Consider the following 72,089-nt stretch of genomic DNA (forward strand, 5'->3'; position numbering starts at 1 on the left):
ATCATATGAAACCGGAAAAAGTTGCTAGAAAATCCAACAATCCTTCTTCTAAAGTAAGTTAGATAAAATATTAGGAAAGAGCTAAAAATTAATTTTATAATAAAATAAAACTAAAAAAATAATTTAAGATAGAGAGATTAAACTAAACTTTGTGTATAATTTTATAAGAAGTCATCAAAATTTAGAGGGGACATCGCCAGGGATCCTTTAAGTCAATCAATTTCTTCAGCAGACACGAGTAATATCTTGAGAACTTCAAAAACGATATACAATAATCATTTGAAAGAACCATTCAAATTAGAAGTCAGTTTTTTTGGTTTTAATCTAAACCAAACCATAAAAAAATGTTTTTTAATAAGCTGATTTCTATAAAAATTATAGTTTTAGTTTAATTATTTTATTTAAAAAATTAGTTTCCTTAAAACAATTTCAGTTTAGTTTAGTTAAACCAATTTTTTTAGCTGCCCTAATCTTGAGAGTTCGAATGTACACTCCCGAATCTCGACCCTCCTCATCGGTGCAGATCCTATAAGAAGAAGTTTTGATCAATATTTTGACAAGATGTTCTTTACATTGTATCAAGGAAGTCCTTTCTTCTCTTATTTAATTTGTCCTTAACCCTAAAAATTAATCTGAAAAACTTGGAGCTATAATTGATGGATTGTGTAGGTATATATGTGTTTGATTGTTTATACTTTTCAGGTGCAACTACAATAATATAATGGTACTAATTGATTATTTAAATTGCATTTGTTTTCAGGCATGGGACACTGAAATAAAAATACAGAGACATAAAATCATGTTTGACTTATGAGATATAGATAAAAGGAAAAGTTTAGAGGACCAACAACTTTATTAAATTCTGGCCAGCATGTAACCAGCAAAGAAAAATAAGCCATTAGATGAAATCTCACACCATTAAAAATCATCATTGATGGCTATTTGATGGCTACAAATCACAAAAATTGCTGACCCCTATCACTCCTCTAAATAAAAATATTGTGTTTATTCTGACAGTAAGAACATAAAGACATTAACAAGAGCCACAATTAAAACTATATTGCAAATATATCATGTTTGTACTAATTGAAGTTGCACTTACTATTATTTCAAGAGCTCAGGATACCTAGTAATTGAATTTTTAAATTCTTTAATGATATCATATTCATGTTTTGAATAGCCTTAAAAGTGTGTCGTTTGATTATCAATTTGGATTATTTGAGCAAAACATAATAAAATTTTGAAAATGTCTAATTAACAAACCAATAACAATAATTTAAAGGAAAACAAAAATAAAGTAGCGACGGTCAAAGAAACTGCATCAAACAGCAGATGACCCATCATGATGAGATATTGCGGCAATTATAAAAGCGACGCGGAAACACTACTTTGAGGCGATTACAAACAGTCACTAATATAAGTGACATTTTCCAAACTACCCAATGGCGATTATTAGAAATAGCCAAAAAACACAACTGCCATAGTATTTGGTGTAGCAAGGGGTTATTCTGCCAATGGTTGGAAATCTCCACAAAATTGTTTTGTCACACCTCATGGGGAACCAATTGTCCAAACGTCACTTTTTTTCCTCGCTCCTTAGGTTATTCTCTAATTAGGATGGTCTATTACTAATTAAGAAATTTTAGGGGATTAGTATTTTTATTAAAATTTGGCCAGCAAAAAAAAGTGAGTAATTTCATACCATTTGATGTAATCTCACACCATTAAAAATACTAATAATCGTTAATTGATAGCTACAAATCACAAAATCTGTTAGCCCCCTAATACTTCTCTTACTAATTTATCAGTGACTATTAAATAATTGTATACACAAAGCAAGATTTAAATTCTCAGCACTCTAAAATGTTTATTAGCGGAGGTTTTATGAAAATAAGAAAAGATGATAAGAGAAAGAGATATATAGTGTGTAGTTTTTGTTTAGATAAAAGTTCTTGTCATCGTATAAAATTGATATTTAAGAACTATTAGATAATTTGATAAATTTAACTAAATTATCGTCTAACAATTTGATTAAATTATCATCTAATAATTTTTAATTATCAACTTTATATAAAAATAAAGATAAATGTACGTAAATTTTTACTTTTTTGTTTTTATTTGTTTCCGTTAGTGTTCTGGTGTAGTTGGTTTATATGAGCTTCTAAGAATGCTTTTGTTGATTTTGCTCTCTTTTTATTTAAAACAGATCAAAGAAAATATGAAGAAGAAAAAAAAAATAATATTAAAAAAATAACATAAAGTGTACTTAGGCGCTGTGTTGTCATCATACGTTGTAAATAACAGTTTTTTATTTCATTCAAAATTTTCGATTAATTTAAGGATTAATAATATTTATTACTTGATGTTTATATTAGAGATAGCAAAATTTTTTGAAATGCGAGAATCATTATGAAGGAAAATCTGATTGTGTAAAATTTTTTTATAGGGATAGACGGGAGCAAAATTTTTTTGAGACAGGCATGGGATTTGAGCAAGAATTTTCGTCCCATCTGATCTCTAATAATTTTTAAAATTTATAAATTTATTTAATTGTCTTTAATAATTTATTTATTTTTATATATGATTTTTAATCATTTCATATGCTATATATATAGAAAGAGAAACTTTAAATTTTTAATTTTTGTTTGTATAACTTTTCAATTCAAAGATTTTTAGTCCATTCATACTCTATCTAATCTCTCTGCAGCTACCTGGTCTCTTCGCCACTCTCCCTTTTCACTGCACCGTCACCCTCTCACCGCACCGTCAACCCTCAACACGCCATTCTCTCTATTAGCAGCATTCTTTTTCCTCTTTGAGGGTGATCCATTCTTCTTTTTGCAACTCTGCCGTCGTGTTCATCCATTCTTTTTTTCACTGCCATGTTTTCCACCTCGTCAACTCTTATGCCTCGTTATTGCGTCCTTCCATCGCGTCGGTTTAAAAGAAGTTGTCGTTTGCCGTTTAGTATTTTTGTATAAAATCTTATTATTTTAATATAGGATGGATACTTACAGCTTTATCCCTATAAAAATTAATGATCAGTCATGGAATGAAATTCTGTAGAGAATAAAACTGTGGAAAATAGAAATAAAGAGAATATTACCCCACAACAGGAATTGAAAATGAAAATAAAAAACAAATTTAAAGACAGAGATGAAAAGCAAGGAGACATCTCCCTCCACGTTGTCATCCCTAGTTCATATAAGTTCATGCATGTAACTAATAAATAATAGATATATAAGAGTCAAATTAATTGATATCATTATTGTGAAACTTTTTTCTTGTAGCAAGCACATACCGACATACGATGCCTCCAAAGAATGGAATATACATATACGGCTATATACTTGCACCAAGTTAAATCAACTTAGACATAGATATCAGGTATCCATAAATTTTCTCGCTATTATCCCCATATTCTTTTCTTTTCTGTGACGTGAAAACTGTCCATATTGTTGTTGTTGGAATCATGGAACATTATCTTTTAATAATCTCATTCCATGCCATGCTATATATAAGCGTAGTGTCACTTACACTTACATTTAACCAAATATGGCTTCTTATTATTCCTCTTCTCGTAAAATAATTTTCACTATCTTTTACTTTCTCTGCATTGCGGTTCTCCTTTTTTCCTCATGGGGTACAACACAAACTCAAACTTTTAATTTCTTATCATATACTTTATTTCTATTCTTATTATATTCTCCGCTATTTTATTTATATGATGATATACGTAAATAATCACATAATATACTGGTGGAATCTTTTTTACATAAAATACTCTTTTATATGCAAACCTCTTTTATTATTACTAGTAGATTATTAGTACATTAACTCAATTAAAATTCAATTGTTATTAAGCAAAAAAAAAAAAGTTAGTAGTTTTTTATATATATAAATAATAATTAAATGTAGTGAAAGTTTATCGTTATATATGTAATAGATTTTATATATATTTCAAAAAGAGTAATGTTAGGAAAATAATAACTTAAAGTTATCTTATTTAATTTAACATCAATAATTTATATGTATAACATCTATAAATATATGTTTATTACATCTAAAATTATTCATTTATTTCAATAATAATTGAAGAGTACAAAATAAAAAAATATATTGGATTAATTTTTATTGTTTCTCAAACATTTTCGTCTCTTTATTATAAATTTTTTAAATTTAACAATAAAATCGTATCCACGTTATATATATCCACTTTTTTGTTTTGTTATTAATGCATGAAAAAGATAACGAATGTGATATATATTAGTTAAGATGTAAAGTTTATTTAGAAAAACCAACCAAAGTATATATATATACTCTTTGAATATAAGTATAAAAGTATAGATGATTCACCTCGTCATCAACTCTAATTAGCCTCTAACAAAGTATAACTAGACAGAACAACTACTTAGGGGATTTTGTTTGTAGATATATTATAGGTTTAATAATTCTGTTCGTATTAAAATTTTATTAAACTTTTAATTTGGTCATTATATATTTTTTTAATTGAATTTTTATATTATTTTAATTTTATAAAAATTTTTTATATAAAAAATATTAAAATTAATAGAATATTTCTTCTAAAATATATGTGATCAAATATCTAATTAGATTTTTAATTATAAATATCTTTAATTTGCGAAGAAACATTCATTTAACTTTAATATTTTTTACATTATGAAGGACCAAATTATAAAATTAAAAATAGTATAGAGACCCAATTAAAAAAATATATAATAACTTAATTAAAAATTTAGTAAAATTATAAGAGCCAACAAAGTAATTAAACCTACGTTATATCATGTTAAAGAGGATTAAGTATCATTTAATTATTATATATATATCTGTCTTATTGATTATTGATTGTTGTTTTTGAATTTGTTTTGTTATTTTATTTTCAGTGGAATTTGCAGAAGCAGATGCATGTCCAAAGGTGAGCACAACATGGTCAGGGCCTTGTGAGTTGGAAGGTTGCATAAGACAATGCATAGTCGCTGAGAGTGCACTTTTTGGTGCCTGTGATCATTCTCAAACAACTTGCTTCTGCTTCTTCCAATGTTGATCTTCCCATCTCCACCTTTTTACTCTATTTCCATCAAAATAATAATAATTGGAGACAGAAAAAAAAAAAAAATCTTTGCTACTAACGAGTATCTTAAAATAATTTGTTCAGGTTTTAAAAGTGGCATATTTTTATAAAAATATGTGTGTATATTGATCATTTGCAATAAACTATTACCACTTTTAAAATTTTAACATACATATATCTACCTTAATTAAAGATACTCGTTTATAATATTAGAATAAAGAAGTAGTTTGTTTGGATTCCCTGTTTTTTGGAATTCATAACTTATCTATCAAAGGAAATAGTTTGTTTGCTTCTCCAATTGGATGTATCTTGCGCCATAAATTTATATATAAGTTTGCGCATCTTTAATTTCAATTAATTTAAGGTGAATTTTAATATATCTATATTTATAGTAATTATGATAATTATACAAATGTTTTAAAAATTAAAATTATATTTTTTATTTTTTTTAAATATTATAATTATTATAGCTACCATAATATAGTGATCCTAAAATTATCCTTAATTTAATAATTTGTTTGACATGACGTGTGAATATTTCTGACCTTTGCTACAATAATAATAATTTTTTTGGATTAACACTAAAATTAGTTATTAAAGTTAACTACTAGTATAAAATACATACTGTAATAGTGTAATATAAATACATATTAAAAATAAATTAAATTATACATTGTTACGGATCCAGTCCAGGATCCGGATCCTGGACCCACGACTAAATCCGAATCCGGTTTCTCGGGTCCGACCCGCCTCCATCTTCCGGAAGCCCCGAAACCGGCCCTCTAGAACTCCTAACCGACTTTCAAATCCAAATATCTCCCTTATCTTAGCCAAATAAGATAAAATAAGATGCTCACCAAACACCTATAAAAGGAGGACCCAAGTCCCTCCAGGTATTCATTCATTCCTCATACCTTCTACCTCTTAGATCCATTCTGACTTGAGCGTCGGAGTGTCTTTGCAGGTACCTCCCCCCATTGCTCCAGTCAGGCAACCCGGCTTCAGCTCAGGTTCGCGGGTTTCCGATCCACCCTTCAAACCGTACCAGAGACATCTCGTACATTGGCGCCGTTTGTGGGGACCTTGCGCCAGCCGAGCCGGATGGGGGACGTCCTGGAGGAAACCCCCTCAAGCCAGGATGACTCCCAATCGCTTAACCCAACCGCAGAACACCGGGAGGTCACAAACCAAGCAAGAATAGCAAGTACTGTCCACCACACGAACGACCACGTCGTCACGGACCAACGACATCCTGAGAAAGCCAAGGACAAAGCGGCACAGATCATCCAAGATCTCTGCCTCCGGGTCCAGGAGCTCGAAGGCAAACTGACTAATAGAGAAAAACACAACAATGAACGCGGAAGCCAGGCAACTTCCAGATCAAGATCTCGCCACAGTAGGTCACCAACCCGACGACACAATAGGAGAGACGGTCGCAGCGCCTCACGCGACCACGCTCACGAAAAATCGCCGGAACGACGATACAACAAGAAACACAACCGTAGCGCCTCCCGAGATCTAAGCCGTCAACACGACTCAGACGAAGATCGGAGGTACCGAAATACCAAGCGCACAAGAAACGACCACACAATAATGGGAGCTACACCCTTCACAGAGAGAATCTTAAGAGCAAAACTCCCCAAAGGTTTCGACAAACCTACCGACATGAAGTACGATGGGACCAAAGACCCCCAGGAACATCTAACGGCCTTCGAGGCCAGGATGAACCTAGAAGGAGCGGCCGACGCAGTCCGATGCAGAGCCTTCCCGGTAACCCTCGTAGGACCGGCAATCAAATGGTTCAACGCCCTCCCAAACGGATCCATAGCCAATTTCCACGATATAGCACGAAAGTTCATGGCCCAGTTCACAACTAGAATCACCAAAGCCAAACACCCCATCAGCTTGCTAGGGGTCACGCAAAAACAAGAAGAATCCACAAGGAAATACCTCGACTGCTTCAACGACGAATGCCTGACGGTCGACGGACTCACGGATTCCGTCGCAAGCCTTTGTTTAACCAACGAACTCATGAACGAAGATTTTCGCAAACACCTCACCACTAAACCAGTATGGACCATGCACGAGATCCAGAATGTCGCCAAAGATTACATCAATGACGAAGAAGTTAGCCAGGTTGTCGCCGCCAACAAACGGCAACACAGCAACACCCAACACAGCAACTCGGCTTCTCGCCAAAATCCACCACCCAAAGAGAATCAAAGGGACCACCCCAGACCGACAAATACAAACCGACCACCAAGAATTGGCAAATTCTCTAATTACACGCCCTGACAGCACCAATTACTGAAATATACCACCAAATAGCAGATCGAGGCATCATTCCGAAAGCCCGACAACTCAAAGAAAGGACGGGAGGCAACAAAACCCTCTACTACGACTACCACCGAGGTTACGGTCACAAAACACAAGATTGTTTTGACCTTAAAGACGCCCTCGAACAAGCCATACGAGACGGCAAACTCCCAGAATTTACCAAAATCATCAGAGAACCAAGACGTGCGGAAAGAGACAGGTTGCCGGAAAAAGACGGGCGTAACCCGAGAACCCAAAGGCAACCCCCCAGGGAAAGCCCAGAAGACGACCCGACCATCATTGTAAACGTCATCACGGGCAAGGACATATCGAGCAAGTCGAAACTAACAATGAAAAAAGATCTCAAAGTAATGGCGGTCAGAAACCAAACTCCAACCATTACGGCCGACAACACGATAACCTTCTTACCAGAGGATTGCCAGCACGGCACCTCGGCCGAAGATGCCCCCTTCGTCATCTCGGCTAGAATCGGAACAGGACTAGTACGAAGGATACTAGTAGACATCGGGGCAGACTCGAACATCCTCTTCCGAGGAGCCTTCGATAAGCTCGGGCTCCACAACGACAACCTCCAAACACACCGCAACGGTGTCACGGGACTCGGAGACAACTTTCTCAAACCAGATGGCTCGATCACCCTTCCCATCACCATAGGAACAAGCAACCAAAAGAAGACAATCTTATCCAAATTCGTAGTCCTAAAAGACTCCACAGCTAGGGGTGGAAACAGGCCAGGCCAGGCCAGGCTTTGCTCTTAACAGGCCTGGCTTGTCATACAATTAATTGGCCTGAGCCTGGCCTGCAGCCTGTTATAGGCTCTTTATAAGGTACTAGGCCTGGCCTGTTATTCAGCCTGGCCTGGCTTGAAGCCTGTTAAAAGGCCTATTTTTTTTTTTACAAAAATAAAAATATTATTTAAATAAATTCTTTTTTAATAAAAATATTTATATGTAATATGTCATATATTTAATATTTATAAAAAAATTTTAAACTTTTAATGTATTTAAAATATACAAAAATATTTATAATAAAATATAATAGATTTAAAATATCTCATAATTTTGTTATAATAAATAATTATTTATATATTTAATTATATTTTAACAGGCCCAGGCAGGCCTGACAGGCCAATAAGGCTAATTAACGAGCCTGGGCCTGGCCTATTAACATATTAAGGCTTTTAAAAGAGCCTGGGCCTGTGCCTATTTTATAACAGGCCAGGCCAGGCCAGGCCAAACACAGGCCAGGCTACAGGCCCCTGGCAGGACGCCTGGCCTTTTTCCACCCCTATCCACAGCCTATAACGTGATTCTCGGAAGAAAAACAATCAATGACTTCTCCGCAGTCATCTTTACCAAATACCTCCTCATGAAGTTTAGAACCGACGACGGCTCCGTCAGTACCATCCACGGGGACCGAGAAGTCGCAGCCAAATGCGACAACACCAGCCTAGCCCTAAGAAAGAAATCCCGAGACGCGGCCGGGGTATTCCTAGCCGACCTGGATGCTCGGAAAGACGGCCAACCCAGGCCAGAGCCAGAAGGAGACATGGAAAAGCTACAAATAGGGCCAAGCAAAGAGGAATACACCTTCATTAATAGGAACCTCCCATATGATCTCAAAGAAGAACTCTCCCAACTCTTGAAGCAAAACAGAGATTTGTTCGCATTTACACCAGCCGACATGCCGGGAATAAGCCCCGACCTAATGTCCCACCGGCTACCCGTGGACCCCAAAGCTAAACCAGTGGCACAAAGGAGGCGAAAAATGTCGCCAGACCGAGCCGCCGAGGTCAAGAAGCAAGTCAAAGCCCTACTCGAAGCCAACTTCATCAGGGAACTCCCCTACACGACCTGGTTAGCAAACGTCGTGCTAGTGAAAAAATCTAACGGGAAATGGCGAATGTGCGTCGACTACACGGACCTCAACAAAGCCTGCCCGAAGGACGCCTTTCCCCTACCAAACATTGACGGATTAGTAGATGCCGCATCCGGCCACCGATACCTCAGCTTCATGGACGCATATTCTGGCTACAACCAGATTTCGATGCACTGACCAGACGAAGAAAAAACAGCGTTCATCACCCCAGACGGGACATACTGCTACACAGTGATGCCCTTCGGCCTGAAAAACGCTGGAGCCACCTATCAAAGACTCGTCAACAAGATATTTCAAAACCTGTCCGGAAGCAAACTAGAAGTCTACATAGATGACATGTTCGCTAAAACTGAATCCGACGAATAACTCACCGACGACCTCAAGGTCATAATGAACACCCTACGAAAGCACCAAATGCAACTCAACCCGGCAAAATGTGCCTTCGGGATGGAGGCAGGGAAGTTCCTCGGCTTTATGATCACGCAGCGCGGAGTTGAAGCAAACCCGGAGAAATGTTGCGCCGTCCTCGAAATGACGAGCCCAAAAAACCTCAAAGACATCCAAAAGCTCACCGGCCGATTGACGGCGTTATCATACTTTCTCGGGGCATCGGCTCAAAAAGCGATCCCTTTCTTCAAACTAATGAAAAAAGGAGCCCCTTTTAAATGAGAGACGGAGTGCGAAGAAGCATTCCAGCATTTCAAGAAAGTCCTAGCGGAACCACCAATCCTTGCCAAACCCCAAACAGGGAAACACTCTACCTGTACCTCTCCATTACGGAAGAGGCACTCGCAGCAGCACTCATCCGTGAAAACATGAAAAAGGAACAAGAACCTATCTACTTCATAAGCAAAGTCTTGCAAGAAGCGGAAACTCGCTACTCACGACTAGAAAAATTAGCTTTTACACTCCTCACGGCCTCCCGACGCCTGCGACAATACTTCCAGGCCCACCCCTTGACGGTCCAAACCGACCAGGCGGTCAAACAAGTACTACAAAAACCCGACCTTGCGGGAAGAATGTTAGCATGGTCCATCGAACTATCTCAATTCGAAATCAAGTTCGAACCCCGGTACGCGATCAAAGCACAGGCCATGGCCGACTTTATCGCCGAGATGACCCCAGGAAACTCCACCCCCGAATCGTGGAAACTACATGTTGACGGCTCGTCAAACGTCACCTTTGGAGGTGCCGGAGTCATTCTCGAAAGTCAGAACGGAGTCGTAATCGAACAATCAGTACGATATAAATTCCCAGTCTCAAACAACCAGGCAGAATACGAGGCCCTCCTGGCAGGCCTAGCCCTAGCTCGGGAAGTCGGAGCAAAGGTCCTAGAGGTAAATACCGACTCACAGGTAGTCAGCTCCCAAATCAACGGAGACTACCAGACACGAGATCCCCTACTCCAACAGTACCTCGCTAAGGTAAACAAACTAAAAGAAGGATTCGAGCGAGTTACCATACAGCATGTCCCTAGGGAACGAAACGCCAGGGCAGACCTACTTTCCAAACTAGCCAGTACCAAACCAGGACACGGTAATAAATCGCTTATCCAGGAAGTCGTCAAGTCACCCTCTGTGTCAACGACAACCAACGCTCATCTAACACTCTCGAACCAAGGATCTTGGACCTACCCTATCCTACAGTACCTCCTTGACGGAACACTGTTGTCGGATCCCAAAGAGGGTAAACGAATAAAATGGGAAGCCGCCAACTATACCGTTGTCACAGGACAGCTATACAAACGTGGATTCTCGCAACCCCTACTCAAATGCGTCGAACCCGAGAACACGGAGTACATACTCTGTGAAATCCACGAAGGTTGCTGCGGCCACCACGTCGGAGGAAAAACATTAGCCCAAAAAGTCATTAGAGCAGGCTACTTCTGGCCCACGGTTATCCGGGATTCCATACAAATAGTTAAAAGCTGCGACAAATGCCAAAGGCACGCCAATATCCACCAAGCCGCACCACACCAGCTCAGCATCATATCGGCAGAACAGCCATTTGGCACCTGGGGGATCGACCTCGTCGAACCCTTCCCTACGGCACCCGGTCAACTCTGGTACCTCATCGTCGCCATAGACTACTACACCAAGTGGATCGAAGCCGAACCCCTAGCCTCCATAACGGCAGCCCAATGCCGTAAATTCCTCTGGCGACAGATCATCACCCGATTCGGGATCCCCGAGATCGTTATCTCGGACAATGGAACCCAATTTGCCGACAAAAAGTTCAGAGAATTCTTAGAAGGACTACGCGTATCTCACCGTTTCAGCTCGGTAGAACACCCCCAAACAAACGGACAGGTGGAATCCGCAAATAAAATAATCATCAAAGGACTCAAGAAACGGCTCGACGAAGCCAAAGGACTATGGGCCGACGAGCTCGGATCGGTCCTATGGTCATACCGAACCACACCGCAAACGACCACGAGAGAAACTCCCTTCCGACTAACATACGGCGTGGAGGCGGTCATCCCGGTAGAAATCAGAGACCCAAGCCCCAGAAAAACGGTCGGCGGTAACGACGAGGAAGCAGAACGAGACCTCATTGACGAGGAAAGAAGCATAGCTCACATCAAAGAGATAGCCCTAAAACAGAGAATCAGCTTAAGATTCAACCATGGCGTCGTCCGACGGGAATTTGCGGCCGACGACCTCGTCCTACAACGAAACGACATCGGTCCCCCGCCCCAGGAGAAGGGAAACTCACCCCCAACTGGGAAGGACCATACAGAATCAAGGCGGTAATCGGAAAAGGAGCATACAAACTCGAACGGCTTAACGGCGACGAAGTCCCAAGGACCTGGAATGCCGCAAATTTACGGCGATACTACACCTAGGCCGACCTAACTAGGTCACCTCTTCTTACTTGTTTATGTATCTTCCCATTTTACAAATTTGCTTATCTTCCCATTTTACAAACTCTTGAAAATTGCTTAAGTATCAATCCCGGGTACTCTTTCCCCCCAAAGACGGAGGGTTTTAACGAGGCCCACCCATCAATAAAATTTCATTAAAAGGCTATCCCTAAATTCTTCAATTTTAAAATGTCCCAAATAACGGAACAAAATTACGGCCACGACTAGGGGACCGATCACCCCTCAGGCCCGACACACGGATATCCATGAAAATACGACCACACGACGGTCCGCTCATCCCAAACGGAATGAAATATACTAAAAAACGGAACAGTCTTAAACGGAATATACAAAAAGGCCCGAACGGCCGAAAAAGTCATTTAACGAATTCGGAATCACAAAGTCACGGTTACACGGCCCACGGCCAAACCAAAATATCCAAAAAACAAAACCAAGTCTCAAGACAAAAATACAAAATTACAAAGAGATAAAGCTACTCGAGGTCGACTATCCGGCCATCACGAACGGTCTTGAACGCTCCCATCACGGACACGTCCACGCCCGGAGCCAGCACCAGGGCCTGTGCCTTCATCGTCTCCTCGGTAGCAGCGATCGCATCCTTAGCATCAGCCAACAGCTCCGTTTTCTCCCTCTTCAAGGCAGCAACCTCGGCCTTCAAAGCCTCCGTCTCACCAAGAAGCACGGCAGCCTGGGAACCCGCATCAGAAGCCTTCTGCCGCTCCTCACCCAGCTGAGAAACAAGTGAAGTCTCAACCTCGGAAAGCCGGAAATCTCTGCCCCAGCCTCCTCAGAAGACTTCACTGCCTTCTCCCTCGCAATCTCGACAGTCTCAAGCTTCTCCTTCAGCTTAACCATTTCAGCCTGAGAGTGACGAAGTTTCTTATCCAGCAAACCAACTTGAGCCATCACGGGCTCAGCCTTCCGAACAACGACAGCAGACCGAAGGAGGGCACGGTACACCGACTTGGCCTAGAACGAAACATCGCAACCATCAAAAAACGGCTCCGTACCAGGCATCAAGTGTTGATCAATAAAACCCGGGGCATCGAAACGACAATCCATCACACTAGGCACCAAACCCTCCTGCTCAAAAGTCTCGCTGCTCGGGTCTTCAGGCCTTTTTCTCTTCTGAGAAGCCTCAGCAGCCGTCACCACGACGACTTCAGGAGAGTTCGCAGGACCAGGAGAAACTTGAGCATCGGCCCGCGCACCCGAGGAAACCACCTCCTGAGAAACCGGCTGAGAATCCACGGCAGGATAGACAGGGGTAGAAGGAGACGAAGATCCCTCCTCCCGACCCATCGCGGCCTTCAACCTAGCCAAAGAAGTCAGCCCACCAGCCATCTCAACTGAAAGAAACCAAAGAAAAATCAAGTTACAAACTCGGGAAAAACGAAACAAAAAATCAGGAAAGAGATAGAGCACACACCGATATACGCCCAACAAGCCTCAGGGTCCCCCATGACATCCCGAGGATTCAACGGACGCTCGCCAAACAAATGCCACAAAATGTTGGCGACATCCTTATCCTCCTGGGACAAGCCATCATAGGTGAACTTAGTCAAAACCGACGGGCCAGCACGGAAATTCCAGTACGTCAGAAACCGGCGGACGCCTTCCGGCGACAACCAAAACGGATGATGCCCCTGAACGGGACGCACCTTAAAATACTCCCTTTTGAAACCGTGAAAGGAATCCTCAAACAACCCAAAAATTCAGCGATGAGGCTGAGCACGGAATGACATGTATCCCTTCTTATGCTTCCCTTCTTTAGTCGGGAGAGTGCATAAGAAAAGAAAAAGAAAAACAGGAACAGAAGCCGAAAGGTCGAGATACCGGCACACCAACTCAAAAGACCGCACGGCAGCCCAACTATTCGCATGAAGCTGAGACGGCGCCACGGAACACCGACTCAGCAAATTCTGAACAAACGGCGAGAAAGGAAACCGCACGCCGAGCCGTGTAAACATCGACTCGTAAACCCACATCCAGTCCGGAACAGTGGGCGAATGAAGATTTAAATAACAGACACGCTCGTCGGCATCTGGAAGGGCAAGCTCGTACTGCCGCTCCATCTCACCGCCACCACAAATCGCCCCCTGATCACGGAGGCGTTGAAGATCGGCCTCCGTCATCCGTGACGGAACGCCCCACACATCGCTAGTCACCCAAGTGTAGCGAGCGGGGACGCCCCTGGAGGGAGCCACGGGAGCACCAACACCCTCATTTCTCCGCCGATGCATACCTAAAACAGGGAGGAGCACCACCATCAGCCTACCAACCCTACGTAGAAGCAAGAACAGAAACCTACCGCTACTGCCAAAACCAACACGGTGGTGCACCGCCACTACTAACCAAACACAACCACACTCAGCCCCCCTCCAAAACTTAAAATACCACCGCAGAAAACACAATGCAGCAATAAAATAACAAAGTACAACGCATGGCAAATACAAAATAGGCATAGCACAAAACAAAAAAGAAGCACACCAACCTGGAAACAGAGAAAAAGATCCTGGGGAAGCTTGAGAAGCAGAAGCGGCAAAAAAGCACCAGAGAACAGTGACACAGAGAGAAGAGAAGATTTCTTCAAAAGAACGAAAAAAGAAAAAAACAAAACAAACGAGGGAATTAAAAGGCCAAAACGGTTACAGAAGAAGGGGGGCGAAAATACACAAATAACCCTAAAAACAAGGTAAGGCTCGTAGGGGCAAAAGAGGAAAATGCTCCCTCGCATTAAACACCCCCCTCGAAAATAGAAGCTAATAAAGCACGCCTCGAAGAACGCAACAGACGCAGTAGGCTCGGAAGAGTCACGTCAAACCAAAACGGTCAGACGAACCTTCCAGCAAAAGCCAAGGCCGAGACACCGATCTCGCGACGGAGAATCAAACGAACACCCAAGAAAAACTAAAGACCCAGCCCGCAGTCAAATACCACACCTTCCAGCGACAGACTGACCTTGTTTGCTCTCCCGCTGCGGGGGCAATTGTTACGGATCCGGCCCACGGATCCCAGACCCACGACTAAACTCGAACCCGGTTTCTCGGGTCCGACCCGCCTCCATCTTCCAGAAGGCTCGAAACCGGCCCTCTAGAACTCCTAACCGACTTTCAAATTCAAATATCTCCCTTATCTTAGCCAAATAAGATAAGATAAGATGCTCACCAAATACCTATAAAAGGAGGACCCAAGTCCCTCCAGGTATTCATTCATTCCTCACACCTTCTACCTCTTAGATCCATTCTGACTTGAGCGTCGGAGTGTCTTTGCAGGTACCTCCCCCCATTGCTCCAGTCAGGCAACCCGGCTTCAGCTCAGGTTCGCGGGTTCCCGATCCACCCTTCAAACCGTACCAGAGACATCTCGTACATACATATATTTATATACAAATATATTAATAACTGATTTTAATGACTAATTTTAGTGTACAAATAATATTTTTATAATTTTTTATATGAATAAGAAAACCAACAATACTACACCGAATTAAAATGTCAGTAGTAATCGACAATAATATAGTTAAAAATTATACAAACAAAACAAATCTAAAAAACTGAGAGATAAGAATAATACATACACTCTAAAATTTTAATATAAAAAATCTCTCGAAGTGAAAAATAAAAAACACATACATCAAGTCCTAAATAAAGGTTTAGTACAATCTGAAAGAGTCTAGCAGCGAAAACGATACAAATATCCAACACAAAAATAATATAGAAGCACTCACAACATAATATGGCAGCAACTATAATAAACAAATATAGCAAGTAAAGCAATAACAAGAACACACCAAGATTTTAACGTGAAAAACCCTCTCAATGTGAGAGGTAAAAACCACGGGTCGTCCAGACCAATAAAATAGCTCTACTATAATCAAATGAAGTACAAGAGAGTCTCAAACAAAGCACAAAAATATGCATATAACCAGCCAAAACATCAAAGTACCAAAGCTTTCAAATGAGAAGCAAGAAGATGAAATATACCCAAAAAAATAGAGCTGCTGTCGAAGCCAATTTCTCCCTCTAAAGACCTCTAATTAAAATCTTCACCGTTCATAATAAAGAACAAAATGTGAAGAATCTACAGTCCAAATTTCACGTCGATCCAATGGTGAAAGAATGAGAAATCGCCGTTCAAAGATTGCTGCTCTGTGTAAAAAGGAAAACCTAATTTCTCTCTTGCGAAGCCAATTTCTCCCACTTCAAACCTCCAATCAACATCTCCACCGACCAGAACGAATGAGAAACTGACATTTTAAATTTACTACTTTGGATAAAAACGAAAATTCTGTTTTTTCCTCTTCTCTCTCACTTGGTGGCTATTCTCTCTCCCTCACAATGACCCCAAAATCTGATTAGGGTTGTGGCACAATGGGTGTAAAGAGCCACCCTCAAAATGCTGAGCTTGGACCTCACAAGGGAGAGAAAAATACTCAGCAAATCTCCCCCTTCTCGACTAGGTGGAGGCTCTCGCCATTCCGTCGATCAAACAACATGTTTCAAACTTTTCTCTTGACAATGCTTTTGTCATCATATTAGCACCATTGTCATCAATGTGAACTTTCTCAAGTTCCAACAACTTGGAATCTAACATATCCCGTATCCAGTGATACCTAACATCAATATGTTTAGATCTTGCATGAAAAATAGAATTCTTGGCAAGATGAATAGCACTTTGGCTATCACACAACAACACATAACGGTCTTGCTTAAAACCAAGTGCTGCAAGAAATTTTTTCATCCACAACAACTCTTTACATGCTTCAGTTGCTGCAATAAACTCTGCCTCTGTGGTAGAAAATGCAACACACTTTTGTAGCTTTGACTGCCATGAAATAGCTCCCCCTGCAAACTTGACCAAATAACCTGAAGTAGACTTTCGAGAATCAATATCTCCTGCCATGTCTGCATCAGTAAAGCCAACTAGCAAAGGTTTTTCACTACCAAAACTCAAACTCAAGTTAGTTGTACCTTTGAGATATCTCATAATCCATTTAACAGCATTCCAATATTCTTTACCTAGATTAGAGAGAAAACGACTCACAGTACCAACCGCAAGAGCAATGTCTGGTCTAGTACACACCATAGCATACATCAAGCTTCCAACAGCTGAGGCATAAGGAATTTCATCCATTGCTTGTTTCTCCTCATCAGTGGTTGGACACTGCTTGGTGCTCAACTTAAAATGAGGAGCAAAAGAACTAGCAATACATTAGGCATCATTCATGCCAAATCTTTGAAGCACCTTCTTTATGTACTTCTCCTGTGACAAATAAAGCTTCTTGGAATCTCTATAACGAGTAATAGTCATGCCCAAAATTTGTTTGGCAGGACCCAAGTCCTTCATAGCAAAGAACTTGCTCAACTGTTTCTTCAACTCATTAATCCTCAAAGCATTCTTATCCACAATCAAAATATCATCCACATAAAGCAAAAGAATGATAAAATCATCATTAGAAAATTTTTGCACAAATACACAATAATCTGAAGTTGTCTTACGGTAACCATGCTTTCCCATAATAGATTCAAACTTCTTGTACCACTGTTTTGGAGCTTGCTTCAACCCATAAAGACTCTTCTTAAGCTTGCACACAAAATCTTCCTTTCCTTTAACAACAAAGCCCTCCGGTTGCTCCATGTAGATCTCCTTGTCTAAATCACCATGAAGAAAAGTTGTCTTCACATCCATTTGCTCAATCTCCAGATCAAGAGACGCTGCTAATCCAAGCACAGCACGAATGGATGACATCCTCACAACAGGAGAAAAGATCTCCTCATAATTAACACCTTTTCTCTGGCTAAAACCTCTAACAACCAATCTAGTCTTATACCGAGGCTTAGAATTGTGTTCTTCATTCTTGATTCTAAATACACATTTGTTCTTCAAAATTCGCATACCCTTCGGTAGCTTCACCAACTCATAGGTATCATTCTCAAGCAATGACTTCATTTCTTCTTGCATAGCTTCAAGCCATTGAGTTTTTCTTTCATCTTCAACAGCCTCTCCAAAGCATTCATGTTCTTCCCCATCAGTCAACAAAACAAACTCATGTGGAGAATACCTTGACGAAGGCTTTCTCTCTCTTGTAGACCTTCTAAGTGCATTTGCAGGAATTTCTAAAGCTGGTTCTTCATCTTGATCATCATTACCAACTTCATCAAGTATCGGATCAACTGTTCCATCTTCACCTGCACTTGTATCATGCTCATTATTTTGAGCTTCAACTCTACCATCTTCTACCATAGGCATAGAGAGAGTAATATCCAAGTCAGAAAAATCATCACTAGGCTGAACCATTGGCTTCTCCACATTATCAACATCCTTCAATGTTTAGTCTTCAACAAAGACAACATCTCTACTCCGAATCACCTTCTTGCTAACAGGATCATAAAACCTGTAACCAAACTCATCCATGCCATAGCCAATAAAAATACACTGCCTAGTCTTTATATCAAGCTTAGATCTCTCATCTTTAGGAATATGAACAAAAGCTTTACATCCAAAGACTCTTAAATGATCATAAGAAACATCTTTACCTGACCATACCTTCTCTGGCACTTCAAATTGCAAGGGAACACATGGTGTCCGGTTCAAGATATGAACAATAGTGCTCAAAACTTCACCCCAAAAGGATTCTGCCAATCCAGATTGTGACAATAAATACCTAACTCTTTCAACCAATATTCTGTTCATCCTTTCAGCCAAGCCATTCAACTGAGGAGTCTTCGGAGGAGTCTTCTGATGTCTTATACCATGCTCTTTACAATAAGCATCAAATGGACCTGAGTACTCACCACCATTGTCAGATCGAATGCATTTCAACTTCTTCCCAGTTTCTCTTTCAACAGAAGCTTGAAATTGCTTGAACACATTCAAAACTTGATCTTTGGTCTTCAAAGTGTAAACCCATAATTTTCTAGAATGATCATCAATAAAGGTTACAAAATAGATAGACCCTCCAAGTGTTATTGTCTTCATCGGCCCACATACATCAGAATGCACCAAGTCAAGTATCTTCTGCTTTCTTGAAGGTGGATGACTCTTAAAAGAAACCCTGTTTTGTTTTCCAACAAAATAATGGTTGCACTTTTACAAAGCAACCTTACAACCAGATAAAAGATTCCTCTTGGATAACATATTTATACCCTTCTCACTCATATGCCATAATCTCTTATGCCATAAATCAGTTTCATCAACAAACTCAGCAGCATTAACAACATCTTTTACAATCTTTGCTTGAGTTAAATAAAGAGTAGAGTGTCATGTACCTCTAGCAACAACCATGGAACCCTTGGTGCACTTCCAACTATCACGGGAGAATGAGCTATCCAAGTCTTCATCACACAACTTACCAACAGAAAGTAAGTTCAACCGAATATCTGGAACATGCTTCACACGCTTCAAAGTCAACTTGGTACCGTTGAAGGTTTCTAAACAAATCCGTCCAACACCAGCACATTTTGCAACACCTTGATGAGCCATTTTCACATCACCAAAATCACCAGGAGTATAAGAGGTAAAGAAATCCCTCCTAGATGTAACATGAATAGAAGCACCACTATCAATCACCCAACTAGTGCTATTATCAACAAGGTTAACAGATTCAAACTCCTCAACAATAAGAAAATCATCATGAGTTACATTAACCTTGTCTTCATTGCTACCATCATCTTTATTTGTGCTTTTGTCTTTACTTGCCTTGGCTTTCTCCTTCTTTAACTGCCAACAAAATTTCTTCACATATCCCTTTTGACTACAATGATGACACTCAATATTCTTATACTTTCCTCGAGACTTGCTTCTGCTTTGATCTCTACCTTTAGAACCTCGACTTTTGTTTCTCCTCCTAGACTCAGAAACAAGAACATCTGAATGTGTAGTCGATGTACCTTGTGATTTTCTTCTCATCTCTTCATTCAAAATACTGCTCTTGGCAAGATCCATAGAGATTACACTATCAGGAGCAGAATTAGACAATGACATTTTGAGAATTTTCCACGAGTCTGGTAAGGAGCCAAGAAGTAACAATCCTTGAACCTTTTCATCAAATTTGATACCCATGGAAGATATATAACTAATTCATAATTCTTTGAAAATTATTCAAGTGATCTGTCATTGATGTCCCATTTGTATACTTCAAAGCCAACAACTACTTGATCAAAAACATCTTGTTATTCCCAGTTTTTCAAGTATACAACTGTTCAAGCTTAATCCAAAGGGTCCGAGCATGTGTCTCTCTAATAATATAGTTCAACACATTATCGTCAACCCACTGCCTAATATATCCATAGACTTGTCTATGCAACAAAGTCCAATCATCATCAGATTTATCATTAGACTTCTTTGTACCAAAAACTAGTTGATGAAAATTCTTGACATAAAGCAAATCTTCCATCTTTGACTTTCACAAATCATAATTAGAACCATTAAGAGTGATCATCCTATTAGTATTAGTATTAGCTTCCATTGTTCACAGAATCACAAGCCCAGAAAAATACCAACAAGCTCTGATACCAGTATGAAAGAGCCTAGCAGCGAAAACGACACAAATATCCAATACAAGAACAATATGGAAGCACTCACAACACAATATGGCAGCAACTATAACAAGCAAATATAGCAAGTAAAGCAATAACAAGAATACACCGAGATTTTAACATGGAAAATCCTCTCAATGTGAGAGGTAAAAACCACGGGTCGTCCAGACCAATGAAATAGATCCACTATAATCAAATGAGGTACAAGAGAGTCTCAAACAAAGTACAAAAATGTGCATATAACCAGCCAAAACATCAAAGCACCAAAGCTTTCAAATGAGAAGCAAGAAGATGAAATATACCAAAAAAATAGAGCTACTGTTGAAGTCAATTTCTCTCTCTGCAGATTTTCAATTAAAATCTCTACCGTTCAGAATGAAGAACAAGATGTGAAAAATCTACAGTCCAAATTTCACATCAATCCAACGGTGAAAGAATGATAAATCGCCGTTCAAAGATTGCTGCTCTGTGTAAAAACGGGAAACCTAATTTCTCTCTTGTGAAGCCAATTTCTCCCACTGAAAACATCCAATCAACATCTTCACCGACCAGAATAAAGAAAAAGATGAGTGAAACACGCAGTTTAAATTTCAAGCCGATCCAACGGTGAACGAATGAGAAACTGACATTTGAAATTTACTGCTTTGGATAAAAACGAGAATTCTATTTTTCCCTCTTCTCTCTCACTTGGTGGCTGTTCTCTCTCCCTCACAATGACCCTAAAATCTAATTACGGTTGAGATTTGGATCCTCTAAAGTTTGAATTTCACTTTAGAGAGTAAAGTGTGATCTTTCACCATTGATTTCATAGGTAGGACCAATAATAAATATGAAAGAGAAACTATTCAATGGGAGAAGATCACACTTTACTCTTTAAAGTGAAATTCAAATTTTAGAAAATCCAAATCCTTAGGGTTGTGGCACAATAAGTGCAAAGAGACACCCTCAAAATGTTTGGCTTGAGCCTCACAAAAGAGAGAAAAAAACCCAACACAATCAAAATAGAAGGTAATATTATTTAATAATTTATAATATTATTTTTATATAAAGATGTCATCATAAAAATATTTATTAATGAATTATTATACAAACATATATATAATAAACCAATTAATCTAAAAATTAAAATTTACAACAAAATTTAAAAAAATAAAAATACCACAAAATAGAATTATTGTTGCGCAACCAATATCTCCAACTACAAACCTCATTTTGACAATCTAAATTCACTTTACGTGGTTAAGCCAACAAATTTTTTACTCTATAAAAAAGTCTTGATAGAAATAAACACACAGTTTATCGTAAATAAATCATAATTCAATTCAACTTATTAGATAAAAAAGACTATATGTATTATTTATATTAGTGAAAAGAAAAAATCCTTTATAAATTAGACGATGAGAAAAATTTAGGAAAAGGAAAATTCACTCTTCACAGAGATTTATATTCTCTTATTATAATTGATTAATAAACATTGAAAGCTTTCACATTGGACGCGGTCTAATAATAAAATAGCTCACATCTTAAATTGGGTTTTTGTTGGCTCAATTTTATGGAAATGGAGGCCATGTGTGTGCTATGCGTCTATATGAAGTTATGGGGGACTGGACAAATATGTAGGACAGTTTTGTTGTCAGTGTGATATAGAGGAACTCGGACTGTACGAATTCTTTGGATTAAATTTTGAATAACAAATCGCACGGTCCGATTTGTATTGGAGGAAAAAAATTTTGGGTATTGAAATCGTACCCTACGATTTCTTTAGTAGGTAATTTCGTCCCATATCGCACGGTCCGAGTTCGTGATTGAGAGTTTGAGTTAAGGCACATTGAACTCGGACCCTCCGTTTTGTGGAAGGGCTAAGAGGAACTCGGATGGTCCGAGTTCGTTTACTTTTTTTTTTTGGTTCAGTTTAACCTAGTCGAAGGGTGCGAGTTCCTTAAGCATGCTGATATAAAAGAGTGAAGTGTTAGTGGTGGGAGCTTAGTTCCGTCTTCTTCCTTGTTGAGCGGCTGCTTCCTCTCCTCTTCTATCTGGGTTTTTCAGTTTTGATTTTGAAAGTGTAGTTGCTAAGGCTAAGCTTATGCTTATTTTTTGTTGAGTGAAAAAAATGAGTGACAAAGTATTGCTAAAAATATACTATTTTGGTCAGATTTTGTTACAAACGAGTGAAGGAGTAAAATTTATTTGTGAAAATCCATTAGATCTTGTTATTCCTTTTATTATCTCATTTGAAGAACTCAAAGGTGTAATCTGTAAAAAGATTAATTCTGAGCGGGCAAGAAAGATATCCTGTATCCTATACAGATATCCCGTACCGGTGTTTGGTGGATTCATCCAGTATCAAACCAAATATGTGACGGACGAAGCGAGCATGCAGGAGATGTTTTCAATGTATATTGAAAACCGGTCTCAGATCTCGTTCATCGAGTTGTATGTTGAGTTTGAACAATCTGAGGCTGACCGGAATATTCTACGGGAAGATTATAATAGTAACAGTGAAGAAGAGTTCGAAAGCAACTACGAATTTGTTGGTCCAGATGGAGATGAAGATCAAGGTGACGGAACCATGGCCCCAGATGTGACAGAAGTGGCAAATGCACTTGCAAACGAAGTGCCGTTTGAGGAGCCATCATTCATGCGAGTGTTGGACTTGGAAGCCATGCATGTTCCGAAATATCCGGAATATATGACTGCAGGTAAAGTAATCGTGGTATTAGGATTTTTTTAGTTAGACATTGATTGAGTTATGAATAATTTACTTTTTATTTACCACTAATTAGTCATGCGTTGAATGTAGTAGTTGTCAGGATAGAACCGGGTTAATACAATATTTACCACTAATAGAAAATTTGTTTTTTTTAACTGTTATATGCTACTAGTATTTATTAGAAAATAATATTTAAATTCTCTATAATATGGTTATTACAAAATGCGTGAGTTTGTGGACATTATTATTTGCACAGGTTCGACCCGTTGTACGGTTCAATCTCCGTGAATCGGACCGGACCGGTCCGGTTTGTTTCTTTGACGATTGAACCGGCCAGTCTGCTCTAGTTTTTACATTTGCTGCTTATGTTCTTATTTTGTTTAGAGTAACATAATAACATGTTGCAAAGTCTGGAGTTATAACATACTGGATGCAGTGAAATTTGATTTACCTTTAGAATCGTTTTTGAAATACCTGTGTATTAATGAAATTTTTTCCAATGGTGGCTGTCGTAGCAGAAGTTCCTATTGTCGCAGATGGTGAATTTGCCATTGGTATGGAGTTCAGTTCCAGAGAAGCTGTTATTAAGGCGGTAAAAGAGTATACGATACGACGAAGCGTAGACTACCGGGTGTATGAGTCTGAGCCGTTGACATTTTATGCCAAGTGTACACAGTATGGGTCAGGTGTGATTGGGTTATCAGGGTTAGCTTGATCAGCAGGAAGTACTGTTGGGTTATAAGGAGGTATAATGGTAGCCACACCTGTACCAGAGCCACCATTTCACAGGATCATTCGAAACTGGATTCTATCACAATTGCAGAAGCAATAAAGCCACTGGTTGAGGCTGACTCCTCCTTAAAGGTAAAATCGGTTATAGCAGAAGTGCAATCGAAGTTCAACTACACCATGAGCTACCGGAAAGCATGGTTGGATAAGCAAAGGGCAGTAGAAAAAATATTTGGAGGTTGGGAAGTCTCTTATGAGGCGTTGCCTATATGGTTTGAGGCCATGTGTCACAAGGAGCCATCTGCTGTTGTCCATTTTGAAACTATGCCTACATATCAAGGCGATGACTTGATGGGTGATATTCGGGTACTGCATCGTGTATTTTGGAGTTATTACCCTTGTATTAGGGCATTCAGACATTATAAGCCAATTGTCCAGGTGGATGGGACTCACTTGTATGGAATGTATAAGGGTTGTCTGCTTGTGGCAGTTTCACAGGATGGCAATAACAATATCGTCCCAATTGCATTTGCTATTGTGGAGGGAGAGACTTCTGATGCATGGCATTTTTTTCTTAGTAACCTGCGTCAATATGTTGTAACTCGGGATGGTGTCGGTCTAATATCCGACAGGCACGAGTCCATCAATGCAGCTGTGGAACGTAGTAACGGAGCTTGGTCACCGCCTAGAGCTTTTCATATGTTTTGCATCAGGCATATAGAGTCAAATTTTTTGAGAAAGTTCAAGGCCCCGTACCTCCAAAAATTGGTCGTCAACATTGGTAACCATTTATTAGATTTAAGCAAATTATTAACAGATTCTTCCTTAAATAATTCTATTGAAAACGATTACTTTTCTTTCTATTTGTTGTGATCTACCAGGATATTCGAGGATGGTGCGGGAGTACGAAATGCGTTACCAGCGGTTACGGGAACGTGGCGAGGCGTACACAAACTGGTTAAACTGAATTCCTCGCGAACAGTACGCATTGGCCTTTGATGGTGGGTACCGATGGGGTCACATGACGACGAATCTAGTGGAGTGTATCAATTCAGTTTTGAAGGGTGCATGCAATCTTCCCATTACTGCTCTTGTGAAGGCAACATTCTACAGACTAAACGAGTTGTTCACCCGAAAAAGAGCGGAGGCGGAAGCCCGGATCAATGCTGGCCATGTGTTTTCTGATATCGTGACATCGAAGTTGCATGCAAACCAACTTGCATCAGGAAACATCCAGGTTAGTTGCTTTGACCGCCAGAATGAGGTCTTTGAGGTTCGTGAGATGCCGAGCGGGCTGGAGTTTGCAGTCGATCTATGTGGCCTTCGATGTGACTGTGGTGAGTTCCAGGTGGACTGGATCCCTTGCAGACATGTGTTCGCATGTTGTGCCAACCAGCGACTGGATTGGCAACTATATGTGCATGATGTGTATAAGATGGACCAAGTGCGGCGGGTGTACCGAGCTAGGTTTAGGCCACTAGGTAATCCTACCACATGGCCTGCTTATAACGGACCTCGGTTCATACCAAATCCGTACCTGAGACGGGTCACGAAAGGTCGCCCCAGGATGACGCGCTTTCTGAATGAGATGGACACGCGGATGTTATGTCGTCCCAGGCGATGTACGCTATGTGAGGCTGAGGGACATAGTCGTAGCAGATGCCGTCAGTCAGCTGGTTCAAATACCAACAGAGATGCCCCCTAGGTTCATAGTTTTAAGATGATCTTGTATAATATAACCTGATTGAGCAATCTGAGTTAACATGACCTGCTATATGTAACCTTATAAATGATGACAATCTAGTATTATCACATATCTGTTGCATTATATAATATGATGGTTAATACATCAATACATCAATATCTGTATGAACATATTAGTATTTTATGAAACATTATTACATACTCCAGATGGTTAATACATCAAAAAAATTCATAACAACTAGGTGATAATAAACATACAATATAATCTTACCATAGTCCAAGTCATTAATACATAATGTCCAACACATAAAAATTACTCAATACAAAATCCAACACATACAAATTACTCAATACAAAGTCCAACACATACAAATTACCCTAAACATAACTCCACAACTACTTTCTCATTGCCCACTTTACATCCTTCACAAAGTTCTTGCATTTTTTGGCCGCTTTTTTTAAGACAGAAGGAGTGAAGCGATTAGCACTCCGACGTGGCGGATCAATCCTCAGATTGTAACCTTTGACATTGTCCTCTGGAGTGTCCGCCTGACCTGTATACAATTTTGAATAAACAAGTATATGCAGCACATTACATATTCATTACCAACATAGATACCACAAATCAAGAAGGAACTGGGTGGTTACATGTCAACATTCTTGATTTCTACAAAAAAAAAAATAACAAATTACTAGTCAGATAAAAAATAATTACTACCTTACTATCATCAATCATTTTACTGAATCTTTATATAACTAATTATTCTAACTTCTAAAATTATTTAATTAATCCTTAAAATTAATCAAAACTGCAAATAAAAAACATTACTAATACAAATATTCCTAATCAAAATTCTCAACCATATTACAACATCTACAATAATATCTAATATTAATGACTCATTTGTTAAACATTTTTTTCTCAACAATAAAAAAATATTCCTAATCAATATATGCCATCATTCATATTCATACAACGGTAACAATAAATAACTTGCTAATAATAATTACTACAATTAAAAAAATTTAAATCTTCTCATAACAAAAAAGCTAACATGCCTTAACTACAATAATTCTACTAATCATTCAACAATAACACTATCTCACAATAACAATAACATTATCATCAACTTCATCAATAACAGTTATAGTTAATTTTTTAAAAAAACATTTAAAAATGATTAACGTTCCTCACAAATAATTATACTAAAAATTAATTAAAAATTTAAACAAAAATTACATTCTCTACTTAAACCACTCTGTTTACTTCTCTTTTTCTATTACAGGCGGGAAAACTAACTAACAACAATAATAATAAAGAATTTCTTATAATAACATTTATAATTAAAAATCTGTAAAAATTTTTTTGAAAAATCTAACAAATATTGAAAAATTAGTAACAATCATTCTATTTATTTTCTTTAATTGCATTTTTCACAATAGCCATAATAATTAAATTTTTAATATTAATTTCCTTATAATAATATTTATAATTAAAAATCTGTAAAAAAATTTTTGAAAAATCTAACAAATATTGCAAAATTTGTAACAATCATTCTATTTATTTTCTTTAATTGCATTTTTCACAACAGCCATAATAATTAAATTTTTAATATTAATTTCCTTATAATAATATTTATCATTAAAAATCTGTAAAAAAAATTTTGATAAATCTAACAAATATTGAAAAATTAGTAACAATCATTCTATTTATTTTCTTTAATTGCATTTTTCACAACAGCCATAATAATTAAATTTTTAATATTAATTTTCTTATAATAATATTTATCATTAAAAATCTGTAAAAAAATCTTTAAAAAATCTAACAAATATTGAAAAATTAGTAATCATTCTATTTATTTTCTTTAGCTGCATTTTTCACAACAGCCATAATAATTAAATTTTTAATATTAATAAATATAAACATACTAAATTTATAAAATTTAAAAAAATTTTAAAAAAACTTACATAATCAGGATCATTGAGATAATGAATAATGTGAAGCTCAGATCGATCAACATCTTTAATTTTATATTTTTTTGGCATGATTAAAGCTCCTCCACCATGCAAAGAAGCCAGAGAAAGGATGAAGAAGGTGACTGAAGTTGAGAGTGAAATGTGAGAGAGTGAATGGTAATCGGATGGTGAGAGAGGGTGTTGAGGGGTCTTTGTTGGGTTTCAGGGGCACCGTTCGGGGTTAACTATGCGCGCGACGCGTGTCAACTTGGTGACGAACTCGGACCGTGCGATGGGTGGAGAGGAAATCGGATGGTCCGTGTGCTTCATCGATCTCGGAGGGTCCGAGTTGCAAGCTTCAGTGAACAAAATCAATGCTTCTCGGACCATGCGTGTTGTGCTTGGAACTCGGAGGGTCCGAGTTGTTCACCCCTGACACCACAATTTTGTGAAGCACTTCCTACCCCCATACCAGCGTTCTACACTATCCATGCACCAATATGTATATTAAAAAGTGATACTTTGTTATCTCATGTTAAGTTTCATGTATTCATGTATAATCTGTACACATGAATGGAAATAGGTTGGGTCGAATTGAGTTTGATTTTGTGGAACTTGATTCATGTTATAAATATATGATCTAAGTTTATTATTTTTTATAATTTTTTTTCAAACTTAAATTCAATCTATTTACAGTCAGATAAACCCACAAATTTATTTTAAAAACTTATTTCATAAATTAGAACTCAAAACATAAATTTTATGTTATTATATTACTCTTTAGTCTTCACATCCTCCTTAAAATATCAATTTTTACTAAATTGGTTATAAGTTTATTTACAAAAAAAAAATAGATATTTTTATCAAATAAATAGTCATTTCTAACTATGAAAGATTCGGATGCTGACCAAACTGACCATGAAAAATTAAAATTAAAGTTATACCCATTTAAGATAAATTTTGTTCGACAAAAATAACCAATTATTACATTTTTATTCATAATTTCATAAACACCCCTAACCTTTCATCTCCCTTTATCTCTAAAACCAATCTCTAACCCTATCAATCTAACCCCACTCCCTCCTCCTCTGTCTTTACTCTCAAACCCATTTTTAAAAACCCATCTATATACAAGAATTGCAGCCCTGGATGAGTGGGAAGAAGCATAGCTGGAAATGAACAAGTTGCAAGGGAAGGAGCTCAAGCTCCAATCCAATTGCTTCAAGTAATTGCTGGTGTAATGAACATTGGTGACATGTTTACCAAAAAGATTTGCAACTTTGGCGACAATCAAGTCATTGAAAACAAGGGCAGAGGTCAATAACTGTGCATGAATTTTCTTGAAGGATCTTAAGTCCTTACATTTATCAATGGGTATGTATTACTGTCAATACCTAGCTGAGATAAATCATGATACATCCCAGCAAGTAATCCAACATCATCCTCAGGTGAATTTTGAATTTCATTTTCGTCTTATTGTAGGTCGGTCATCTGTTCAATCTGAAATGGTCGACGGCAAAGAGAGGGTAAGGGGATGGAAGGGATGGTGGTGGGAGAAGGGGATGGTGAGGTTGGAGAGTAAAGACAGAGGAGGAGGGAGCGGGGTTAGATTGATAGGGTTAGGGTTTGGTTGTAGAGATAAAGGGAGATGAATGGTTAGGAGTGTTTATGAAATTATGAACAAAAATGTAATAATTGGTTATTTTTGTCGAACAAAACTTATCTTACATGGGTATAATTTTAATTTTAATTTTTTATGGTCAGTTTTGTCAGCGTCCGAATCTTTCATGGTCAGAAATGACTATTTACTCTATTTTTATCTAAGAAAAAATATCAATATAGAAATATAGATATTTCCATCGGTGTTGATCTTTTTTATTTTAGGTGTAAGTTTTATTCTTTAATGTTATCAAATAACTTTTTCATATTATGAATTTCATCCATCTAATTATTGAATAAAGGTTACTAAAAAATTGTTTAGATTGAACGACTAAAAGAGGTAATGTATTTTTTGAGAAAATTTAAGTTATTTTACCTAAATTATTTAACAAAATATTTATAAATTTAAGAGTAATTTGAGAAGAGATTTTGCAAATTCTTTGAAGGAATGCTTAAAATTCTTATTCATTCTATAATATCTCAATGCCTCTCTAGTCTCTAGTGTCTTCTCTGGTTAGAGCTAAGCCTTTTTCAAAGGCTCGCGGTACTAGCAGAGCAGTTATGTTTGAGCTCTTTTAAGTGAAAATGACATATTACTCCTTCACCTTTTAATTTGTGAACATATTTGTTTTTCAAAATTGAAAAATATATAACCATTTGTATAAAAATAATGAGATAAACTCGAACTTTCATAATTTATTCTTTATATTTAGTTTATTATTAAACAAAATATAAAAATAATAATGTTTATATCTTTATTTTTTTATCACTACAAGAATATAGCTAATTAGCAATCACAAAAAAGATCGTAAAATCATCGCTAATTTGACGCAAAATATAATTTGTGATGAATTAGCTACCGTTTATCAATTAATGTTTTTCTCGCTAATTACAAGTCGCATATCAATGAGACAAACACAACAGTCGTTAATTCATCGGAAAGTTTTTTAGCTACCAAATAGATAGTCGCCAATCGAAGAAATAGAATAAACGGTAGTCGTTAATTAACGACAAACTCTACTGCAGCAGACTCATCGCTAAATACAAGCTAACTTCGTAAATAAAATGGAATGCTTAGTTGACGCTAATTAGTAATAAATTTTTTCGAACCTAACTCGTCGCAAGTTGTCCGCTAATATGATCGCAAATTTATCACATTTTGTAGCAAATCTATAGCTAATCTTTGAAAATTCTTAATCAAATTTGTAGGAATTTTGTCGCTAAACTAAAGCTATTACTATCGCAAATATCATCGCAAATTCCTTTTAAACTAGTAACAAATCGATAGGTATCTTACAAATGTTTTCGTCGCAATAAAATCTTTAATTTGTCACCATCATCAATAGCAAGTATGTCAATAATGTTTCGCAGAATATTAGTTTAAATACCAATTTTGTCGCTATATTAAAATAAACCTCATATTATTTTTTTATTTTAGTCATTTAACTAAAATTATAATGCATACAAATAAAATTAGTTCAAAATTATACATGTTTAAAAAAGTTCAAACCATATTTAAAGAGATTAGGTATTGAAGCTTAACCTAATAATAACCAAGCCTTTGGGTTTAATCAAATGCCTATTCTATCTATTCAATAGCTCTAAAAAAAACATGACTTAATCAGTAAACTAACAAAAAAAAAAGGCTCAGTTATAATATCATGTAAAAATGAGTATTCACTCACTTCTTTAATGATGTTGCAATATGGCTGTCCAAATATAATCCCGTTTCTATAAAATCATTATACATTACACATCTCAATTTCTCATTGCACATTGAAAATTAAAAAAAATGAAAAATACAAACAACACCTAAGACTTGATATATCAACTGTACAAAGAACATATCCACTAATTCCACTTTCAGTTTCACCAATATTGTCGCTTATACCGTGATCAAACTACAAAAATATCACAGAAAAATAACATCAGTAGAATAAATTAAGTGAACGTACCCAATCAAGTTCATTTTGGATTCAACTCCGACATCACTAAAATGGCATATTTTATTAATGAATCTTGAGCTGTGGCATTGTTTGCAAATTCCAAAACTAACAATTTAATCTGGCTCCACCAGAGCATTCTAATTTTCAGTCATTAAATTTGTGAGAAAATAACCCAAACATAACTCAAAAGAAAACTTAAAGTCATAAGCTTTCTGGAAATGTTCTAGAATTTTAACTAATTGACAATAAAAATATTATTTTTAAGTACTTGCACTACAAGAAAAATACCCATTCAGCCACACTTTTTTTAAGCTACATTTAAAAAGCGTAGCCTATTCATTATGCTTTTCTCCGTGTTGCCTTTTTATAAGAGAAAAGGATACACAAATGCGGCATCATTTAAAAAGCGTAGCCTTAGGTATTATAGAAATCACTTATAAAGCGTAGCCGTAGGTTGATATCTATAAGTTCACTTTTCATATCAAAGGAGACGCTTTTAAAGGGTAGCCTATTTGTTAAGTTTTGGGTGCACTTTAAAAACGTAGCCTAATGTATCTAGGCCAAATGCACCCAAACACTTAGTAATTTTCCTTTTCCTTATCACCAAATCACTCGCCTTCGAATACCCTCACTTTCGCCTTCTGATCAGAAAAAAAGTTTCGCCCCTCACCTTCGCAAATCACCTTCGAATTAATTGTTGAAAACCCTAACCCTAACACACCCACACACTCACACTCATTCTCACCATCACTCACCACTGCCACCACGCCCCCCTTTCACACACACACACCCAGATCTGAGAGAAAGAGTGAACCAGAGGGAGGAGAGGAGGGAGACGGAGATGAGAGAGCGCGATCGAGAGAATAGAGAGTGAGAGGGGGTCACCGCCGCAACGTCGTTGCACCCGCCGCCATTGCCGTCGCGGAGCAGGGAGCCTGGAGGGGAGAGAGAGACGATTTGCAGACGAGATAGAGAGAGAGGACGAAGATGCGACGCAAGAGAGGAGGCTGTTTCGCCGTGCACTGTCGTCGCTCCTGGGGTCGATTGAAGCCGCCGCCGCAGCTAGGGCTTGCTGTGCTCCTGTCTGTACTCCTAACCTCTATCTCTCTCTCTCTCTCCCTCTTCAACTTTCATTTCATTCTCATTTCAATTTTAATTTCGATGTCTCTGTAGGCAACAATATATTTTAGAAGTTGTATTGGACTGGAAGAGAGGGAAGGGGAGCGTTTGAACTTTCAATTTCATTAATTTTTGCTGAATTTCTGTGCCTGTGGGTGAATACTGGATTGTGAAGGATGGTTATATAGGATTGTGAATACAGAAGTTTGGACCTCTTCATATATGGTATCCCTTCTTTTTTTAATTCCCACAAGAGCTTAGGATTGGTTAAACAGAGCAAATTGAAACTTTGAATGTTCCCCTCATGCAGGGAACAATGCTGATCGATTCCTGAATTGGAGCACTAGGTTCCAAATTGTTCTAGGCGTGGCAAGGGGATTGCAGTACCTTCATGAGGATTCACATCTAAGAATTGTTCACCGAGACATCAAAGCAAGCAACATTCTTCTTGATCATAAGTTTCATCCCAAGATTGGAGACTTTGGCCTTGCCAGGTTCTTCCCTGAAGACCAAGCTTATCTTAGCACACAATTCGCTGGAACATTGTAAGTCCAATTATTAAATATTTTAATTACTATGTATGCTAGCTGCATATTCACCATGTTACTCGTTTTATATTTCAGTTTTCTAATTGTTTTTTTTTGTCATAAATTGGATAGCCTATAATTTTGAGTATTATAATATCACAACACATACCTATACTACACACACAGTTATACACAAAATATTAAGAGTTCTCATCCACTATTGACCCTAATCAAGTCTCAAACCTGAGTACGCAACACATATCATAGGGGAGTGGTGTGAGCTTATGAATGAATCTGGTTTGCCATGTTACCAGGTTTAGTTATTAAGTAATTGAGCTGAGCTGTAAGTTTGACAAATGAAATGGTTTCCTGCCAGCGCCAAAAGGGCTGTTTTCGCCGGAGCCAGAACATTATCGAGGACCAAAGCTGAAAGTTGCCATCCTTGGAGCTGGGCTTTCTGGCATGTCAACTACACTGGAACTCTTGGATCAAGGACACGAGGTTCAGCTCCTTTAATCTTTAATATCACACTTCCTTCATATATTTTATAAGTCATTTTGATACTTTGATTTATGAATATATGTGAAAAGTCAAAGCGACTTATCAGTATGGAACGAAGAAAATGTTATTTTGAAATTGGATGTTATGGTGTACATGGTAAACTTGATTTTTGAAGCAAAGGGGAGTGATTTGGTCAGTTTCTTAACACAATTATGGTGTTAAATTTATTAGGATATTCTAGCTAATGCATTTTATCTAGTGTGTTTACTTCTAATTGCTCTCGATCAGGTGGATATATATGAGTCGAGGACTTTTATTGGTGGGAAAGTTGGTTCTGTTGTTGATAAGAAAGGAAACCAAATTGAAATGGGATTTCTTACAAATAGAAGTTGGTAAACGGACTTGATTGATCCCGTCTTTGAAATTCTCCAACCCCTCTGTTTATTTATGGTCTGAGAAGTTAAAAAATATTAAATATATAACCCTAGGAAACTTTGCCTAAGCAAAATTGATCAATTTTTCATGCCCATTGTGTTTAGGGTTTAAAAGCCATGCTTTATAGATGAATCCTTTGTTTTGCTTTTTTATCATATTATCCTTCTCCTTAAATATTAATGAAATTATTATTTTATAAAAAAGATAAAAAAAATATCTATTGTATTTAACTTATAATATATTTTATTAATCCATCATATTTTTTCAAAAACTCTGCTGATCTGAGCTTATTTTCTAATGTGCAGTCCCAGAAGAATACACAGGTGTTGCAGAAGCTGATTTTCTGGTATTTCTTATTAGAAAAAATACCATTTTTTTTCATTTTCAAGTTTTCCCTTGTTGACTTTAGTAATATTAGTCTTGTAAATTTATTAGAAATTTTAAAATTTTAAATTTACAAACTGTAGATAAAGGTTGAAGACTTCTTTAGGTACTTTTTCTCAGATGATGCTGTAAACTTCCATGAGTCTTTCCATAAAAGATGTGGTGATAAAGGTAGCCTGCATGAAACAACTATGAAACCTCTGCATTTAAAAAATCATCTTTAATTTTGTATGCTTTGCTGGTTGTGAGTATGGTTTAAAGAGAAAAATTTAAGATGACTAATACCTGTCAATACACCTTAATGTTTTGTTGAGGATGATTTTTTCATTTTCCCCCTCCCCTTTCAGACTTCAAGTGTAGTTCGTGGCGTCCTCAAGAGAAATTTGGGTATGCTCGTGAACTATCTTTCAACATCCAATAAGACTTTATCTTGGTATGTTTCTGCCAGCTTTATTTCTCTTTTCTATCTGAGGTTCAACTTAAATTTTGAATGAAGCCAAAGTGAATGCCTAATATGGGGGCTTATGTACAGAGAAATATATGAACATATTGATGAGTTACAAAATTCCATTTCATGGAAAAAATGATTGAGTAGTGCATGCTTTAAGTAGTTAAGTTTGAAGTTATTAATTCAAATTAAGTAAATATAAGATAGAAAAAATTGTTAAATCTAAGATCCTGAGCATATGTCCTTTGATGAAGCAATAATAAGATCTTTGATGCGTCCCTATGATTTTTAAAAACTTAGTAAACTGTTCCTATGGAGACCTGCTAGTGGACATAATTGTGTTTCCTTTTCAGGAGCAAAATTTGGTGGCTCACCCAGCACCACCAGCGTCTGCTGTCTTTGCCTGCTGTTTCACAAATTCCTTTTCTTCGATTCTGCCTGCTGCTATTCTGTCCTGTGCTATCCGGTTCTGCCCTAATTTCCACCTTCTTCTAGGTTGTCTTTTTTTTTCCTGCCCTATTTTGTTGTTTTGCCGTTATCTCTTGAATGATTTAATTGCTGCTGCTGCTGCTGGGTCCCAAATCTGTTTGATTATATCAATTTAATTCTTGCTAAATGATGATTGTGCTGAATTTGTGGTTAAATGATTGCATGGCAATTACAATTTTTTTGTTTGTAATTTTTACAGTTATTTTGGTTTAGTTGTTTGAGCTGGTAGCAGTGTTGTGCTAACTTTTAAGAATCATTTAATACGTGGATTAATTCTGGAATCTCGATAAACAAACCTTTTCATATTTGCTCAGGGGCTGTTATTTCCAACAAGGTATGGAAGTTAAGATGGAAATGAAGGTGGAAGATGCATATAGGAAGTCAATGGAGACTGTGTTGAATTGGATACAAGATACTGTAAATCTTAACAAGAGTCAAGTTTTCTTTCGTACATATGCACCCGTGCACTTCAGGTTTGTAATTTGTTGCAACAATTGTTATGATTTATATTTTGCCTTCCAAGTTTTACATATATTTATCCAATAATGTATGAACAGAAGTGGAGATTGGAGAAGCGGTGGAAGTTGTCATTTGGAAACACTTCCAGAGCTTAACATGTCATTAGTGCCTAATGATAACTGGTCACAATTCAAAATAGGCAATTCATTGCTATCATCACACAAAAACAGCACTGAACTTGTCAAGTTAAAAATATTGAATATAACAGAGATGACAGCTCAGAGAAAAGATGGACACTCATCAATCTACTATCTTGGTCCGAATGGCGGCACGGCGGCACTCCATCAGCAAGATTGCAGCCACTGGTGTCTGCCTGGTGTACCTGATACATGGAATGAGCTGCTTTATGCAATGTTCATGAAACATGAAGGCTTCTCATAGCAAGGAACTTCAAAGAGTCATGGAAGCATTATATACAACAATTCTTTTTTATTTGTCTTGGGTAGCAAGGACTCGCAAATTGTTCTCAGCAGTCTCAAAAAGACGCTAACACGTAGAATAGAATTATGTATTTATTTAAAGAAATTATTTAGTATAATTATGTATTTATTTTTATTTTATAATATTCAATTTATTCAAATAAAATTATAAAATTATTATACATGTAATATATAATCATATTACTAAATATTAGGTTTTAGAAAAAAAATTATTAGAATATATATATATATATATATATATATATATATATATATAGAAAATAAAAAAAAACAATGAGGGACCTAAGGCTACACTTATATACAGTAGCTATAGTATACAAAAAAAAAAAAAAGAGGGATCTAAGGCTACGCTTATAAAAAGTAGCTATGGTATACAATGTGGCTACGCTTTATAAGTGATGCAGTAGCGTTGAAAAGCGTAGCCTATTCTGGAAAAATGAAAGCTGAAAAGCGTAGCCTTTGGTCCTGGACAGCATCACTTGAAAAGCGTAGCCTATTCCCAAACGCCAAAAGCGTAGCCCTTGGTGCAGAAAAGCGTAGCCTTTGAGAATAGGCAACGGCCGAATAGGAATCACCCCAAAAAGCGTAGCCGTAGCCCAAAAAGCGTAGCCGTAGCCTAAGGCATCATTTTTTTTTCACTTTTGGCTACACTTTTCAAGTGTACCTGAATGGGTGTTTTTCTTGTAGTGTTGTTTGGGCGCTATTATTTTGATAAAAAAATATCTTTTTTTATTTTATTTTTTAGTGTGTTTAGCAAATTTCTAGTAGTAAAAGTAAAAGTACTAGAAAAATAAAAAAAAAAACATCTTTTTTGAAAAGTTATAATTTATATTTTTTTCTAAAAGATTTTTTTCTTAAAAAAAAAAGATGTTTTTCAAGTAATAAATAAACAAAAAGTACTTTTATATTGTTATACTTATACATAATTGATAAATAAAAATATCTTTTTATATGAGATATCCAAACATAAAATTACTTTTACATAAGATCTTCTAAAAAATAATAAATAAAAAAAATCTTTTTCTAAAAACTCACCCAAATAAATCCTAAATCTTCTAAGGATGTAATCTACTCTACTATGCAGAATCATTTTAGCCCTCCTAATAATTTAAGACATATAGTATGATAAACTACATCTGCTCTTAATTTAATATGAGAGTTCTCATTCTTTCATTGATTCATCACCAGCTAGTCTTTAAGTTTCTTAATTGAGTTCATATAATCTTTTTCATATTTTGATTTTTTCTTTCAAAAAAGAAAAATGTATATCAGTAGCTCAGTATAGATCACGGAAATATCAAGTTAATATTTTGCAAATTGAACTTCAAAAAATTACCATAGCCATGTATGCAACAACATATTTTAAAGAGTAGCCACATAGTATGGATACATTGTCTGATTCATTGAATGTGTCAAATTTTTTTTCTTGGATGAAAGGATAAAGAAACATTTTTACATAAACTATAACAAAATGATATAGTTAAATAGAATTTAGTGCAACCATTTCCATGAACAGAAATGTTTGGTAACAAAAAAAAAAAAACAGCCAAAAACAGCTATAACTTACCTTATTTAGTATTCATTAATTATTGTGACAATTAATAAATGCTAAATAAGGCAAGTTCTGTCTGTTTTTTATGTTTCCGTAACATTACCCTTCCATGAAATATATACTAAGATCCAAGTTTTCTTTATTAATTTTTCCAAAACCTGGATCCAAAGTTTGAAATCTCGCTACAAAAAATGTGCTCATTATCGTTGGAATTATCATTGGGTCTCGACAATTATTTTATTTTCATTAATAAATATTGTCGAATTGTACACTTTGATACTAGATTTGACGCTAAAATAAGGCGTAAAACTCATGTACTTAGCGCAAAATATTATTGTCTAATTTTTTAATGGTAGATCAACTAAATAAAATATTCCATTTTACTTAAAAAAATTCCGTATAATAGTTAGATTATTCCGATGATAAATCTGACGCAAATTAAAATTATAAATTTAAATTCATGATCCTTTTTATTTCTGTACGTTGAGCCATTACGTCATCAATCTCTTCTATTATTTACTATTATGGACATCTATCACCACCACTTAACTTGAAATGTATGTATGTAAATTGAATTGAATCGGATATGTATAAAATTTCGACTCAATTCATACTAAAACATTGAGATTAAATCTTATATTTATGTTTTTTTTTTTATTTAGATCCGATCTAATATATAAGTTTGTATATTAAATATTAGATATTAGTCATATTACTAATTAAAAACAAAAATTTAAAAATATTCGTAAAAAATTTTAAAAATTCATAAAAAATCAAAGACTTTTTTTACTTGTTTACAATTATTTATTCTCAAAATATTATTAAATATTATTTAATAATAAAAATAAAATAATAAAAAAATTGCTTTTTATTATATTTATCTGTAAATTGAATTTGTTCAGATAAATTTATAAATTAGATTGTATCCACATATTTCGGGTTAAATACGAATAAATACTATAAATTTTGTGGATTAAATTTAGATTTGTACACCTCTTCATGCCTTTGTCGCCATCTTCGCTGCTACCATTTTCGTGTTTCCTAGGGGTGTGTATGGCCCGGCCCGGCCCGAAGACCCGGCCCGGTCCCGAACACTTTAGGGGCTAATTTGGTGTGATTTCATCGGGTCTAGGGCCGGGCATGGGTCTCAAAAATAGATCCGGTCATTATTTCGGGTCAGGTCCGGGCCATAGCTCGGGTCACCCGAAATCGGCCCGGTGGCCCGGTCATCATACATAATTAATATTTTGTGTTATTAGTGATGGATGATGGCTATTATTATGTGAAATTTAAGTGTTCTAAACCTTAATATTTTGTGTTATTAGTCATTATATATAAGACTATAAGTTAATATTTTATATTTAAAATGCATAAGACTTTAGACTAATGCATAATCTTGTGTTATTTGTATTGATTTAAATATTTTGTGTTATTAGGCAATATTAGTATTGATTATGGTTATGCTTTAATTTTAGAGAAGAGTTGGTTCCTATTATATTTTTCTAAGTGAATTTTACCATGTCAAATAATGATTGGAGTATTGAAAATTTGGATATTTTTACATGCTAACTTACAAGAAGGTATCAAGGTAATATAATGTTAACGGCCGGTTTTCACCCGGTTTTTACCCGGTATAATCATGGCCCGAAAGTGTATAGGTTTCATCGGGTCTAGGATCGGGTTCGGGTCTAACAAATAGGCCCGGTATATATTTCGGGTCGGGTCTGGGTCACATCAAACCCGGTTTCACCCGATCCATGCACACCCCTAGTGTTTCCATACGGTTGTCCTAATAATAATAATAATAATAATAATAATAATAATAATGAACAAGATAAACTTAATTATTTTGCAAGTAGTAGTCACATAACTTACAACTTTTATATTCATACAAATACATTATAGTCTACATAGACCCTTCTTTATTTAGGAAATACATACTGTAGTAGGAAATTAATTAACGAAGCCAACGTCATCATCAGTTACGTTGTGTTTAATTCAGATGGAAATCCCAATGAACAGATTTTATGGGCCGAGTTTATTGGCACAAATGCAGAGCACCGGTAAACACGCTGGATCGCAAACTTGAACCACTTTTCTTCCGACTGATATCATCACTCCATTAAATTCGTTCCCTGAAGATCCTACTGCACCTGCAATATATCATTAACGAACAACCACTACATTATAGGCTAATTTTGTTAGATATGAAAAAAAAAAATTGTGGATAATTTATGGTAATAATTAATTGATGTATTTTTTTATATTAATTTTATTTTTTTTATTTTAAATAATAAATTAGACTTAAATTTACATATTGGAGAGTTTGATTTGTATTAAAATATTTTTTATTATAAAATATAAATTTGAGGGTTAAATTTATACATTTAATTTTTTTTTAATATTAAAATATAAATTTGAGGGTCAGATTTATATGTTTAAAATATTAAAATAAAAAAAATAAATTTAACTCAGATTTGTATGTTAAAAAAAATTAAAGGTCACAAATTTAATTATTCTCTACATAAAAAAACACATTAAGTCTTTACATTGCTTAAAGAATAATATTACACATCCAAGTCTTTTTCTTAATTAAATCTAACTAAATTGGTCTAACATAATAAAAACAAGTTATAGCTAAAATTATTCTAAGTCATATTGTTTAACTTGGTTAAATTTAGTTTATAAAAATACTTTGATGTGTAGCATTACTCTTTTGGCATATGCTATCTTAACTTTTCACACGAATAAATTATTATTTTAGTCTCTAACGTTTAGACAAGTATTAATTTCAAATGTATTATTTTATTTTTAATAATTTGTTTCATTCTATTTTAGTCATTTGATCAACATTCTTTTTTCAAAAATATTCCTTTTTATTATGATTTCTTTTAGATAACAATAAAAATCATAATTATAATGGTTATAGTAATTGTTATAGTAATTTGAGAGTGAAAATAATAAAATAATAAAAAAATATAACAATAGAGTAAACAATGATATTTTTAAAAGAAAATTTTAATTTTGTCAACAAGACTAAAATAAGACAAATAAAAAGAATAGAAAAGGTTATGAATTTGGGAGAGTTCATGACCTTCCTTTCAATGTACATATAGTTTTACCTCCGAAAAGAAGAGAATAAAAGAAAAGAGAAAAAGAAAAATAAAGAGAAAAAAAATGTAAAAGTGTCTCTATTTTTCGAAAATTTGGTTGGAACTAGATTAAACATTAAATATGTAAATTTTTTTATTTTAAAAAGAAGGAAAGATGATTTAAGGGAGAAAGAAATGAGAGATACCAGATAGATAAGGCGCACACACAAGTAGAATAACCATGAAAGTGATTAACCTGTAATGTGCCATGTTTATTGGATGATTACAAGTTGGACATGTTGAACTTCAATTTATAGAGCAGCATGTTCCAATTTCAAGGTTAAAAAATAATGCAACTTGGTTACTTCATTACTCGGCCAATAAACACGTGCGAATAAACTATATATTAGCCAGTTGACTTTTCTATTAGTCATGTGCCCGCTTATATAATTAGGTAAAAATTCAAGTGTAGTCAATTTTACGTGAAATTAATTAATAATTAAAAATTATCAGATATCAATTTCACATGAAGTTAATTGCACTTGAATTTTATCATAGAAAAAATATTTTTTAATAAAAAATATTTTTTTATTATTTAATGTGTTTGATAAATTTGTATTTAGTATTTTTGATAAATTTTCAGTAGTAAAAGTAAAAATATTACAAAAATAAAAAATATTTTTTTAAAGTTATCATTTTTAAAAGATATTTTTACATAATAAATAAATAAAAATTTATTTTTATATTGTTATACCAAAACATAATTGATAAATAAAAAAATTTTATATAAAATATTTAAACATAAATTTATTTTTTATTTTTTTATAAAATTTTTTTTTAAATAACTCAAAAAAATATTTTTTTAAAAACACTCATCCAAACAAACCTTATATATGACCTCTAAGAATCTAGTTTAATTAAGGATGTAATATCAAATTAGTATCTCACCATTTCTATATCGAATAGATTAGCTTTAAAATATTTGATAAATTGGTCTTTCTTCTATTAGAATATATCAAATAAATTAATCCCTAACAAAATAAATGCACAACTTATTTAGATAATTTAACCTCTCAATTACAGGAGTTAAAAAAACTAAAGATTCATAATAATTTAACAAGTACGGTTATGCATACAAATCTTTTTCACATATAAATCGTATAAGTTAACACTAATCTAAAGTTTTTTAGTTATCGAATAGATAATCGCAAATCCATCATTAAAGTAAAAGCTAATTCTATAGAAGAAATAAAATATTAGCGAGGAATTTTTTTGAACCTAACTCGTCGCAAGTTGTCCGCTAATATGATCGTAAATTTATCACATTTTGTAGTAAATCAATAGCTAATCTTTAAAAATTCTTAATCAAATTTGTAAGAATTTTGTTGTTAAACCAAAGCTATTACTATCGCAAATATCGTCGCAAATTCCTTTTAAACTAGTAACAAATTGATAGGTATCTCACAAATGTTTTCGTCGCAATAGAATCTTTAATTTGTCACTATCATCAATAGCAAGTATGTCATTAATGTTTCGCAGAATATTAGTTTAAATACCAATTTTGTCGCTATACTAAAATAAACCTCATATTATTTTTTTATTTTAGTCATTTAACTAAAATTATAACGCATACAAATAAAATTAGTTCAAAATTATACATGTTTAAAAAAGTTCAAACCATGTTTAAAGAAATTAGGTATTGAAGCTTAACCTAATAATAACCAAGCCTTTGAGTTTAATCAAATGCCTATTCTATCTATTCAATAGCTCTAAAAAAAACATGACTTAATCAGTAAACTAACAAAGAAAAAGACTCAGTTACAGTATCATGTAAAAATAAGTATTCACTCACTTCTTTAGAGATGTTGCAATATGGCTGTCCAAATGTAATTCCGTTTCTATAAAATTATTATACATTACACATCTCAGTTTTTTATTGCACATTAAAAATTTTAAAAAAAATAAAAAATACAAACAACACCTGAGACTTAACATATTAATTGCACAAAGAACATGTCCACCAATTTCACCTTCAGTTTCACCAATGTTATCGCTTATACTGTGATCAAACTGCAAAAATATCACAGAAAAATAACATCAATAGGATAAATCAAGTGAACGTACCCAATCAAGTTCATTTTGGATTCAACTCCGACATCACTAAAATGGCATATTTTACTATTGAATCTTGAGCCGTGATATTGTTTGCAAATTTCAAAACTAGCAATTTAATCTGGCCAGAGCATTCTAATTTTCAGTCATTAAATTTGTGAGAAAATAACCCAAACATAACTCAAAAGAAAACTTAAAGTCGTAAGCTTGCTGGAAATTTTTTTTTGAATAAGAGAGCTCAACACAATGAAGTGGAGCGACAAACAAGCCAACAATTCAACAAGAAAAACAAAATAAAAACAACAATCTCCTTAATGTCATCTCCGGCATTGCCATCAACAACAGAAAGGATCTAAACTACTCCATTCTCTATAACTTTTTAAAGATTTCTGAAAAACCACCTCTGCAGTTGCCTCCTTGTTATTAAAAATTTGTCCATTTCGCTCAAGCCAAACGTTCAAAATGACCGAGAAAAAGCAAATGAGCCACTTGTTGCGCTCCACCTTCCTGTTAGCAGCACCTGTCCAACTCTCAAAGTGTTCTTTAAGTGAGCCCGGAACAGTCCATGATCTCCCAAATTCAGTTAGCCATTGACACCACATCTGCCAAGTAAACTCACACCCCAAAAATAAATGGTGAGTAAGTTCCACTTCTTTGTTACACAGGACGCACATGTTATCACCTTGGCTAACAATTCCCAATCTATGGAGTCTTTCTTTAGTATTTACTCTTCCTATCAGAGTAAACCAAATAAATAACTCCACTCGTAGCGGCACCAAACCTTTCCAAAGCGTTCTTGTGAAACTATAGCTGGTTATATCCTCCGGGAGGGATTCTGACTGTACTACCTGCACAAAGGAGTTAGTTGAAAATATACCTTCCTTGTCAAACTTCCAAAAGATTCTGTCCGGCTTATCATGTGATAGCTTTATAGGCCTTAAGGACTCATGCAACAGATCCACTAATTCCAGCTCCCATTGGTATAAAGCTCGCCTCCACTGAAAATTTCAAATTCATTGCTGGAAATGTTCTAGAATTTTAATTAATTGGCAATAAAAATATCATTTTTAAGTCTTCTAAGAATGTGATCTACTCTATTATGCAAAATCATTTTAACCCTCATAATAACTCAAGGCATATAGTGTGATAAACTACATCTGCTCTTGATTTAATGAGAGTCTTCATTCTTTCGTTGATTCATCACCAGTTAGTCTTTTAAGCTTCCTAATTGAGTTTATATAGTCTTTCTCATATTTTAATTTTTTTTTTGAGAAAAAAAAATGTATATCAATAGTTCAGTATAGATCACGGTAATATCAAGTTAGTATTTTGTAAATTGAACTTCAAAAAATTACTATAGCCATATGTATGCAACAACATATTTTAAAGAGTAGCCACATAGTATGGATACATTGTCTGATTCATTGAATGTGTCAAATTTTTTTTCTTGGATGAAAGGACAAAAAAACATTTTTACATAAACTGTAACAAAATGAGATAGTTAAATAGAATTTAGTGCAACCATTTCCATGAAATATGTACTAAGATCCAAGCATTCTTTATTAATTTTTCCAAAATCTGGATCCAAAGTCTGAAATCTCACTACAAAAAATGTGCTCATTATCGTTGGAATTATCATTGGGTCTCGACAATTATTTTATTTTCACTAATAAATATTGTCAAATTGTATACTTTGATGCTAGATTTGACACTAAAATAAGGCGTAAAACTCATGTAATTAGCGCAAAATATTATTGTCTAATTTTTTAATGGTAGATCAACTAAATGAAATATTCCATTTTACTTAAAAAACTCCATATAATAGTTAGATTATTCCGATGATAAATTCGACTCAAATTAAAATTATAAATTTAAATTCATGACCCTCCTTACTTCTGCACGACTGCGCCACCAATCTCCTCTATTGTCTATTATCATGGGCATTCATCACCACAGGTTAGCTTAGAGTGTATGTATGCAGATCAAATTGAATCGGATGTATATAAAATTTCGATCCAATCCATACTAAAACATTGAGAACAAATCTTATATTTATATTTTTTTTATTTGGATCCGATCTAATATATAAGTTTGTATATTAAATATCAGATATTAGTCATATTATTAATCAAAAAACAAAAATTTAAAAATATTCGTAAAAAAATTTAAAAATTCATAAAAAAATAAAAACTTATTTTTTTATTTATTTACACTTATTTATTTTCAAAATATTATTAAATATTATTTAATAATAAAAATAAAACAATAAAAAATCTGCTTTTTAATTATATTTATTTATAAATTAGATTTATTCAGATGAATTTACAAATTAGATTATATCCGCATATTTCGGATTAAATATAAATAAATAGTATAAATTTTGCACATTAAATTTAGATTTGTACACCTCCACCCACCTTTGTCGCCATCTTCACTGCCACTATTCTCGTCTTTCCATACGTTTGTTATAATTCATCCCTAATAATAATAATAATAATAATAATAATAATAATAATAATAAACAAGATAAACTTAATTATTTTGCAAGTAGTAGTCACATAACTTACAACATTTATATTCATACAAATACACTGCATACACCCTTCTTTATTTAGGAAATGCATACTGTAGTAGCAAATTAATTAACGAAGGCAACGTCATCAGTTACGTTGTGTTTAATTCATATGGAAATCGCAAGAAATAATCTTAGACTGCATTTGTTTATAGAGATAAGACATTATTGAGACAGAGATATAGAAATACATAATTGTATTTGGTAAAAAAAACATAGACAAAAATAAGGGTGGCAAAGCGGGCCGGCCCGCCTAGACCCGCCCCCAAAACGGGACGGACCGGCCCGCCCCACCAAGTAAAATGGGTTTAAAATGCTAGCCCGCCCCGCTTTATGGCGGATTGGCGGGTCGGCGGGCTAGCCCGATTGACTTTATTTTTTTTTTTTTTGAGAAAATAAAATTCATTATAATTAACAAAAAAATAATAATTAAAAAATTAAATACAAATAAAAAATAATTAAATTATAATATAATTTTTTCATTATTTTTTTAATTTTTAACTTCAATAAAATTGTTCAAAATAATATTTGTCAATAGAATCATCTTTATTTTAAAAAATAAGTCACATAATTTGAACATATATACAAAATTGTAAAATAAAATAAATAAAGTTAATAACTAAAAGAAGAATATAAACAAAAAATAAAAAAAAGTGTTTAAAAATTCTATAATTATTAATTTTATAATAGTAATCACTCTTTTATTTAATAAAAAATAAAGAAAAAAAATATCTTCGGCCCGGCGGACCGGCCTGCCCCGCCCCGCCAAAACCCGCCAATTTTGCGGTGCGGGTTTGGCGGGCTCCAAATCCTAGTCCGACCCGCCTTTTTTAGCGGGTTTAGCGGGATGGCCCGACGGGTTCGGCCCGTTTTGCCACCCCTAGACAAAAATAATGTGTTTAGAAATACTGAATTAATATATTTTATGTCTATCCTAACAGAAAAGACATAAAAATATTAACAAGAGGCATAACATTTTTTATTTGTTTATTATTCTTATTAATTTTTTATGATTATATTTTTTATTATTATATTTTTTATTTTAAATTTTTTAAATAAAAAAATATGAATAAATTAAATTTTCATCATCTATTCTAATTTTTTATCAAATAAAATACAAAAACATAAAAATTTATGTCTTTATTCTTTAATATTTTATCCTATCTTATTTTCAATATCTTATTCTATCATGTTCTCAAATACAAATGCAGCCTTATGGACTGAGTTTATTGGCACAAATAATACAGAGCGGCGGTAAACACGCTGGATCGTCGCATATTTGAAGCACTTTTCTTCCGAGTGATATCATCACTCCATTAAATTGGTTCCCTGAAGATGCTACTGCACCTGCAATATATCATTACCAACCACTAGATTTTAGGCTAATTTTGTTAGATATTAAAAAAGATTGTGTGCAATTTATTATAATAATTAATTGATGTGTTTTTTATATTAATTTTATTTTTTTATTTTAAATAATAAATCAGACTTAAATTTATATATTGAAGAGTTCGATTTATGTTAAAATATTTTTTTATTGTAAAATAAAATAAAAGAACTGATTTATACATTTAAATTTTTTAATATTAAAATATAAATTTGAGGGTTAGATTTATATATTTAAAATATTAAAATAAAAAAAAATAAATTTGACTCTCAAATTAAATTTGTATGTCAAAAAAAATTAAAGGTCACAAATCTTTCTACATAAAAAATACATCTAGTTTTTACATTAAAAATAATTTTTTTTTAAATCAAATCTAACTAAGTGGTCTAATATAACAAAAATCAAGTTATAACTAACAATATTTCAAGTCTTATTATTTAACTTGGTAAAATTTGATTTATAAAAAAACTTAAATGTGTAATATTACTCCTTTCACTACACCATATTCGACAGATAGCAGCAGTTATGTATAGGATTAGCAGCGGTTTTTAATCGCTGCCAAACGGATAGCAGCGGTTGATAAATCCGCTGAAAAATAGTGTGCGGCTAAACCCTTAACAGTGGTTATTACTAACCGCTGGTACAACCGCTGCTAAATGGTATTTTGCAGCGAAAATATTTTGCAGCGGTTTCATCCGCTACTAAATCGTGAAAATATGATTTAAGGGAGATTGCAGCGGTTGACAACCGCTGCAAAATGCCATACGTTTACTAATCCAGCTATGAATATGGCAGCGGATTCAAAACCGCTGCCAAATGTCGAGTAACACTTTTAAAAAAAAAAAAAACCAGAATTTATAATAGAATATGACAACTCTTTTATTCTTTATATGTTCATCCACTCAACTGCGTTAATTTATTAAAATAACCAACAGCCAATCCAAAAACAACACACGAAACAAAACATAATTAATTTTGCAAAGGTGAATCATTATAACGATAATTTGTATCTAGTGCATCCATTACTGTAAACTACAAATAAAGTCAACAAAATAAAAAACTACAAATAAATATCTCAAAAGTCATTACGAAAGTAAATAATAAAAGAGTATTCCGATTCCAACACTGATAAGTCAAATCATTAGTGCCCACACATCATCTTGCATGGGATGAGGTCGGTGCACTTCTCAAAGAATCGAAACCCACAGCTATTTCAGGTGGCAAATTACCTCCTTGTTGCTGGATTACGTATGTCAACAAATCTCCCATTGTCTGTATTTTTGTCTTCCCTTCAGCTGCCTTTGTCTCCATTCTCTGTCTCTTTGCCTTTTCCTCTGCTGCTGCTGCTGCCTTGAGTTCTGCTGCCTCCGCCTTGAGTTTCACAATCTCCATCTGATACTCCTCAATCTGTACACCGTAATCCGACTGCTCTGGAATGTTACGAAAACACCGCTTGGACATGTACCAATACCGAGTCCACAAACTCTTCTTGGGTGCTCCTTTCCAAGCACTTGTGCAAGGGAATCATTCTGTGAAAATTCCTTGCTAGAGGGGTCTTGGCTCTCAACAAGTTCTATTGCTTCCTGCAAACATGTGAGGTCCAGATTTACTAATCTAAATTCAATGATAGTAATTGCAAAGGGAATTTTGAAAAAGTAATGAACATGATTTACCCCAACCAAACGCGCTTCTTCATTCATATACTTTCCATTCTTTTTTTATGACTCATGGTCCATCCCTCTCCTCTCCCAATAGGTCTTCCCAGTCGTTGCTCCTATAACAATCATCAATACACATTTGTATTAAACACAACACTGTATTACCAGAAACACGTCAACATTGTTGAACTGAAGTTAAATTAATTACTTCTTCGTGTCTCTTTTTTGCCATCGTTTTAGAACCTCTGGTATGTGTGTATTGTTGCTTTGAACGATTAACGGTATTTTTTCTACACTTCTCCTACACACAAAACGAAGAAAAATAAATGTTATTGGGATAAATTACTACACTGTTAATGATTTTATAAATCAGCCTTGAGCGTACAACTTCAGGAAACAAAAAAAATGATAAGGTGATGAACTTTTGGGTAGTAGTTTTTCCACTATCACAATAAATTCAGCATATTTAGTAGTAGTTCATTACCATTTAAAATCGCATACAATGAAATTTCAACTACATATTTGTTACCTTCGTGTCATCGTCCAACCGATATTGAAGAAACTTTTTCCAGTGATTTGCCTCTATTCCTGCTGGCTTACGCTTGATATTTTCCTCAAAAGTTAGTTCTTCGTCATAAACCTTATGGAACAAATGATTTCTTGAATTCCTCCAGCAGCTTCCTATTCTTTGTAAAATTCTCCACTTTATCCATCCTCTTTTATCGTCCTCATAGTGGAAGACTCGCTATAAGTAGTTTAGATCAAAAGACAACATATAATAATTAACCACCTCAAACAGACTTATGTATTATCAAAAGACATACTTTATGACATCAACAATTCTCGACAACAAAATTCACAGAAGTCAACTACAAGAAACCCAACATGCACTATCCTTCTCTAATTTACCAGACTAAAACAAATAAAATAGAAAACCAATTGTGTATCCACCTACTAACAGAGAGTTGCTGCACAAAAAAAAAACAGCATCCCCATTGAAAGGAAACAATGAAATAATCTCTCAAGAAAAAATTAAAACCACATAAACATTCAAAATTTCAAAGTTAGGACGGTAACATAATCAACTTGTGCAGATGTGTTCCAATTTTATTTTCCTCAGGCATTTTCATCTAATCGAAAATCATAAATAATAGCTAGTCACTCTCTAATTAATAGCAATAGGAGCAGCTTTAACATTCTCATGAGGTTTATAAGTTTTATCATTATTGTTGTTATTATTATTACTACAATTATTAGTTACATTGCTATACACGAAGGATCAGATTAATTGGGGATTAAGCTGTATAATTATATAGTGCAATTTAAACTATACAAAAAATTTCTTAGAAATTTATCTAATATTCTATAAAAATCCGTATGGTCGATATCATGTGTGTGTGTCTTAATCTTTCCTTCTATTGTTCATTTAATATGTAAAAAAATAGCAATTTACACCGAGCAGCGGTAGCGCCTTACTTTATCAAACAAAAAAGTAAACATTACCTTAACCTGGTCATACGCATGATCCTTGGAAGCCTTGCTCATTGTCTTCCAACTCTTTGCACAAATTGGTAATTGTTGAAAATCAGACCCCAATGTCCCCAAGAACCCGCTCAATAAGCCCGCTACCTGACCAACTTGTTGCAACTCTCTGTTATGGTGTAGAACGATCTTCTTTCCAGGAGGAAGTGCTAATGCCTCCTTAACAGTCAGCTCCATAGAAGAGATCACACTATTTTCTAACAGCAATGAACAAACTTCAAATGTTAGTTTACTAAGAGAATATAATGCACGGAGAAGAATCATTACATTTACTAAGAAGCAAGCATCAGAAGAATACCTATGACATCAGCAAACCAATAATCAGTGTCCTTTTTTTGCTGTTGGCATTGCCTTGATGTTCAACTTCATGTTCGGCAAACATGTTATCTAGATGGTCATCGAATGACTCGATCTCATCCGCCTCCGGGTCATAATCTTCATCTTCTGAATGGTCATCTACACCTTCATGTGAATCCGGTGGATGCTTTCTATTTGTCGCAGGAGGTCGAGCGTCCCCAATGTCACTTGACAAAGCCATCCGTGTTTCATTGCGAGGTGGTCGAAAGGGTATAGCGTTAACACGGGATTGTCGACCACCGTTGCCGGAACGCGGAGGTGGAAGGGCTCTTGCACGTCGCTATGCACTTGAAGTTTCTGCTCCCGTATCATGCGTTCCATCCGTTTGCTAAAAACAAAGTAGTTAGAACATCAATTTATTTTATTTGATTTTCCCACAAATTATATTGAAGAAGTGTATACACTAAAAGGCAAATGAACATTCTAAAAAACTGGTGCATTAAATAACTCACCGGAGTAGCGTGGGTTTGACTATTAGGGCCAGCTATAAGTCCGGTTGCATTACTAACGGTGTACTGAGGTTTCCTTGGCATTTGATTATTCCTTAACACAACACAATGTCATTAGAGAACCAGCAATAGAACGACAATGGAAAACCAAATAGTGCACAATGACTATACCAATGATATCAATCAAGTTTCAAACAACATTTAAGACATTATATAACAATTTTGTTGCTGAATAATAATAAATAAATGAAATTAAATAATCATGACAAGTCTGTAAACCAAAGATTGGGGGTAAGACTCATTAAAAATTGATACTTATTCAACCTATCTATAGCAACAACTTTTTCAGGTATCTCTAATTAATTTTGTAAATGTTGCAAACGTCTGAATGGTACGTAATAGGTCTATCTTGCATGTAAAGAAGCAGATCATCAATAACCAAATGGAGAAAAATTCAGTATCATAACATTTGGGTAGGGATCGCCATGGTTTGGATTTTCAAAAGTCCAAACAAGATCCACTTTAGAACCAATTTTATGGTTCATGATACCAAACTGGAACCGGATTAAAAAGAGACACCGATTTAAAACGGGTTTGAAGAAACAAAAACCTATTTCATGTCGGGTTTAATATTTAAATCTGGTGTCATTTATTAACCTGATGTTAAATCCAGTTTTTCAACATCCAAATTAAAAATCCGATTTTAAATCTAGTTTTAAAATATCCAAATTTAAAATCTGGTTTTATTTTTAACATCCAATTTTAAAATCAGATTTTTTAACCAAAAATCCAGTTTTAATCAAAGTCTGATTTTTTTATCCCTCCTGTCCAAACCAAAGGAACAACCAAATCCAACAAAATATATACAACAAAGCTTCTACTTAGCTTATAATTTTCACGTGGACAGAATTTAAAAAAAAAAAACAGAACAACATAAACAAAAACGGACAGCAACATTTCAGATATCGAGATAAACAAAAAGCATCAAAGGACGTAAACAAAAAAATGAGCAGAAAAGAAACACAAAGAACAATAAGTATAGACTAGACCGTAGTCGATTTGACGGACAAGCTGAAAGCAGGGATCCACCGAAGAAGTATTCTGGAACAGATGTCTTAAGGCAGCAGTGTAACATGCAAGTATCGTTTGGGAAGAACTCAACTCTGACAGCCAAAAGAAGACGCATTGGTGAAGATGCAGATCAAGATGACTCGTATTGGAAAAAGAGGAGTGTGTTCTTTGATCTCCTGTACTGGAAGGATCACATGTTGCGTCATAACCTTGACGTGATGCACATAGAGAAAAACATTTGTGACAATGTGGTCTTCACTATCTTAAACGATAGCGTCAAATCAAAGGATAATCTTAAAGCTCACAAAGATTTACAAAGCATGGGCATAAGGCCTGAATTGTGGCCGGACGAAGGTGGTAAATATCCTTCAGCAATCTTCACAATGTCGAATCTACAGAAGGATGTATTTCTGAAGACTCTATAGAACGTGGTCTTTCCAGATGGTTACTCGAGCAATATTGCTCGTTGTGTTGACATCCGGTAGCGCAAGTTTTATGGGTTGAACAGTCACGACTGCCACATTCTAATGGAACAATTACTTCCAATTTTGGTGAAGAATGCATTGCCAAGTCCGGTATCGAATGTGATTGCGAATCTGTCCTCATTTTTCCGAGAACTCTGTGGAAAAGCTATAAATCCTATGCAGCTTGGTGCCCTTCAGAATCATGTTGTGCAAACTCTATGTCAGATGGAAATGATATTTCCTCCATCCTTCTTCATTGTCATGGTTCACCTTACGGTGCACCTTGTTGATGAACTAAAACTTGGTGGCTCAGTACATTATCAGTGGATGTATCCAATAGAAAGGTTAGCGTGATAATAAACGCATTTAAGAATCCTTTTTCCAATTTTCTTACGTATATACTAAACGTTATGTCGTATTCATGTAAAAGGTACTTGGGACGATTGAAGCAATACGTGCGTAATAGGGCACAAGCTGAAGGCTCAATTGCGGAGGGCTATTTAGCCGAGGAGATTTTGACATTCTGCTCCAGATATTTGGATAATACTGAGACTAGAATCAACCGTCCAGCGCGAGTTGACGATCGATCTGTTGATATTACAAACAATGCAGGATGTACTATGTTCCCTGAAATTGGAAAAGCTTCGGGGGCTGTATCACATTTTGCACTAACCCCAATGGAAAGAGATCAGGCACATCGTCATGTGCTAGTCAATTGCAAGGCCGTCGCTCCATTTATTGAGTAAGTATGCACATGTAATCATTAAGCACGATTATAACCAATTTCAAACACTCAGTCGTTGGACTAATTTCTTGTTATGTCGTAAAGTAAATTTAGGTCAGAAACCAAGCGAAAGTTACGGGATCAAACAAGGTCGCACTCTAAGATAGACCGTGTTGTGCATGCAGAATTTTCAAGCCGGTTCAAGCGTGAGGTTCGTTGAAATTTAAGCTGACCAACTTATTTCTGTCCTAGAATTATTTGTTGTAAATTCCAATTTTTAATATGAACAAACTCTAATTTATGGTGCTAGGTTCCAATGGACAGTACCGTACATTCGAAAGAAATGAAGTTGCTGGCATGTGGTCCCATGCTTCAGGCAAGACGGTTTGGGTCATACAACGTTAATGGGTACAAGTTTAGAATTATCACAAAGGAAGACGGGCTGAAAACTCAAAATAGTGGAGTTTATGTCTCATCCAATACAAGAAGTTATGCCAGCATGCGTGACAATAGAGTGGCTGTTGGTAGTGTTCCATATTATGGAAAAATTGTGGACATCATCGAACTGAACTATAGCTGCCATTTCACAGTGGTTTTGTTCAAATGTATTTGGGCTGATACAACTACGAGCAGAGGAATCAAAGAAGACCATCTGGGCCTTACCAGCGTTAATTTCGCTCGTCCAATTCACACCGATGATCGAGAAGAGGATGAACCGTACATATTGGCATCAGAAGCTCAGCTCGTGTACTATGTACGTGATGAAGTAGATCAAGAATGGAGTGTAGTGGTTCATGTAAAATCACGAGACTTGTATGACATGGGAGGAGAGAATGAGGATGTTGAAGCTGCTTTTTCTCCTCAGCCCGGGTTGAACATGTCAGCAGCAGGTGACATCAGTGAGTTACAGTTGACAAGAGATGATGATATAGAAGACCCAGTAGCAGATGGTTCTGATAACATAGATTATGTGCCATAGTGAATATATGGCAAAACATGTGCAGCATTTTCAGAGTATCTATGTGTGTTTGATAAGTTTAACAGTGTTTATGATGTGCGCAGTTTGCTGGTTACATTACTATCTGTGTTTTCGTATTTGAATTAAGTTTCCATTTCAAGTTGATTTTCATGAATGCCACTAGTTCCTCATCATCATTGTTATTGTTCTTAACATCCTATAAAGAAAATTATGACATCGAGTAAATTATCTTGAATTACAATATTGTTATCGTTGACAAATATAGTTAATATAAAAAGGTGTTGTAACAGGAGAAATGAAAACAGAGGATTTCTCATCATGCTGTGCAGGCACAACGTTCGCTAACAAAATGGCTATGGCCTCTCCATTCTCTTCATTGGAACATGCAATTACGGTTGCCAGAGACATATGGTCCCGTAAGTTAAATGTTAGGTCTTGGTTGGAGGCTTTATCAGGTCGATCTTGTTCTAATGAATACTTGGAAACGGCGAACGAAGCTACTGTGCAGGTATGTTCATTAGCCGTACCCTTAAACACTTGTGTTCAACATTATTTGAAAAATAAGAATTTTAAGTTGCTATATGCTTATGACATTTAACCAATGATAGTTGTTCCGTTAATGCTAAAACTTGTAGGAACTTCATGAATGGGGATCAAGGTACGAGGAGAAATTTGGCTATGTTTTTGTGACATTTGTAGCTGGTAGGACATCTGAAGACATACTTGCTGAATTAAAGGTTGGTAATAAATTTCTAGCACAGTAAGTGAATTACAGAGACACAATATGTTTTACAAAATAGATCATCAACTATACATTTTATTATGGTGCAGATGCGCTTTAATAACTCGCATGGTGTTGAGTTGGAGATTGCTTCAAAAGAGGAATTGAAGTATATAGAACGTGCTATTAGAGAGCTTCTTTCCAAGAAATCTGTCCAAACTACTGCCGAAGGAGACGGTAATAGTTAATTTTGTATTTGTTAATTTTGAAAGTCCTCTTCCCATAATTCCGAAATTTTATTTCCTTAATAACTAGAATGACTTGCAAGTTATCATTATCTTTTAACTAGATTTATATGTTGTTGGTTGCATGTTTATATATTCAGAGTCAGCTGAATATTCAAACGAAATAGTTGCTGACACTCTAGATGGAGCAGACACTGATTCAGAAGATGATTTAGATGCTATCTCCTCCGGTGGATATGACATCTCCAGGGATGTTGAGCTTAATAGGGTTCCAGAAGAAGACAATGAAACTTTAAACACCCAACACAGAGAAGATGCAGTACATGTTTAAAAAAGGGGTTTCGATCTGAATAAGATGCCATGGTTTGGAGATGACTTATCAGATCCGTTATCACGTCACTGCAGCGCTTTTTTGACAGAGTATTTCTGGCCAGGTCAATACGATGTTGATGAGAAATTTTGACTCAAAACTTGTTTGTCTACTTTAGTAATTCTGATTTTTATGCTCCATTGAACTTTGTTTTGAGTTAGTGAATTCGGATGTTTACTTGATTTTTATGTTACCAGTTATGGTTAAATACAAACTCAAAATGGCTGACACTACAAGAGAAAACATGATTCGTAAATTCGGTTTTAGTTATTCATGTATAAATTTTTTTTTTAAATAATGAATTATTTTTTGAGAAAATACTCAGAGTGGTCCCTGAACTTGCACTCGATACTCAAAGTGGTCCTTAACCTTGCACTGGCCTCAATATTATCCCCGAATTTGACACAAGTGTTTCACGGCCGTCCCTGGAGCATTTTCCGGGGAATATTCCTTAACGGCGCGCTGACGTGTATGAGAGGGGCCACGTTGGATAGGTAACGGTTATCTGATGTGGCAGTTATCTTTTTTTAACTCAATTTAGTCCCTGAAATCATTTATAACCCTAATCCCCAATTTATCACGAGAAACCAGACTGTTTCCTCTTCTCTGCTCTGCTTCGTCTTCCCCGGCACCGTTGAGCTTGAGTTGAGTGGAGTGGGTCATGATGGGTGGAGGCAGCAACTATGTAAGTAGCTCCAGTAACCGACGTTCAGAGAGAAGCTGTGGGAGGAGAACCACCAGACGCAGTCAGGAACGAGTTCCAGATAGGTGTGGGTGTGGTAGCCGACCCGTCCTGAAGTGGTCAGGAACAGAGGCGAATCCAGGGAGACCATTTTATGGTTGTCCTAACTACAATGTAAGTGATTTTTGTTAATGAATATACCTAGCGTCGTTGCTTATTAAATTTGTAACATTTCTTCTCCATGGGCATGAAATGTGGTTGCAGAGTGTTGGTAAGAGGTGGTGTGGTCTCTTTATGTGGGCTGACAAATTGGCTGATGAAGATGAAGAAAGTGACAGAGGTAGTTATGGCTTTGAAATGGAGGAATGGAGAATGAAATTTGCTTGGAAACTTGGAAAGTTGGAGTGTGAAGTTAAGGCTCTAAAAGTAGCATTTTGTTTGTTGTTGGTTGTTGTTACAGTAATTGTTATTGTTGTTTTGTGTAGTATGGAAGCAGTGAAGTTTAGTTGAATATTGTGTAAAACAAAAGTTGTAGTTGCTGTACCTTATGATAAAGAAATGAATTGATTTGTGTAATTCTATTTTAAGTAGCTAATCAAGTGTAATAGAATTTGAAACATTTAACAATAACAACATGGTTAATTGTTTTCCAAAGTTGTCTGTGTCAAACTAGACACAAGCAAAAGACAACATAGAGTATTTAACTACCATAATCCAAAAGACATACACGATCAAAAGACAACATAGAGTATTTAGCTACCATGGAAATCAGAAACCATAAAGTTCAATGTTTAAAAGCAAAATATCTTAACAAAAAATTAGCAAAGTGTTCATTTGTTGAATTTTCTTGGTGGTTTGAACCCCGGAGTTGGAACAAAACGCATGGCGTTACGCAACCTTGAAGCTGTAGCTGCTGATGCACCAACCATTGGATCGATAGAAGCACTTGTCGGAGGTGGAGTATTTGAAATTGGAACAGCGGCTGGTGGAGGAGCATTTGAAACAGTTAGAGGAGGAGCACGGGTTGCTGCTGGAGGAATCAAAGCTGTTGCAGGTGGTGGGGGTTGTCTTCTTTTTTGAGGGAGCTTTGGTGGCCTTGCCTGGTGCTGATTTAGTGGGTGGGCTTCTTCATTTTCATTTTCATTTTCTGACACCATTGGTTGACTCATGCCAACCTCAATCTCAGTAACATTGCCCTCATCTGGGACTTCAGGTGCAGCAGGGAGAGGTTGTTGATTATTTCTTGTGTTAGCTTCAGTAGCAGCAGCAGCAGCTGCAGCAGCTGCCACAGCTGCAGCTTCGTCGTCAGCCTTCTTCTTAGCACAATTTCTCTTGTCGTGACCCTTGCCACCACAATGACGGCATGAACCCTCTTTATATACCCTCTTCATCTTGGTGATCTTCTGCTTCTTGTCTCCAACCGGGCCTTCATCAACTCCCTTTCTTCTTTTCTTCTTGGGTGCTCCTGGCATCTTCCTAAATTTTGGTGGTTGTGGTCTATTCTGAAGAGACTTCTCCCATAGTTTCTGGCCAGGAATAGGATTGATATGGAATGCATAGGTGTCATTGTATGCATCCATTGTCAACCATCTATGACAGAAGTCTTCGGGCTGCCTGCCTGCCCTAGCCATTGCAGCACAAGCATGGACACAGGGCATCCCTGTTTCAAATCAATTATATGCATCCAAGTTACTAAGTAATCAACTCCAATTCCAGTATACAATCCACAATAAATTAAGAAAAACAATTACAATATCAGAATAATTATTGGAAGGGTAATGACAATCAAAGTAATACCACTCAGTTGCCAAAGTCCACACGTGCATATTGCCTTTCCCAAGTCCACTACCATGTTTGTCGGCCACCCGTGTACCTCGAATTGTTCATAGTCCGCATCTCCGGACCACATTGGCAGCCAATTCTTTGAAGCATTCCTGATCTTTTCCAAGCGGCTACGTTGAACAGGGGGTAGTAACCCAACATGGTTCTTGAATTTCATTTTGTTTCGGGCTATTGTCCTGATGATATACATTCTAACCTCCTCGAGTAGTGTGATAATTGGTTTAGCCCTTGCTTCCTTGATTCTTGCATTGAATACTTCGCAAGCATTGTTACATATGTTGTCACATTTTGGTTGGGTAGGGAAGAAGGCCCGACTCCATGCATCTCTTCGCCATTTGGCAAGGTACTCCCAGGCTTCCTTCTTAGCTCTCTGAATTTTCATCATCCCCTCAACGAATCCCTCTTGAGTGGTAGATCTTGCACACTCCCACAGTAATCCTCTGAGTTCGTTGTCTTTCCACTGCTTGTTGAAGTTTCTCCACAGGTGCCAAACACAAAATCTGTGGTGGACACCAGGGAAGACCTCCTGGACAGCTGTGATTAGTCCCTGCAGGAAACCGCAACAGAAATTATTAACTTATAATATCGAGACTCAATTTGGTCCCTCAACATATATAAGTGACATAAACTTAGTCCCTACACATACATAAGTGACAGTAAACTAGTCCCGGCTATATAGTAAGTTATACTACTATCCCATTATATTAATACAAGCATATTGAAACAGAATCATGAAAGCAAAACATGACAGCAACAATGTCTGAAAGAAACCAGTGGTATTGGAATCAGAATCATGAAAGCAATAACTAGTAAATATCAAATTCGTCGTTACCTTTTGCATATCCGAAATGAAACAGCATCCATTTTGGGTGTAGCTTCCTAGATCATCATGCAGCAGTTCAAGGAACCACCTCCAGTTATATGTGTTCTCCACTGGTACAATGGCATATGCAATTACGTAAATATGATTATTGGCGTCTTGTCCAATGGCTGCCAATATTTGTCCACCGAATCTGGTTTTTAGGAATGCTCCGTCAAGCCCAATTAGAGGTCTGCATCCTGCCTTAAACCCCTTCATGCATCCATCGAGACAAATGTACATCTTGTCAAAAGTGGGCTCTTCTGAGTAGTTTGGATGAGGAATTGTGGCGATGCGCACAGTAGAACCAGGGTTGCACTTAAGGAGAGTCTCACCATAATCTCTCACCATCCCATACTGTGCAGCAGCATCACCATACACAATGTGCCTTGCATCTCCGAGTGCTCTTGTCAGGGAAGATTTGTTCAACTCCAAGTCATATTTACTTTTAAAGTAAGTTAAAGCTTCAGAGTGCTTCAGATTCGGAAATTTCCTAAGCTTCTTGACCAACTTGCTAGCTAACCACCCTCTGTTAGCTAATCTATTTTTTATCTCCCTTGGGCAAGTATGATCATCATTGAAGGTTTTAACTTGCCAGCAAACACTCTCACTATCCATAGAGGCATAGATAACCCATGGACAGTCCTCAACCTTACATGAAGCCCTACATCGTACTTTATCATTTTTCTTGAATCTAACTCTCCTACCTTCCTGGATGCAATACTCCCTCACAGCCTCCTTAAAATCAATCTTCGTGTTGAATTTCATCCCAACCTCTAATCGGATTTCCCCAAACCTTGTTCCTTCTCTGAAAACAGGAAATGCGTCGTCATTCTGAACTTCATCAAATTCATCCTCTGAGTTGGGGGGTGTCCTCATTTCTTCGGAATGCCAAGAATCTGCCCCGTCTGACTCATCATGATATTCATCATGAGCATCATAAGCCCCAAAATCAGGACTCTGGCCTCCCGGTTGTCCAAAAAAGAACTCATCATCTTCACCGGAATCATCCTCAGGTACTAATCCATCATCAGGTTCTAGTATCTCCTTCCACAAATTACTCTCCTTAACTTTTTTAGGGTGCTTCCTGTTTACCTCTTTCCTTTTACCTTGCAGTATTGTATTGGTGACCTCTTCATCACTCGAACTTTCTTCAGCTCCGGGCTTGTAAGCACTATCCTCCGCACTTTCATAACTGTCCGAACAGTCTGATTCTGATAACACAACCGTATCACCCAGCTTTCCCTTACCCTTGGTTGTTTGCCTCCCCACATGACCTTTGGCTAGACCCCTGGTTATATATCTCCTATTCAGTGTTGTTCTTTCTTTGCCTTTCTTTCCAGTTTCTTTTAAAGCAGCTTGTTTCTTCTCTGTCCCATTCTTTGAGGGCACTTTCGGTTGGAAAATCTTACCCTGTTTTGGCTTAGGCACCACTGTTGGAGTACTTTTGAGAATTGGTGTTGATTTCGTGGTTGCAACTTGTTCTTGAGTATGACCCATGTTTTGGTTGGGTGGTGCAGGGGGGGTAGCAGCCATAGAAATTGGGGTCGGAATGGTGGATTTGAGGGTTGGAGTTGATTTGGTGGTTGCAGCTGGTACTTCAGTATGGTCCATGGGTGGGGCAGGGGTAGTTTTCGTAGAGGTTGCCTCCTGGGTGGGTTTGCTAGTACTCGGACGGTTGATACATGGGGTTGGAACTGGGTATGGAGGAATGGCCTTGGAGCTTGCTCCTGTTCTCAGCAAAACTGGTTGGGTAGGGAGTTCAACCACCACCTCCTCCTTGTCCTTTCTGAATGGTGGTTCTTCCAAATACATTGGAAGAGATACCCCATGTTCGTAGTACACATGCACCTCTCCATTGTTGTTTTCAGCAAGAAAGCACATCTCTAGCAGCTCAGCATCAGAATTAAGTTCCCTTAGGCCAGTCTCTAAGGGTCTCTTTGGAACCAGCCACCAACAATGTTCTGCCTTATCATACCCAAGTTCTTTGTAGTAATTCCTGATGAAAAAGACATCTAGCCTATCAGGATCAACCTTCGGAATCTCTGAAATATGGTCCCTGGTGTATGACACAACACCCTCTTCACTCCTCACAAAGGATCCCCCATGGTGACACACAATAGTTATGAGACCCATCTGAAAAAAAAAATAACAACTGATCATCAAGATAGCCATCACCCAGGAAAGCACAATAACACAAGTCCCTAACCCTCCATGAACACAAATAAACAGCATACATAAACAACCTGCATTCTTCTATTTTCAGCACATTACAACCATAGATACCATCAATGAAGCAAAAAACAATAACAAAAAAAATGCAAAATCAACGTACGCAGAAAACCCTAACAAAAATTTTCAGAAAAACCATATAACAAAAGGCAGAGCGAATGAATGTATAACAACTTAACAATGTACAAAAAGTCATGATCAACAAAAACAGAGCAGTAGATGGTAGCTATTATGTTTATCCTTTCTATTTTGCTTACCTCTAATAATCAAAGTGCTTCCCATCAGACCACTACATGTGCAACAGAGACGGGATAATCAGAATATGCTTGATTTTGTTGAGAGACAAGGCCAGCGAAAATCCCTCTCAAAATGGCGCCATTGAAGAAAATAAGGAGAAGATGAAGAGACTGTGTTGGCTTGAGAGAGAAGTATGCCCTGCATGTTACATCCCTTCTCCAAACACTAACCGACGACGTTTCAATGCAATTTGGGCGCCAAATTACAAAACGACGTCGTTTTGGAAGTCCAGCATGGCTTCCAGCGTGGCATCCGTAAGTCCAAGTCATCTTTCCGTCACTGGAAAATGCTCCAGGGATGGCCGTGAAACACTTGTGTCAATTTTGGGGATAATATTGAGGCCAGTGCAAGGTTAAGGACCACTTTGAGTATCGAGTGCAAGTTCAGGGACCACTCTGAGTATTTTCTCTTATTTTTTATGTAACACAAAATTGAAAATTTATTTAATGCATTAATTAAGTTGCAGTGTTTGAACCTTATCTTTTCATTAAAAAAAATAGCGAGGATTAGAACAGTTATAAGGCAATAATGTTTATACAAAAAAAAAATTCAAGTTAAAAATAATATTGCAGCGGTTGAAAAAAAACCGCTGCAAAACGAGTATCAATGTATTCAACAACTGGACATTTAGCCGGGGTTACAGAAAAACCGCTGCAAAATGAGATTATTTAGCAGCGTCCCCTAAAACCGCCACAAGAACCGCTGCAAAACAGTTACATCTTGCAGCGATTACCGATAAACCGCTGCAAAATAAGCTCATTTGGTAGCGTCCCCTGAAACCACTACAAGAACCGCTGGCAGAATCTATTTAGCAGCAGTTTTATAAAACCGAATAACCGCCGCTATCTACCGGTTTTCTTGTAGTGTTTGGCATATTGCTATCTTACCCTTTCACACACGTAAATTATTGTTTTCCATAACGTTTCAGACAAATCTTAGTTTTAAACGTATTATTTTATTCTTAATAATTTGTTTCATTCTATTTTAGTCATTTGATCAAAATTCTATTTTCAAAAATATCTCTTTTTATTATAATTTTTTTAGATAACAACAAAAATTTTAATTATAATGGTCATAGTAATTGTGGTAGTAATTTGAGAGTAAATATAATAGAATAATAAAAAATAACAATAGAGTAAACAATGATATTTTTGAAAGAAAATTTTAATTTTGTCTAAAAGACTAAAATAAGACAAATAAAAAGAATAGAAAAGGTTATGAATTTGGGAGAGGTTATGACCTCCCTTTCAATGTACATAGTTTCACCTCCGAAAAGAAGAGAATAAAAGAAAAGAGAAAAAAAATAAAGAAAAAAAAATGTAGAACTAGCTCTATTTTTCGAAAATTTGGTTGGGACTAGATTAAATATTAAATATGTAATTTTTTTTTAAAAAAAAAAGGAAAGATGATCTAAGGGAGAAAGAGATGAGATATACCAAATAAATAAGGCGTACGAATTTGAATCCTCTAAATTTTAAATTTGTACTTTAGAGGGTAAAGTGTAATCTTCCACCTTTGAATGATTTCTCTCTCATATTTATTCTTGGTCCCACCTTTAAAATAAATGGTGAGAGATCACACTACTCTCTAAAGTGAAATTCAAACTTTAGAGAATCCAAATCCAAGGCGCACACACAAGCAGAATAACCATGAAAGTGATTAACCTGTAATGTGTCATGTTTATGGGATGATTACAAGTTGCACATGTTGAACTTCAAACATAAATTTACTTTTTATTTTTTTTATAAAATAAAAAAAATAACTCGAAAAATATTTTTTTTTAAAAAACTCATCTAAACAAATTCTATGTATAACTTCATTAATAAGAATCTAGTTTAATTATAAGGATGTAATATCAAATTAGTCTCACAATTTTTATATTAGTCATGCTACATATCCATGTAATTTTGTATCCAAGTTCATTTAAGTTGGTCCAACATAAAAAAAAAACTAATACCATTAAATGAAACATAAAATACATGCGCCCAACACACACGAAATCCCTCTTGTCCAACGCTTCTTCTCTTCTTCTTCTCTTCTCTCCCGCACTGCTTCTTCTTCTTCTTCTTCTCCCGCACTTCTTTTTCTTCTCACGCTCGTTTACGCACGGAGCGTTTTCTTCTTCGCGTTCCTCCTCCTCCTCATTCTTCTCCTTCTTTTTTGTGTTCCTTCTTCTTCATGTGTTTTCTCCTTATTGTTATTCTTTTGTTGTTGTTGCTGCTGCTGTATTTTTTTGTCTTTTTCTCCTCTCTCTGGTGAAGAAGCAGTGAAAGGTGAGGAGGAAGAGTTTTGAATTGTGTAGAACAGAAATGAACTGAACACGTCATTATGGTAAAACAATTGTATAGTACTGAGTGAACGAAACATAATACATTATATAAAATCAAATTCAAACAGCTTTGTGCATAATAAACCGAACACGTACTCATAGTGAAACAATTGTATAGTACTGAGTGAATAAAACATAATCCATTATATAAAATCAAATTCAAATAGCTCTGCCTACAAGTTACAGATTATCAATTCAATTCAATTCAGTACACCTCCGTCCATTCAATTCAATTCAAATTAGCAATTACATTCCATTCAGTTCGATTCAAAATTGAATAATCCAAACTTCATCAGTTTGATTCGTTTCAGAAGAATAATCCAAATCGCTCTCATTCAACTGATTTGAAGTTGATTCATCCATTGTTTCAATTCAGAAGTGAAGATTGAAGAAGAAAAGGAAGAAGAATAGGAAGACGATAAATGTAACGTAACCAGATCGAAAGAAGAAAACGAGAAGATGAACGCGACCAAGGGAGAACGACGAAGGCAATGCAGATCAATAAGGAAAAACGCGAACAGAGAAGAAGAAAACGCGAGCAGAGAAGAAGCTTTACGTTATAGTAGAAGGTTTATGTTGAGCAAAGTTTTAGGTTGCAACATGTTATATATAGCGCGTGTATGACAAACGAATGAGGGGCGAGGAAAGCGCGTTTAGTCAATATTGTTTGAATAACTTAGATGCATTTTCTACATGGAGGTAGAACATACATTATTGTTTCTATATCGAATAAATTAACTTTTAAATATTTGATAAATTGGTCTTTCTTCTTTTAGAATATATCAAATAAATTAATTCCTAACAAAATAAATGTACAACTTATTTTGATAATTTAACCTCTCATCAACTACAGGATTTAGAAAAAAACTAAAGATTCGTAATAATTTAATCTCTCACCTACAGGATTTAGAAAAACTAAAGATTCATATGTCACTATTTAATAATTAGCCATTAGCTATATATATATGAGTTTGGTTTATAAATTATTATTCCTAAAATATTTTTATTATGTATATGGATAAAAAAGATATTCCTTTATTATTTAAATTCTTAAAAATATTTAGATTTAATTAAATCTATTAATTACACAACTAGAAAATGGATTAATACAGACAGATTTAGTCTTTATTATAGACGGATTTTTGGTTATCGACGAAATTACCGACGGATTTTGTCCCTCTGTAAAAGTCCCGTCTGAAATTATTTATCGACGGATTTTTTTTTGTCAGAAAATTACCGATGGATTTTTACAAGTTACCAACGGATTTTTCCTCTGTAAATTCTCCATCCATTTCCCGAAGGCGACAAACTTTTCGACGGATTTTCCGTCTGTAATTTGAACTTTGGAAAATCATCTCACACTCTGATTACAGACAGAAAATTTGTCTGTAAATCCGTCAGTAAGGTAAAATAGAATTTTTTTTTATTTTTCTAATTACAAAATAAACTTGTTTTCATACAAAATAAATATAAATTTAATTCAAATTTTTATCTAATTTGTATTCGAATATTTATAATATTTCAAAAAATAAACAAATTCATCGTATTATCAAACTAAAAGAAAAGTACTATAAACAAACAAGTCAATATAATTCAAAATATAAACAAAGTGTTGATACATCAATTATAATAACAAGTAACAACTATACATCAACAAAGTGTATTGATACATCAACTATTGTCCTCTAATTAAGTCAAAATATACAATAATGTTGCTTAATTAGGTTCTAAAATTGGAACTTCATCTGTACAAAAACCATTCATCATTATTGTGTCCATTGATTCAAACAGTGGGGTCATGAATTGATCCTCTGCCTCAGGTTCTTTGCCTCCTTATATTTTTTCATTTCTCATCTGTTTTCCAAGTATCAAATTCTGACAAAAATAAAAAATAGTGACAACATAATCTATATACAATGTATTCTTGAGATGAATAAGTGAAGCTCACCTCAACATCTGGTCTAGTTTCAGTGACTTTCGATTTAGGGCTGCAAGTTTAATAGGAGAAAAAGAGAAAGATAAATAAGTGAAGCTCACCATTGCATGCGAAGCATCTTGTAACTTGGCAATTTCATGTGCCTTTTCCTCTTCCAAATTAGTTTGTAACCAGTCAAAAAGTAAATAAATTTCTGGTATAAGACATGAAAATCAACTTACTACTACCTTGAATGCACAACCTTTGCAAATAATATGACCATGGGTTAGTCAGAGAGAGAGAGACCAAATAATTATTACATTCAATTACATTTGATATGCAGCCATCATTATAAGCTAAAAATAATAGACCAGACTCAAAATAGAAGTGGCAAAAGATGCTGAAATCAAGTGTATATATTTTTTGAATGTACCTCTAAGTCAATGAGCCAACTATTGGCTCCTGATCCGGATCCAGATCCAGGATGAAAGTGATAGGCAGTCAATGTTCCATCCAAACATACTGCAAATGTAGCACAAGAAAATATAAAGCTTAATAATCAATTTTGAAGCATTTGAGACACTAATTTTGTTTCACAATAAACTAGGCTTTGCCATTAGAGAGAGGAAGCAGTAGGTACCAGCTCTTTTGGCAGTAGCTCCATTGATAACAGTAATGGGCACCATGAGAGGAGGTGGCTGGGAAGGATGCTTGCATGAAACTGATGAGAATAAAGCATCGTTTACAAACTCAGATAGCTGAGCCTGAATCATGTTCAACAATCTACTTAGTCATGAAATGAATGTATGAGATACTAACCATAATCAGATAGCTCCAATTCGATACATGATTGGACAATATGGTGAAATGAACTAGTCCAAAGGAATATGAAAAACTTCACATCTCACTACACATGTTAATCATATTATTTTTTTTAATAGGTTGAATTTTAACATCAAATACTCTATATTTTGTATGTGTGAGAATTAGTGGAAGAATGGGTCATGAACTAGTGGGAACAGCAATGAGTGGCATTAATTACTTTAGTATTCATGTGCAGTAATATACAAATAAATAAATAATATTGTGATCTATTGTGTTGAATCAATCCCACTCCACCTGCTAAATAAACCAAATTCATAATTCCTAATCTGAACTAAATAGAAACATTGAAATCATGGAAAAATGTTGTTTACAATTTTCTAATACAAAACTATAATTAGAGAGACCCACAATTTTTTTTCTCTTATTCAACACATGCACAAAATGTATCATCAATCAACAAATGAATCATTTTCACCCACTTTGTTTTCATATAACTTCTCTATCTGGAAGAAGACATCAGAGATTTGGAGGTTATGCAGATAAATAATCCATTGATCAGAAAATAAATGAAGGCATAAAAGGGTACTGCAATTTGTTCACAATTTTCATGTACTTCCTTTATCTTTGAGGTGTCTATCTTTCTTTTTTCTTTTCATTTGTGTTCTGTTTTTCATTCTATCTTTGAGAGATTACAGAGACTTAATTAAAATGCAAGAAGTTTATCTCATATTTTCCTAAAGATTTCCCAGTCTTTATCTATGTTTTAGAGATGCATGGTAAACAAATATTAGGCAAACCATAACCAAAAGACAAAAGATAACTGGCACTACGGTTGAATATTTTAAAGCTGAAACCATAACCAAAAGACAAAATATGAGTTGTAAGCATGATGGGTTGATTATTAATGATTAAAGAATTCAATCAATAAAAGAAAGAACGTAGAAAACCAGCAATTAAATTACAAACAAAAGAATATGATTAACTAAAGCAATATAAAAGACTCCAACATTAAAACCAATATTCTTAACATATTACAAGCCCAAGATAGAAGAATAATGTATTACATCAATTTCCTAAACCTGTAAAATTCAGACCAACAATTGATAACTAAAAAAAGTTCTAAATAGGAAACAAAAAGACAGCACGATTTAAGGCAATAAATAGCTCTTACCATTCAAAAGACAAGTTTTCTCCCTAGTATCTTTGTATTGACGGAGACATTGGTTTAGACGGAAAAGATAAGGCAAGACAAGCACTAAAGGGATCGCAACAGAGTGACTGCCACACACAGAATCAGCTTCCAATTAAGCAATTGTGGCAACCTACAAGGGTTTTGGAAAATGGATCCCCTAATTAGAGAAGTCAATCAAGCATCTTGAGAGCCAAGAACAAAAGATACAAGTCTAGAAACTAAAAATTTTAACTGTTAATGAACAAGCTCTATGAAAAAGGAGAATGGTAAGAATGCTTAAATCTGTAGACAAATTACAAATATCAATATTATATAGAGTCCACAGTGCTGGTTTTTTTTCTCGAGAATATTTTGAACAAAATCAAGGAAACTTGTTCCATGACTTCAGTGCTATATATTTGTGTATATATATATAAATTATACGCATAAACTTGACAACATTCTGCATAATCAAAATAGGAGTCCCATAAGTTACATAAAATCACAAAAAGTTAACTCTAAATAGTAAAAGGCATTAACATCAACCAATCAGAACCAAACCTGCCGATGTACCATCCTACATACAGAACGCTCTAGATCAGAAAAAACCTGCATAAAATCAGACTTTTGCCATGGAAGTGAAAATATCAGCCAAGAAGAAATCAGAGAATGATATTGCCTGTTTACATGAAAATACAAAAATATCATTTATTCAAACATAGTTCCAACAAAACATAAAATAAAAGCATAAGCCTATTGTTCTCATTGTTAAGTCTTAACTCAAACAAATCTATATTGTTAAGTCTTTACATATAAAATCTCATGATAAGTGAGTCTTTCTTCTGTGCAGGTCGGATGAGAAAAAGGCAACTATTGCCATATGTGATAAGATGGGATTAAAAGGCTATCAAGTAAGTATATACATTCCCTAACATGTGAGATTCAAGAAAAAGGCACAATTATCCCAAAAAAATTGCTAGTAACTTATAAGTTATAAGCTCTATTTCATTTTACCTCTCCATGTAATGTCACTTTTGATCAGATGGGGAGAGCTTGACAGATGGCCGAATTAGATGCATGAAGAGCTGAAGTCTTAGCCAAAGCAGCAAGACTCATACAGAGACAAATCCGTACACATTTAACAAGAAAAGAGTTTATCACCTTGAGAAATGCTACAATTCATATCCAGAAAATTTGGAGAGGTAAGCTGTCTTCTCATAACTTTCTGTCTTCACATAAATTTGGAGAGGTAAGCTGTCTTCAGAGAACTACTAAATAATTAATAAAGGAGTGAACATTTAAGATAAATAAGGATACAGAAATTGAACTAGGCAAAGCAATTACAACTAGAATGTGAATACAATATACCTCTAGTACACTAGTGCAGAATTTACAACCACAAACTAATCGACAAGTGCACCGGGTCGTACCAAGTAATACCTCAGGTGAGTGAGGGTCGATCCCACGAGGATTGATGGACTAAGCAATAATGGTTAAATGATTTACTTAGTTAGGCAAGCAGAAAATGGTTTTGAGATGTTCAAAAGGTCTTAAAAGTGACTTCAAAATATCATAAGGCAGGCATGCAAGTAATTAAGTTGAAAATAAAATATAAGAGAAAACAATTAAGGCTTCAGAGTTATCTATTTCTCCGATTGACTTTTCTTATTAACTATTTTAATCATGCTAGATTCAATTCATGGCAAACTATATGTGACTAGACCCTAATTCCTTAGACCTTCCTAGTCTCCTATCAACTACCAATTCCTTGTCAATTAATTCCAATTAGAGGGTGATGATCAAATTCCAGTTTATATGCCACAAGAATCCTAATTATCCAAAAATAAGGGGATTATATGTCACGTATCTCGTTAAATATAAACAATTAAAAATTCAGGATAATATGTTTTCAAGCTGTTGTTCAAGTAAAGAGCTTTTTCAAGTTATACAAGAACTTAATTAGAACATGGATCATACTTCCGTTCCACCCAAATTCATAAAATAAAGAACGAAAACAATTATTGAAATATAAATCAAAATATGAATTAAAATAGAAAAATAATAGTATCAATCCATACAATAGACAGAGCTCCTAACCTTAACAGTGGAGGTTTAGTTGCTCATGGTTCAGAGAGAAAATAAGGATCCAGATAAACTGTAAAAAATGCGGCCTGAAAAGATAACTAATGGAATTCCTTTTATATCTAATCCTAATGAATTTAAATCCTAATTTTTAAAATTTAAATAATATATTTTCCTATCTTAACATAAAATTTTAATCAGAATTAATTATGGCAATCAGCAAGTCTTTAATTGATGGATGGGGACCACTTGATTCCTTCACTCTGCAGCCTCTAATCTGTGTTTCATGGATTGAAAACTGGGTCAAAAACAGCCCAGAAATTGCCCCCAACATTTTCTGCACGTGGCGCATGTCACGCGTACGCGTCAAGTACGCGCACGCGTCGCTGTGCAAATCTTCATATCACGCGTACGTGTCAGCCACGCGCACGCGTCGCCATGGAAAGCTCCAAATCACGCGCACGCGTCAAGTACGCGCACGCGTCGCTCCTCGCTGGTTTTCTCCTTTAATTCTTGTGCTGCAGAAACTCCATCAAATCCAGCTGAATGCTACCTAAAATAAACAGAATTGCACAAGACTCAAAGTAGCATCCGTAGTAGCTAAAAGATAATTAATTCTTGATTAAACTCAACAATTTAAGTACAAATACACTAGAAAAAGATAAGAAAGATGCTCACGCATCATACACATATCTGCGCAACATTATCAACAAACTGCCTAAAAACCAGAACTGCATCCAAAAGAAAGAAGCCCTTGTCAGTGCAACAGCAATTTCTAATCCATATTGATTTAGGCACCACCTAACTGAGCATCAATTCAAGATGTAGCCGTGATCTGAAAACTCACCTTTACGAGATTTGCCCACAATGGATGCAGCAAGTACAACCTATATAGGTGAAAAAAATTCAGAACATAAATTCAAAGTTGTATAAGATAATTCAAGCAAATAGAAAGAAAGACTAAAGTATTCTCCAACCCAGTTAAATGCATCATTTTGCAAAGAGCACTGCCCCAACCTCACAATTTTGGCTACGCTCAATGGGCAAGTAACTTGCATATAATCTAATTCATCACCAATTTTGTACGAAATAGAATTTACAGCAACCTGTCATAGCTAAATTTGAGGAGAAAGGGAAATAACACCGGGTATCATAAGCTAAATCAGAAGATCCAACAATAATCTTGAAGAATATTCAAATACAAACCTCACCATGAATAGATCTCAATTATAAGGCAAGTGTGTACAATTACACAACACAAAGCCCATGTAAATGTATCACAGATTCAAATTACATGCACATATCAAAATTGTAGCTGATAGAGAAGCCTAAAATAAATATCGAAGTGCGGGATTGTGAGGAAACAAAAGGATTACCATGTCTGCGTTCGATCTTTGAAATGACGGAAGTGATTATTGCCTCAAATTGAATCTGACAAGAAAACAAAGTCCGTAACAGTGTTAGGAGCCATGAGATCAGATCGTGAGACGAGAAGAATGTGCAGTGAGGGCAAGTGAATGAAAAACTCAAAGAGAGAATACAGAAAAAAAAAAGAGAAATAGAGGTTACCGGAACGCGATCTGAAATTCGGAAGCGCAGATCTAAATGGAGGGGACTAAAACAAAGCTCAAACAGAAGTAGGAAAATAGAGCTCGTAAGCGATGGAGAGAGCGGCGAAGCTCCTGCGATGGGGAGAGCGTGGACGGAGCGATGGAGAGAGCGTGGATGGAGAGAGGGAGAAGCTCCTACTAAACTTGTGTGGAGTGTGAATGGATCGAGAGGGTAAGATCTGAGCTAGGGTTAATCTAATATTTTTCGACGGAAAATTTAAATTACAGACGGATTTTCCATCTGTAATAATTTAATAAAATGCAGCATTTTGTCTATTTAATTACAGACGGATTTTCCGTCTGTAACCATTTTCCACGGAAAAAAAATAATTTTTCCAACGAAATTATTGACGGATTCTCTTTTCTGTCTGTAATTTATGCAAATCCATTTTTTTTGTTTTTCGACAAAAAATTCCTCTAAAATTTTCTCTGTATTTCTGTGGTTTAAAATCCGTCAGAAATATCCATTTGTAATAACTAGTTTTCTAGTAGTGTTAGTTTACAAAGTTACTTACTAACTTGACTGAATTCATATTCATTTGAATTTTATATATCAATATAATTGTTACACTAACAAATAATAATGATGCAACACTAGCTTCAACAACATCATCAGCAAAATAATATTCCTTCCCTTTATATATATCTCCCCA

The 72,089-nt window shown here is 35.5% G+C and overlaps 7 protein-coding genes and 1 long non-coding RNA gene across 8 annotated transcripts; 5 read left to right on the forward strand and 3 right to left on the reverse strand.

Annotated features, from left to right (window-relative positions):
• The first annotated feature begins 9,972 nt into the window (after positions 1–9,972).
• Positions 9,973–12,060, forward strand: LOC148562992 (uncharacterized). The gene is made up of 2 exons (XM_088491113.1): positions 9,973–11,102; positions 11,253–12,060. Exons 1-2 carry the CDS (start codon positions 9,973–9,975, stop codon positions 12,058–12,060), a joined length of 1,938 nt encoding a protein of 645 aa, XP_088347239.1.
• Positions 12,061–22,841: 10,781 nt separating this feature from the next.
• LOC148562993 (uncharacterized) lies at positions 22,842–24,156 on the forward strand. The gene is made up of 2 exons (XM_088491114.1): positions 22,842–23,430; positions 23,960–24,156. The coding sequence occupies exons 1-2, from the start codon at positions 22,842–22,844 to the stop codon at positions 24,154–24,156; spliced, it is 786 nt and encodes a 261-aa protein (XP_088347240.1).
• Positions 24,157–24,452: 296 nt separating this feature from the next.
• LOC107647563 (uncharacterized) lies at positions 24,453–25,137 on the forward strand. The gene is made up of 2 exons (XM_016351633.2): positions 24,453–24,951; positions 25,052–25,137. Exons 1-2 carry the CDS (start codon positions 24,453–24,455, stop codon positions 25,135–25,137), a joined length of 585 nt encoding a protein of 194 aa, XP_016207119.2.
• A 54-nt stretch (positions 25,138–25,191) lies between these two features.
• On the forward strand, positions 25,192–25,875 carry LOC148562994 (uncharacterized). Its single transcript, XM_088491115.1, has one exon. The coding sequence runs from the start codon at positions 25,192–25,194 to the stop codon at positions 25,873–25,875; it is 684 nt and encodes a 227-aa protein (XP_088347241.1).
• Positions 25,876–34,849: 8,974 nt separating this feature from the next.
• Positions 34,850–36,442, forward strand: LOC148562995 (protein trichome birefringence-like 11). Its single transcript, XM_088489568.1, has 3 exons — positions 34,850–35,315; positions 35,653–35,811; positions 35,896–36,442. Exons 1-3 carry the CDS (start codon positions 35,131–35,133, stop codon positions 36,236–36,238), a joined length of 687 nt encoding a protein of 228 aa, XP_088345694.1. The 5' UTR covers positions 34,850–35,130; the 3' UTR covers positions 36,239–36,442.
• A 3,230-nt stretch (positions 36,443–39,672) lies between these two features.
• On the reverse strand, positions 39,673–41,237 carry LOC107648475 (uncharacterized). Its single transcript, XR_001621942.3, has 2 exons — positions 41,148–41,237; positions 39,673–40,002 (listed from the first exon to the last, which is right to left on the reverse strand). It is a non-coding gene; the product is annotated as an uncharacterized LOC107648475 (long non-coding RNA).
• Positions 41,238–48,708: 7,471 nt separating this feature from the next.
• LOC148562996 (uncharacterized) lies at positions 48,709–50,389 on the reverse strand. Its single transcript, XM_088489932.1, has 3 exons — positions 50,174–50,389; positions 48,900–48,971; positions 48,709–48,786 (listed from the first exon to the last, which is right to left on the reverse strand). The coding sequence occupies exons 1-3, from the start codon at positions 50,387–50,389 to the stop codon at positions 48,709–48,711; spliced, it is 366 nt and encodes a 121-aa protein (XP_088346058.1).
• A 6,715-nt stretch (positions 50,390–57,104) lies between these two features.
• LOC148562997 (uncharacterized) lies at positions 57,105–59,854 on the reverse strand. The gene is made up of 3 exons (XM_088491116.1): positions 58,949–59,854; positions 58,072–58,663; positions 57,105–57,934 (listed from the first exon to the last, which is right to left on the reverse strand). Exons 1-3 carry the CDS (start codon positions 59,852–59,854, stop codon positions 57,105–57,107), a joined length of 2,328 nt encoding a protein of 775 aa, XP_088347242.1.
• Between the last annotated feature and the right edge of the window lie 12,235 nt (positions 59,855–72,089).

The sequence above is a fragment of the Arachis ipaensis genome, chromosome B6 (genome assembly GCF_059453495.1).
Source record: "Arachis ipaensis isolate K30076 ecotype BB chromosome B6, ASM5945349v1, whole genome shotgun sequence".
In the NCBI taxonomy this organism is placed as follows: domain Eukaryota; kingdom Viridiplantae; phylum Streptophyta; class Magnoliopsida; order Fabales; family Fabaceae; genus Arachis; species Arachis ipaensis.

Coding starts and splice junctions, on each gene's coding strand:
- LOC148562996 (XM_088489932.1), bottom strand. CDS start 50,389: ATGGAGCTGACTGTTAAGGAGGCATTAGCACTTCCTCCTGGAAAGAAG. Junction 48,972..50,173: donor ATGCGTATGACCAGGTTAAG/GTAATGTTTACT, acceptor TTTTGTGTGTAG/GAGAAGTGTAGAAAAAATAC. Junction 48,787..48,899: donor CCAGAGGTTCTAAAACGATG/GCAAAAAAGAGA, acceptor TGATTGTTATAG/GAGCAACGACTGGGAAGACC.
- LOC148562993 (XM_088491114.1), top strand. CDS start 22,842: ATGAGTGACAAAGTATTGCTAAAAATATACTATTTTGGTCAGATTTTG. Junction 23,431..23,959: donor TCCGGAATATATGACTGCAG/GTAAAGTAATCG, acceptor CTGTCGTAGCAG/AAGTTCCTATTGTCGCAGAT.
- LOC148562995 (XM_088489568.1), top strand. CDS start 35,131: ATGATTTTTAAAAACTTAGTAAACTGTTCCTATGGAGACCTGCTAGTG. Junction 35,316..35,652: donor ATTCTGTCCTGTGCTATCCG/GTTCTGCCCTAA, acceptor ATATTTGCTCAG/GGGCTGTTATTTCCAACAAG. Junction 35,812..35,895: donor TATGCACCCGTGCACTTCAG/GTTTGTAATTTG, acceptor ATGTATGAACAG/AAGTGGAGATTGGAGAAGCG.
- LOC107647563 (XM_016351633.2), top strand. CDS start 24,453: ATGTGTCACAAGGAGCCATCTGCTGTTGTCCATTTTGAAACTATGCCT. Junction 24,952..25,051: donor AAAATTGGTCGTCAACATTG/GTAACCATTTAT, acceptor GTGATCTACCAG/GATATTCGAGGATGGTGCGG.
- LOC148562997 (XM_088491116.1), bottom strand. CDS start 59,854: ATGAGGACACCCCCCAACTCAGAGGATGAATTTGATGAAGTTCAGAAT. Junction 58,664..58,948: donor TCATTTCGGATATGCAAAAG/GTAACGACGAAT, acceptor GGTTTCCTGCAG/GGACTAATCACAGCTGTCCA. Junction 57,935..58,071: donor TGGACTTTGGCAACTGAGTG/GTATTACTTTGA, acceptor GATTTGAAACAG/GGATGCCCTGTGTCCATGCT.
- LOC148562994 (XM_088491115.1), top strand. CDS start 25,192: ATGACGACGAATCTAGTGGAGTGTATCAATTCAGTTTTGAAGGGTGCA.
- LOC148562992 (XM_088491113.1), top strand. CDS start 9,973: ATGAGAGACGGAGTGCGAAGAAGCATTCCAGCATTTCAAGAAAGTCCT. Junction 11,103..11,252: donor GTCGAACCCGAGAACACGGA/GTACATACTCTG, acceptor CAAATGCCAAAG/GCACGCCAATATCCACCAAG.